At 38.5% G+C, this 72089-nt stretch overlaps 1 protein-coding gene across 1 annotated transcript; it reads left to right on the top strand.

Annotated features, from left to right (window-relative positions):
• The first annotated feature begins 17425 nt into the window (after positions 1–17425).
• LOC128099783 (killer cell lectin-like receptor 2) lies at positions 17426–40048 on the top strand. The gene is made up of 5 exons (XM_052721601.1): positions 17426–17540; positions 20103–20321; positions 22268–22410; positions 24224–24327; positions 39895–40048. The coding sequence occupies exons 1-5, from the start codon at positions 17426–17428 to the stop codon at positions 40046–40048; spliced, it is 735 nt and encodes a 244-aa protein (XP_052577561.1).
• Positions 40049–72089: the final 32041 nt, after the last annotated feature.

Here is a 72089-nt window from a genome sequence, read left to right as displayed (position 1 = left end):
TAAATAAATAAATAAACAAACTCTACTAATACCAGATAAGTGAAAAATCAGCAGCACAGAATTATTGGATGGATTGGATATCAATGTCCACAATTGTTTCGAATTTTCAATTTCTCAACTAAAATGCAAGAAAAAATAATTGTAATAGCACTATACATTCAGTTACACTAGATACAGATGAAGTGATCAGTAGCTATCACACAAATGATAGTGGCTCCCCATGGGCCTGCACCTATCCAGAACTATTCTGTTATTGCAAAATACTTAATGAACAGAGCTACTTTGCTCCTATCTGCTTACCAAAGTTCTTAGCCTTCTAAATTTTCCATCCTGAAGTCAGTGCTAACTGATCGCTTCAACAAGTAGATTATAACTACTAAAACAGCATAAGCTTATACTGTGAATTCAGAGAGAGACTTAAACAGGACACCAGCAGCAGAATTAATAATAATAATGGAAGATGAATTCAAGTGGAAAGAAATTCAAAGAACTGGGAAATGTGAGTAGGACTTGTTTTCATTAGAAGTAAAAAATATGTGTAGGTCCTATACTATTCTGCTTTCTGATACTGTTATAAAACACTGAACCAAATAAAGTTGAGAGGGAGTGGTTTATTTCATTTTACATGTTACTACTCAGTATTGGAGGAATACAATACAAAAATTTAGGTGAGGTCTCAGATCAGAAACCACAGATCAATTCTCTCATTGGCTTGATCCACAGCTCAGGTTTAGCTATTTTTCTTATATAGCCCACAAACTGCTACCCAGGGTCGGTACCATCCACAACTGGCTGGGTCTCCTACATCAATTAGTAATTAAGAACATGCCCCCACAGACTCGTCCACAGGCCAATGTGATAGAATAACTTCTTCTAGGTGTGTCAAGCTGACAACCAAGATTACCCATTACAAGTCCCACACATTTACAACTTGGGATATCACTGCTGAACCACAACCTTTCCTTTCTTTTCCCCAACATTTCAGGTTAGTATAATAGAACACACTTTATCACTTTTAAGAGTTAACAGTCTTTACAAATATTTCCAATGATTTAAAAGTCCAAGTGTTTTTTAAAAATTCAAAGTTCTTAATTGTGGCTGATATTTAACAAAAACTGTGTTACACACCTTCTTATTGAAGAAATGAAGATTCATTAAAGGAAAAAATAGATCTAAGAAAAATCAAAATTCAGTTATGTCAATCCATGTTCTACAGCTGTGTCTGGCTACTGAAATTTACTCATGATCTTGTGGCTTCAGACGGCCTGGGCATAACATGTCTCTATATCTCTGCATAGCAAGGATCAAGCCAGCCAGTGCCACACAGTGATACCCTGTCTGCAAAACCAAAATAAGCAAACAAAGGGAAAAAATTAAATTTAAGCTACACGAACCATCTAGAAAAAAAACCTGTACCACAGGTAACTCCTAGGCAGGTTACTCAGGAGTCTTTTGCAAAGCCTGTTGTTTATTTATTATTGGAGAAGGGGGATCTCTAAAAGGTATCTTTTCTTTTGGACTTCTGGGTCCTATGAGCATTCTTGAGCATCCTTAATATCTCTGCACAAAGGAAAGCTAAAGGGCAAGACTCATGAGAGTCTTCTGTGGGTGATCACAGCTTCTCTGATTCAAGTGATGGCAATGGTCATGTCCAAACCAAATGGTACACATCTGGGTTACCAGGTGGAGCTTGGTTACACACCTGTAATATCAATACTGAGGATGTCAAGGAAGGAGGATCAATAGCTCAAAGCTATCCTCCTCTGTAGAGTGAGTTTGAAGCTAGGCTGGGATATGAAATCCTAACCCCACAAAATCAACAACAAATGAGCAAACCAAAATCTGGACTCCACACAGTAAGAGAATTGTTTTTCCTTAAGCCACAAATGTGTGCTCTTCATTAGAACAGCCCTAAGACACTAACACAGTTAGAATAATAATAGAAATTTAATAATTTTAACAAAAGTCACAAATATATTTAAAGATGAATTTACCAAAATTAACAGATAGAAATGCCTAAACTGTGTTACATCCATTAAATAAATATTGTTCCTAATCTAGTAAATACCTTACCCCAAAGATATCTTCAGGCCAAGATTATCTCTTGGTGATCAAATATTTAAGAAAAGAAAATACAAATCCTTCTAAAAAGTAAACTTTCAAATACACAAGAATAACTTCAAAAAACTCCAAATAGACATTTAAGGCCAGTGTGTTCTCCATATCCTAAACAGAAAAGGGCCAACTGTGATGGCACACACCTTTAATCCCAGCATTCGGGAAGCAGAGGCAGGCAGACTTCTGTGAGTTCAATATCAGCCTGGTCAATATAGTGAATTCAAGGCTAGGCATGGCTCCAGAGTAAAAACCTATCTCAAACAAACAAGCAAGCAAACAAACAATTAACTATGTTTTTAAAGAGAATTATATGACTCACATCCAGAATTGTAACACTTAAGAGACTTGAACAGGAGTATTGTCAAGAGATCAAGGCCAGCCTGAGCTACATACTGAGTTCTAGGCCAGTGAAAGAAATAGTGTGAGACCCTGTCTCAGAAAATAAAACAAATGAAATGGGAGAAGAAAGAAAAGGAGACAAAGCTGTAGGCTAATCTGTTACAAATATGAGCATAAGCACTCGTTAAAAATATTACCCAAAGAGATAGACAATGGGGAGGATACCATGGTAGACTTAAGGGGATCACATGGCTATGGCACTCATAAAGTCACACCATATTTGGTTGCTTGCTTAGTATCTGTACAAGATTGAGCCCATGAACAATCAATCATAGGTTGGAAGGGGCTCATGAGGCCCAATCCTCCAAAGGGAGCTATTAGCTCCCTATGGCTTTTGGAGGAGAGGAAGTCACTCCCTTCAGTGATGTAGCCACTGGTGAGTAACTCTGGCTCCAGTGGCTAGTTTCACACCCATGTGCCTGTGAATGTCCCAGGTTAAATTCTGTGTGTCGCAAAACAAATACATAACCACAAAAAAGACATGAAAGTGAGGTAGAACATTGACTCTACTCTGAGAAAAAAGATAAAGAAATAATAGGATAAATGGGTAGATATTGAATTTACTCTAAAAAGGAAAAGTGGAAGATATAAACATGACAAAAGATAGATTATTGAATCCATTATAAAAACAAAAAAGAGAGAATATGGATATGATAAGATAAAAAAGGAGATTATGGAATCTACTTTTAAAAAGGAACTACTTGTTTTAAATAGGATAAGTAATGATTTTTTTTGTCTGAGTTTATCAAATGTTACTGGACTGGACATTTTTAATATATATAATGGAGTTTTTATCTGAATATGTCAAATGTTAATGGACTAGACATTGTTAATGTAATCTTGACTGTGTATATTGTATATACTTATTGGATATAATTTTTCTTGTATTAGTTATAAGCTTTTTTTAACTTTAGACAAAAAAAAGGGGAAATGTGGTGGTATTGTGTTCCTTGAAATATTGTGCACGCTAATAAACTTATCTGGGGTCAGAGACAGAACAGCCACAATATTAAACATAGAATATAGGCAGTGGTAGTGCACGCCTTTAATCCTAGCATTCCAGAGGCAGAAATCCATGTGTTCAAGGATACAGCCAAGCATGGTGACTCACGCCTTTAATCCCAGAAAGCAAGCCTTTCTTTCATCCCAGGGAGTGATGGCAGAAAGCAGAAAGATATATAAGGTGTGAGGACCAGAAACTAGAAGCATTTGGCTGGTTAAGCTTCAGGCCTTTGAGCAGCACAGGTCAGCTGAGATTCATTCTGGATGAGGACTCAGAGGCTTCCAGTCTGAGGAAACAGGATCAACTGAGGAACTGGCGAGGTGAGGTAGCTGTGGCTTGTTCTGCTTCTCTGATCTTCCAGCATTCACCCCAATAACTGGCCTCAGGTTTGATTGTGTTAATAATTACCTTTAAGATTCATGCTACATGAAAGTGGGATGAAGACATCACAAGCATAGAGTTGTTGGTGATGGGCAGGAATAAAAGGCCAGGGGGACTAAGTGTGGCCAGAATGTGTTAAATTCATTTATGAATTGTCAAAGACTAAATTAAGCTGTATAAACACACATATTCCAAGCAGGCAAAGCTATATATATATATATATATATATATATATAGGATAATAAATATGAAAATACCAAATGTGATATCTTCACAAGATCATTTAACACTCAAATAAGAATGAATGCATTTGTCTATGGGCATAAACATAAATATTGAAAAGATAGATTGGTACTATTTCAATTGATCTAAATAATAGTATTTAATTCCCTCTCCCTTGAGAACATGACCTGTGCATCCATGGGTTTTGACCAGATTCTTAGTGCCAACTATTAAACTTCTTTTTAGTGGGCCTCAAATCCAGCCAGAGAGTAATAGTTTGCCTCCAGTGGGCACATCTATCCTGGGATGCTGGTATTCCCTTACTCAAGATTCTCAGTTTCATAATAATGTTGGTGGCTTTTTACCCTCCATAGCTTATAAGTCACCTTCTGGCTCTGTGTACACTAGCCAGTAGATTGCAAGCTTCCAGATGTGATCCAATTTGATTTCTCTATGTGCTGTAACCAAAATGTTCAACAATAGTGTCTTTCTTTTTTAAAAAAGTATTTATTTGTTTATTTTACATCCTGGTCATAGTTTCCCCTCCCAACTCTCTTCCCTGTCTCTCTTCCCAATCCCTCTCTTCCTACCCCTAATCCACTCATCCTCCCTTTTTGTTTAGGAAAAAGTAGTTCTCCCATGAATATCAACAAAACATGACATATCAAGTTGCAGTAAGACTAAGCACCTCCCCATGTACTAAGGATGGGCAAGGTGACCCAGTATGAGGAATAGGGTCCCAAAAGCCAGTAGAAGAGTTGGAGACAGACCCTGTTCCAACTGTTAGGTGACCCACAAGAGGACCAAGCTATACAACTGTAACATGTGTGCATAGTGCCTAGGTCATTCCCAGGCAGACTCCCTGGTTGTTGAGTTGTTGATTTGATATCTGTGAGCTCTTAAGAGCCAAGATTACTTGATTCTGTGTTTTCTTGTGATATCCTTGACACCTCTGGCTCCTAAAATCCTTTCTCTCTTCTGCAGGATTCTCTGAGCTCTGCCTAATATTTGGTTGTGGGTCTCTGCATCTGTTTTCATCAGTTGCTGGATGATGCCTCTCTGATGACTATTGGGCTAGGCACCACCAATCTATGAGTATAACCAGATATTGTAAGGCATCACCACATTGACATTTTCTCCCCTCCAGACATGTTTGGTTCAATCCTAGGACTTGGGATCACCCAGTCTGTGAGTCCTGGTGCTCCAGACAGTGTCAGTGGTGGGCTTATTATCCTGGAATGGGATTTAGGGTAGATGGATCATTGGTTGTCCACTCCCTCAATCTCTAGGCCACCCTTACAGGCCAACCCCAGGTAAGACACTGCCCACCACTCACTAACATTCTTTAAAACCAGCCTAACAGCCCTGAAAATGCATTTCCTCCCCTGGGCTCCACACTAGGGCCCACAGTCCTGACAGCTTTTTCAGAGGCCAGAGTGGTCCTAGGGACCCCAGGTAAGATATTGCCCACTGCCCAATAAACTCTTTTAATCTTGTCCAACAACACTAGACTGCACCCCCTTCTTTGGGCTCCATATCCTGGCCTACAACTTAGGAAGAAGACTTTGGCTTTACCAGAGTCCAGGCTATATCTAGGGACCCCAGCTCCCCCAAACCCCAGAGGGGACACCCTACTGGACCTGGAGACTCACTAGTCGCCAGAACCCTTGGCCATTTAGGTCAGAAGACCAGAGAGGAAAGAGAAATAAAGGGAAAAAACACCCATTCAACAAAGACAAACACAGGAATCAACACCTAGAATTACAATCATCCCAAATTCAGATGCCTAAATGCCAGTGTAAGAACACAACCAATAACAGAAAGGGTAACATGGCATGACCAGATCCTAGCAATCCTGAGACAAAAAGACCTGAACAATCCAACAAAGTGGAAACACAAGAAACAACCTTAAAAAGGATTTTATGAAGATGATAGAGGTTCTTAAAGAGGAAATGAAAAAAATCCCTTAAAGAAATTGAGGAAAAGAAAAACAAAAAATGGAAATCAATGAATTCCTAAAAGAATGCCAAGAAAATCAAGAGGAAACAAAGAAACAGGTGAAAGAAACTGTTCAAGACCTGAAAATGGAAATAGAAGCAATAAAGAAAACACAAATGAAAGGAATCCTGGAAATGGAAAATCTGGGTAAGTGAATAGGAACTACAGATGCAAGCATCACCAACAGAATACAAGAGGTAGAAAAGAGAATTTCAGACCTTGAAGACAAAATAGAGGAAATAGATTCATCAATCAAAGAAAATGTTGAATCTAAAAAATTCCTAACACAGAACAGCCAGGAAATCTAGGACTATGAAATCTATGAAAAGTTTAAACAAAAGAATCATAGGAATGGAAGAAGAAAAAAAAACTCATCTCAAAAATTCAGAGAATATATTTAACAAAATCATAGAAGAAAATGTTCCCAACCTAATTAAGGATGATCCTATAATGGTTCAAGAAGCATAAAGAGAACCGAATAGAGCCGGGCAGTGGTGGTGCACGCCTTTAATTCCAGCACTCGGGAGGCAGAGGCAGGGGGATCTCTGTGAGTTCAAGGCCAGTCTAGGCTACAGAGTGAGTTCCAGGAATGGCGCAACACTACATAGAGACACCTTGTCTCGAGAAACAACAACACCAAAAAACAAAACAAAACAAAACAAAACAAAAAGAGCACTGAATAGACTGGACTAGGAAAAAAAAGTCCCCTTGCCACATAGTAATCAAAACATTAAACATATAGAACAAAGAAAGAATATTAAAAGTGCCAAAGAACAACAGAGTCTTATAATATAGTTTGATGAGCAACCAGAAGCAATAGAAGTATCCCATGTTGTTTTAGAGGCTTCTGGGACCTTCCTGACCAAAACCACACTGGGACATACTGAACTTCTGGCACTGAGATTTTTCTTTCCGGAATTGTCATTATGAACCATCATGGAGTACCTCCATTCAGCTGAAGTTGACAGTACTGGCCTTATTAAAAGTTTCAATCCGTTAACATCAGTCTTGTGTAGTGAATTGATTCATGAAACATTAGCCTCTTTCTCAGAAACAACTGGCTATTGATAAATGCGGGGGAAGGGTAATTACTATCTTCATTTGTGTACCTACCAGTGAGCACACCAGACTCAATGGATATCGTTCTTCGTTTGCACTCTGCATAGCTCTAGAGATTGACCTAACCTGAGCAGTGAGCAAGTGAAGGAAACACAGATACATGGATGGGCATAGAAAAGCTGTGAGGGGTTGACTGGGTGGGGTCTCTAATGGACAAAATGCAGCACCCTGAAAGCACTACATGTCTATTATATAATGTTAAACAGAGAGACAAAGTTATTGTATGTGCCTGAACAAGTAGGCAGAGCTTATGTTATACAGCCAAACAAGGAGTCAAGTTTAGTTTGTCTCGGTAGGAGCAGTCTCTGTAGGGGAGCAGTCTTCAGCCCAGTAAACATCTTAGGGAAGAAAGCTACAGTGGACATTTTCTGCACACACTGTCAATATTCACACTCAGACCTGAAGAAGGCTTTGCCATCCCTCTGAACTTCTCCTGGGGAAAGCTTTGCCACTCCCAATGCACTGGGGATTGGACCTTGACATGACCTTTCCCATGTCAAATAATAGTATTCTCTTAGGACTTTATTCCCTCCCTACACTCACAGTCACTTGGACAGCACTGGTAAACGTCAGTGAGACATAGCAGGGAGACGGTGGTGCACACCTTTAGTCCCAGCACTCAGCAGGCAAAGGCAGGTGGATCTCTGTGAGTTCGAGGCCAGCTCCACCTACGAGTGAGATCCAGTGCAGCCAGGGCTACACAGAGAAACCCTGTCTCAGAAAACAAGCAAGCAGCACAAAACTAAACAAAAAGACACCAGTATGTGAAAGAGACATGTAAAAAGAAAAGGGTGATGGCAGGGGATGGGAAGGAGATAAAGGAGTGAGGGTGAATGTCATCAAAGGCATTCTACACAGATAGGAAATTGAAAAATAAATTTAGTTTTAAGATATTAAAAGAGAAACAGATCAATCAATGCAATTTACCAATTTAAATTAATATATCAGTTTTCTGTTGTTGTAATAAAATACCTAAGGCTGGTTGATTTATGAAGAAAAGAGGTGCACTAAGCTCACAGTCTGGGAGGATGTAGGTACAAGACTTGGCAGCCCTATCTGCTCATCAAGATGGCAGGTGGCACTATGGAGGAACCGCATGGAAATAAATGGAAAAGGGACAAATCACACGGTGAAGAGGGGAAACAAGAAGAGGAGAAGGACCCTCTATGATTTTTATAACAGCCAACTCTGGAGAACACAGTCATTCCTCAGGAGCAGCATTAATTCACCCCCAGGGCAGAATTTACCAAGATCTAGTAACTGAGAGTCAGCAGAACTTCCTGTAGATTTGATCACATTTGCACTGTGCACCTGAACAGCAAGACTTCAACACAGGAACTTATGGGAGACAAAATGATATCTACTCACTTAAAAATGGATATTGGATATAAAGTAAAGGATAACTATGCTACAATCCACAGACCCAGAGAGTCTAAGTAACAATGAGGGCTCAAGGGGATTGTTGGGATCTCCCTGGGAAGGGGAATGAGAGGAGATTTCATGGGTGGCCTGGGGTTGGGTGAGGATGGAAACATAAAGGATCAGGTGGGAGGGAGGGGTAGAGTACTGAAAGACACAACTGGAAGGGGGAGGGCATTTCAGGGTCAGATAGAAACATGGTGCAAGAAAAACCCCAGGAATCTACAAGGATGACCCCAGCTAAGACTCCTAGCAACAGGGAATATGTACCTGAACTAGCCATCTCCTGTGACTAGACAAGGCTTCCAATGGAGGGATTGTGACACCAATCCAGCCACAAAGCCTTTGACCTACAGTCTGTCCTGTCTATTAGATATGCTGGAACTGGTGCTTATGTCAATTGTCACCAGAGAGGTTTCATACAACAACTTGTAGAAACAGATGCAGAGACACATAGCCAAACATTAGGTTGAGCCTGGGGAATCCTGTTGGAAAGAGAGAAGAAGGATTATAGGAGCCAGAGGGGTCAAGGACATCACAAGAAAACCCACATAATCAACTAACCCGGGGTCATAGGAGTTCACAGAGTCTGAACTGACAACCAGGAAGACTGCCTGGGACTGACCTAGGACCTTCACATATATGTGACAGTTATGTAGCTTGGCGTTTTTGTGGGACTCCTAACAGTGGGAGCAGGGGCTGTCTCTGACTTTTATACTGGCTTTTGGGACCCTTTCATACTGGGCTGCCTTGCCCAGCCTTGATAAAAGGGGAAGTGCTTAGTCTTACTGTAACTTGATATGCCATGTTTTGTTGGTATACTTGGGAGGCCTGCTCTTTTCTGAATAGAAATGGAGGATGGGGGGGGGGCTCAAAGGAGAAGTGAGGGAAGGGGCTGAGAGGAGAGAAGGGAGGGGGAACTGAGTTCAGGGTATAAAATAAATAAATAAATAAATATTAAAAAAGAAAGAAACCAATCTAATTAAAATGGAGTTCAGTTCTAAACAAAGAATTCCCCAAAGAGGGAACAAATGGCTGAGAAGCACTTGAAATGTTAAACATCTTTCTAAAAGTAAAATGTCATTTTGTTTTAATGTCATTTTATTGTATTTTTGTCCTTCAAAACAATTTTTAAATTTAAATATATTTTGATCATATTCTTCTCCCTTATGTCCTTCCAGAGCTTCTCCCGCTCCTACCCACCCAGCTTTAAGTTCTTCCAAAAAAAAAAACTGCTGTGGGATGGTCTGTATGTCAAATGTGTTGCTGATTGGTCAATAAATAAATCACTGATTGGTCAGTGGCCAGGCAGGAAGTATAGGCGGGACAAGGAGGAGAATACAGCTGGGAAGTGGAAGGCTGAGTCAGAGAGACACTGCCAGCCGCCATGATGAGAAACAGCATGTAAAGATGCCGGTAAGCCATGAGCCATGTGGCAAGGTATAGATTAATGGAAATGGATTAATTTAAGCTGTAAGAACAGTTAGCAAGAAGCCTGCCACGGCCATACAGTTTGAAACCAAAAAAAAAAAAAAACAAAAACAAAAACAAAACCAAAAAAAAAAACCCAATACCAAAACAATGGAAATCAAAACCACTTAGAGATTTTATCTTACACCAGTCACAGTTACCAGGATCAATAAAACAATAGCTTACAGTGATGAGGATGTGGTACAGAGGAACTCTTCTCCATTGCTGGTGTGAGTGCAAACTTGTTCAGTCACTGGAAATCAGTGTGGCAGTTCCTCAGGAAGATGGGAATCAATTTACCTCAATATCCAGCTGTACCACACCTGGGCACATACCTAAAGGTTTGTACAGTACAGACACTTGCTTAATCTTAGTCATTGCTGGTCTATTCATAATAGCCAGCAATAAGAACAGACTACATGTCCACCAACAGATGAATGGACAGAGACAGTTTTGTTTCACAATAAAATTGAGTGTAAAATATAGTTTCTGGCCGGGCGGTGGTGGCGCACGCCTTTAATCCCAGCACTCGGGAGGCAGAGCCAGGCGGATCTCTGTGAGTTCGAGGCCAGCCTGGGCTACCAAGTGAGTTCCAGGAGAGGCACAAAGCTACACAGAGAAACCCTGTCTCGAAAAACCAAAAAAAAAATATATATATATATAGTTTCTGTATCCTTAACTGCTTAGACATCTCTTCAGCCTCCTCAAGTTAATATTTTTGAGCAGAGTTTCATGTGACAATTACTCTGTCGGGTCTACTGTGGGAATTCTCTGTTTTGTCTCAGTGGAGGTGTTCATATGTGGAATGACATGGGCCTTTACATTTCTAGCACCCTTACTGGGAAATGCACCTGTCCTCCATGTTCAATGTTTGTCGATCTCTCTTGGCTATTCCACCTCCCTTCACTCTCTCAAAATCCCTTCAACAATGCCTCAGGGGAATGCACTGAATAGATTACATGGTAGCTAGTATCCTTGTCCTAAGGTACTGTTAGAACTCATAACTATGTTTTCATTCACCGTTTGGTGAGGTCTTCATTTCCTCCAGTATTTTGACATATGAATTACACATATTGATAATTTTAATAATACTTCATCATTTAATTTTTTGACATCTGCTAATTTATAAAACTAAAATTAATGTTCTTCTTTTCAACCAGCCTCCTATGATTCCACCTTGCAAATTACTCATTATTTTCAGGATTTTTGTTTGGATTTTCAGTAGATCCCTTAGGATGTTTCTTCACTATGCTCCCAAGCACATCTTCTCACATTTAGTCTTGAGCGTATTACCACTGTGCACCCAGTGCAACCACAGAGAACAGCGAGAAAGACTGTGAAAACGGTGTTTTCACCAGGCTCTCCCGTAATCTCTTACTCACTTGGTTTTCTTCTAACGTTCCAGGGTCTGGCCTCTGTGGACAGTGAAGAGGGCAGGGAAATATTTCATCAGTGCCAAGCTGGTCTGGATGTGAACAGTTTTAAATGTTTTTCTGTTTTATATGTATGGATGTTTTGCCTGCATGTATGTCTGTGTACCAGATATGAGCCTAGTATGCCTGGAAGCCAGAGAGAGGTCAGAACCCTGGAACTGGACATATAGATAGTTCTTAGGCCCTGTGTGGGTGCTGGCAATCAAAACTGGGTCCTTGAGAAGAGCAGCCAGTGCTCTTACCTGCATAGGCAATTCTCTAGTCCACTATGTGAACATTTTTATCAGGAATATGAACAATAGCTAACATTATTTGTATATCAACTATTAGAAACTTGTGTCTTTACTTAAAATATATGAGAGTTGTTATAAAGGGCTAAGGTGTAAGCTGAACAACAAATCCTTTCAATTGTTTCAATAGCTGAATTCCTAGGCTTACTGGATAACAAGCTAGGATAAAACATCTCAACAAAATAAAAAAAATACACAAAGTAACAGCACGATGTGAGGGCTGGAACCAGTGGCTTACACTGTAATCCCAGAATTAACAAATTGGAAGGAGGAGGATTAGGAATCCAGGCCTGTCTCAGCTAAATTGTCAGTTGTGCCATCCTGTACGATATCAGACCACATATCAGGAAAAAAATCAAATTTAAAAGAAAGGATGCTTTGAGAAGGATGATCTGATATGGGGACCCACAGAGGCTTCTTAGTGAAAACTTACTCAAGGTCAGAGAATCTGAGCTTGCTCTACCAAGCAGGGCTGCATAATAGGATGATTTGGCCAGGGGCATGTTTACCAGGTGTTGGGAAGGGTCTACACTGGCTGTACGGTGTTCTTTGATTTTGCAAGGGGGAGGACTTTTTCCTCTCCCCTTGGCATATTATAAAAAATTCTCTTTGAATAAAGCCCTGGGCAACTGGGTATTGACCCAGGGCCCTCTCGAAGCCATTGGTGTCCCCGTCTTTCTCATTGTCTCTTTCTCTCTTTCTATCTGTCATTTCCTCATTCCTCTCTCCTACACCCAAGAACCCACTGAAAGGTGGGAGCAGGTTGGAGCTGGACTCCAACAATCTCAGCTGCAGACTCCACAGAGGATGTGGTGGATTTGGAGAGCTACTTAGAGTCTCTTATCTGAACTATGATATAGAGAGTGGACAGGGACTGAAGAGGCAAAGAGCTTAGTTATGGATTTTCTTCCTCAATACAGAAGAGCCCAGATATTCATCTGAAACCTTTTAGGGCCCTTTTATTACTCTTACTGAGTTCCCAAAACATCTTTCTCATTTTTTTGCTCTCATTACTTCTGGCCCCACAAGTAGTATGTGGATAATCATGATAATGCTGAGTATTAGACAACTGTGACTGTAAATACCAGGAAACATGGGGTACTTATGGGCACAGGAAATCCGAAAATGGTAGGGGTTTTTTTCTTGCTTTAAGAACTGTGATGTTTAGTGTTGTCAAAGTTTGACATCTGAAGAGAATTACCATGAGATCAGAAGCTGGTCAAGACTGGCAGTTCCTCCCAGTGAAGTGGTTCAAATCAAGCTTCTCCGTGGGCTGTTAGCTCTTCCTCACCTTGGGCAGGAGGAGCAGCTTGCAGATGTGAAATGATAAAGCCATTGCTGAGGACTGAGGGTGTGACCAGAGGTCTGGAGGTGTGACTGCACTGATGTACACAGCTTCCTGGTAGCTGTCTCACCGGAAGTGAGTGGGCACATGATGTGGTTTCCCAAATAAGAGCAGCTCATGCAGTAAGGAGCCAGGGACATCAGTAGATATTGGAATATATATTTATGTTTATCTGTATGCGTTTTTGCACAAAAGTGAAATTAGAAGAAAAGATTAAAGAAAATGAAAACATTTTTCAAATTTTCCAACTTTCTGGTTTTTTAGCTGGTTGTGATGTAATTCCATACTTCCCTTTTTTTACACTGCACTTTGCTCAAAGAACTGCAATGTGAGTGTCAATCAATTAGTTATGAAGAGACTCTATCTACTAATGTATTTATTTTCATTTGAAGGCTTCTCTTTATCAGAAGCTCAGAGCTTTGTAATAAATAGAAGACAGAACCTGCAGCTGCTGCTTAATTTGGCGTTCCAGTTACTGCTAAGATTCTCTTTCTAAAGCTGAAAAATTGTTACGATTCTGTCTCCACTTTGTATTTAGTTTCTGTTCACTTTATTGTCCTTGTCTGTCATGCACACTGCTGGCACCATATCTGTCGTCCACTCTGCTGTCACAGACAGGAAGGAAAGGATTTGAGCATGTACTAAGACTTTGAGAGAGAGGAGACAAACAACACTCACACATGCGCATGTGCTCTGCACTTGTTCAATGTGAGGACAACAGCCTCCCATCAAGGATGGAAATCAGAAAAATGTCTCAACAGCATTAACCCTCCTGTGAACAGTTTGATGTGACTCCCCAGACCTGAGGTCACCAGTGGTGTTTTCTAAAACAGCAGTTTCTCACTGCTGTGGATTTCCAAGGTTCTCCATTTCACTTATAGTCTCTATTCTAAAACAAAACAAAACATCTGCCCTCCCAGTGTCTTAAATTATTTCTGTTATGACAAAACATAGACAAACCCGCATAGTGAATGAAGTGTTTATTTTAGCTCACGGTTCAAGGTTATAGTCCTTAATGGTAGGGAAGTCACTATAGCTGGAGCTTGAGGTAGCTGGTCACATTTCATCAGTAGCAAGAAACAGGGAATGATTGATGAGCATTTGTACTCAGCTTGCTCTCTTCATTTATACACTCTGGGATCCTAGCTTAGGAAAATGGCACCAGCAACAATGGATGGATCTTCTCACCTCAATTTACCTAGCAAAGATAATCCCTCACTGTCTTGTTCAGAGGCAAATCTAACCTAGATAATCTCTGACAGGTGTGCCCCAGGCTTGTCTGTGCTTGTTCCTGTCAAGTCAGTAACATCAACCACCACACCCAGTGACATGGTGGGATGGAGATCCTAGCTCACTCTGCAGGCTGGTTCATTTCAGTTGCTAATACAGAGCAATAGGCTGGGTAACTTATAACAAAAAGAGGCTTGTTTGGGTTCAAACTTAAGTTTGAAAATTAAGGTTGGAAATGTCATGGTCAGGTGTCATCATTTGGGCTGAGGCCTAACATTTGCCAAATCACGACACAAAATGAAAGAGGATAGTGCAGACAGGCATGTGTGTAACAATGAACAGGAATGGACGTACTTGCTTTTTGACACCTGCTGTCAGAGAGGAGGAGTGTTTTAGAGACAAGGTCTCACTTTGTCTAATAGCTGTAGGTGGCCTGGAACTCAATATGTAGTAGACCAAGCTATCCTTGAACTTCTGAATATTCTCCTGCCTCTGCTTCCTGGGGTTGCAGCAGTGTGTTGCCATGCCTTGTTGCATGTAAGTTTTGTTTATATAAGCCATGTTGAAGCCATCATATGCATCATAAACATCACACACACACACACACACACACACACACACACACACACACACACACAGTGAAAATTGTTTCAGTAATGTGTATCTGTAACATAGTAACATAGAACTAAGGAGGATGAGGCAGAAGAATAATGAGTTTGAATCCAGCCTGGGCTACACAGTGAGTTTCAGGCCACTGTTAGTTATACAACATGCTTTTTGTCTTGCTTTGTGTTGTTTTTTAAATTGTTGTTGTTCGTTTTTTGTTTGTTTGAGCCAGGGTCTCTAGTAGCCAGGACCAGGCTTGACTGTGTTATGTAGCAAAGGGTGGCTGAGAATCCTTGATTCTCCTAGCTCAGCCTCTCAAGTTCAAGAATTGCTGTTGTGAGTCACCTTGCCTGCCTTGAATTCTTCTTTACAAATCTGAGAAACCATCAGTTTCCAGTTATGGAAATGTGATTGTCTTACAGCATTCCTAATATACATTTACTTTCAATAGACACAATTCAAAAACAAAAAGTAGTATTTCCTCTGAAATAATAACATAAGACAAAGTTCCTGAAAATTATTAAAACTTGGACCTGAAGAACTTAGTCATCCCATTTGCTCCATACACCCTCCTACTTATATAGAGCTGTTGCAGTCATCTCTTCTAACCAATGGCTCCTTTTAATTACATTACATTTTAGCTGAAGATCCTGGCAGGGTTTTCTCAAAATGTACTTTCCTTTATTCTTTGAGTCATCAAATACTAATTACAAACATGATTCTGCTGCATGTGAAGTGGGGATCATTTCATATGCAGGAATGCATAGCTCACGTTTCCTATCTTTCAGTATCAGCCCTCAACATACAATTTCCTCTTTTCACTTTGGTAAAACGGAGGGGCAGAACTTCAAGAGCTGAAAGTATCATGCAGAAGGGACACACTCTTCTGTGTTTCATTTGGAGCCTCTAAGGGGATACAGAGCTGCAAAGGACAACTTGTTCCTCATCCTTGATTCCCTTCACCTGCATCACCACCTGACTGGGGTATAGGTAACAGCTACTTCGATTCCTTCACATCTCTCTACCATATGATCTTACTTATTCAAGAGAAATGCCATTCAGTTAAAAATGGCCTGCATGACAGTCACATATAGGAAAGACAGTTGATCATATTAGAACTGTATTGCCAATCTGTGACCATTGGAGTTAACTTCAGGAAAGGTATTTTCTCTTATTGTGCTACAATTTTTGTTGTCTGTGATCAAAAAAGAGTGACCAGTAGAATTATTTACTTTGTAATTAGTTCAAGTGGTTTACAAAGTTTTTTTATGCACTTTGTAGAATTTTATAATAGGAAACCATTTTATTTTTAGAGAATTGGGGAAGTTGTAAATGAATTTTGAAACTTTCATTAATTATGATGTGTTAAGTTATACTAGAAATGAATTGAGTACATCAACAATTTTTTTAGTATTATCTATTTATTGGTTGCCCCTTCAAATACTGTTTAATGGAAGAAGCAAGGTAAATCATAAGTAGCTATGATTTAATAATTTGTGAGTTTTTTGTTGCCCTAAGAATGATTAATTTGAGTATTTATGATGCCTACTGACAAATTTTCATTCTTTTTAATTTTTTGAGACAAAATCCCTCTCTGTAGTCCTGGTTATTTGGAAATTGAATATCTAGATGTTCTGGTCTTAGAGGTCCTCCTGCCTCTGACTCCCAAGTGTGGGGGTGGGGTAGTGAGGTGGAGGTGGAGGAACATGTACCACTGTAGAAAAATTTTACTTTTATATAGGGTCCTAGAGTAATATCATACACTATACTGTTCTTTGTGGAATGTTAATGTCCATGGAGTCCTTTGCGAATATGAGTTTAGGTGTTTTGGCTTTTACTCAGGAGACTTTTATTATCACATCTGGAATCTGAAATTTTAATTTCCTGTAGTATTCCTTTCATATAATCCTTTGTACATTGTTTCTGGCATACACTTTATAAATGTGGTCAAAAGATGGCATGATCATTTTATATTCATGTGTGTATCACATCATTTACAAAAGCTTTAAAAGCAAGGAGATTTGGTTTTAGGCAAGTTTTTAATTTTTGGTATGTTAAAATAGTTTTAGATTATGTCAGTTACTTAGGTGGCACCAGTTTTGTCAAGCATGTAACTGCCCAGTCCTTTATTTGACAATTCAAGGTGTTTTCTCATACATCCCAATAATCATTGATGTGACCACTAGTTAAAAAGGTTTTTCACACCTTGTGGAAGCCAGCCACCATCTACCCTCCTTACAGAATTCAGGTCCTTAAAGAAGTTCATAAACTACTACTCTACCCCAGCACCAAATCCTGAAATGTTCTAAACTTGGACGTTTTAATTTTTTCTTTACCTAGACATCATCCCACGACATGGTTTTAATTTAAACCGTCATTGCTTCCTTCCAAGATGAGCAATCAGGAGGTGACTTATTCAAACTCAAGAGTTTTTGTGTCTTCTTCAGAGTCACAGAATCCAATCAAGCCTAATGAGACTCAAGGTCCCAGAGAGGTTGGACACAAAGGTGAATGTTCTCCTCCTACTCGCTGTACACACCAGACACTGAAAACTGTCCTAGCCATATATTGCTGATTGTCAGCTGGAATAGGCCATCACAGTGAGAAGAAGTAAAGACTTAAAAGCTTTTTAAAAAATAACCTTTGAGACAGGAAAAAAAATCAATAATTTCATTTGTTTTTTGTTTTGCTGTGTGTTAGGTTATTATTATTATTATTATTATTATTATTGTTTGTTTTTTGTTTGTTTGAGCCAGGGTCTCCAGTAGCCAGGACCAGTCCTAACTATGCTATGTAGCAAAGGGTGGCCAAGAATCCTTGATTTTCCTAGCACAGCCTCTCAAGTTCTAGGATTACAGTTGTGAGCCACTTTGTCTGCCTTGCATAGTTTTTTATAAATTTGAGAAACCATCAGGTTTCAGTTACTTTTAACAAAATATGGTTAAAAATGTGTGGCCTTTAGAAAGAAAAAAACTATAGTCTGAAGAAACACTGAATTTTCTAATGGAATAAAATCTTAGAAACATGCAAAGTATGTGTTAAAAACAAAGCTCTCGGCCATGCATCAGTGGTGCACACTTTTAATCCCAGCAGAGTTAGGCAGATCTCCGTGAGTTCCAGGCCAGCCTGGCCTACAGAGCAAGATCCAAGACAGGTACCAAAACTGCACAGAGAAACCCCGTCTTGAAAAACCAAACAAAAAAAGAAAAACAAAAAGCAAACAAACCAAAAAAGCTCTTACTAAAACAGGGTATTCCAAGTATTTCATCAAACTTCAATGCCAATCATCAGCAACAACAGCCAGGTCAGAGGGGAGTGGAAATTCTTTGGTCTTTGTTTTTCTTGCCCTTCAAATATTGTCACATTTAAACTCTAAACTGAACACTTTTGCTACATTAGTATGGTGATAATCAGATGTGGGACTCTAGAACTCAAGACCTCAAATGCACAAGGATAAATATCTTATTTTCCTGAGAAAACAGAATTGATGGACAAGAAAAGAGCTGACTCCTAGGAAGTCTTCAAGGATGGACCCTTATAGAGTTCAGAATATTCCTACTGGCTCCCAGTTTCTCAAGCCCGTTGCTTGATCTTTCTTTCCTCCTCATGCTGAGTTGAGATCTCTTGGTGGGCTGCTAATTGCAATTTGGAGTTTCCTACCTGAATCTTGCTTATCCCTTCAGTGCTTTGTAAGATGAACTTTTGAAACTATGTGCACCTGGATGAGGCAGCTCAAGACTGTCATTTCAGCTACCTGTGAGGCTGAGAGTTCAAGGCTGAATGGGCAGAAATTTTCCGAAGTCCTAAAGAACTGCTTCCATACATAGGCTATAAACAGATGGGTGTATGTCATCCAGAAATCTAAAACATAAAGTTTTCATTTTACAGTTTATTAGAATTTATTAATTGCATAAAATAATGGGCTTTATTAAGACTTTTGTATTGCATATAATTTTAAATCCATTATTATCCTATCCTGTTCCCCCTTAACTCTGTTACCCTTCCAGTACTTCCTAACCCTCCTACTTTAATGTATTGTTCCTCTCCATTTCATGGGATGGTCCTGGTGATGATTTTGATGTCTTTAGGAACGCTCAATCTCCTTACATTTCATTGCAGTGGGTCTCGGGATCCTCTGCTTACTTCTGATGATGGCAATCTCGGTGTGGCTGATATACAGTGAGTAATTCAAATACATCCTCTGCCTAGGTAATGCCAACAGACACTAATTATGCCACAAAGATCATACTTTGTCTATTATTTTGTCTGTCACCAGATGACATTCCAGGTGGGCTGGAATTTGTAAGTTTTTTGTTTTCTCCTGGACCCCTGAACTCTTGGACATTACAGTGACTGGGGCTGCCTTTGACTGCCTTATTCTGTCTTACTCATGATCGTGTTCCTTCTGATAATAGATGTGTTGATATTCTGGTTTTGGAGCTCAGGTGATTATGAATCTGATATATACATGTTATAAGAAACAGCTGTACAAAATGAATTATTTCATTTTGTGGATTTATCCCCAGCTCATATTGAGGACATGATTAAGTGGAAAGATGGAATCTGTAGACAGAAGTAGAAGTTCTGGAGCTTCAGTTTTATCTTTAATAAACATCCTTAGAGAAAACCAATGGGCTCCAACACAGCTGCATGTCGGCATATTATTATCTTTCTCCTTTGGGTAGTTCATATTCTCCAATGATAACTGTGCTGTTATTTCATGTTTCTTGGTTCAAATTTCATGTTGTGTTAGGTTTTTCTGAATATTTTACTTAAGTATTTATTTGTTAGTTTTGTGCTGTGAAAACAACGAATTAATCAGAACATATGGAGCTTCCACCATCATATTATTTAGCTGTTTCACGTACTTTACACTGAAGTTGCCAATAGAGACAATTTGATGTTTTATTTCTTATAGTGAGTTAATTGAAGTGTTACTTTTTAAGTGCCAAAATAGCAATTAAAGTAATGATCTGTGTTGGTTGTTAATATAAAGCTTTTTCTCTACTTTTAAATTAAATATTTACTCTTTATGAGCATTTTTGAGTTACATCTGTTACTAATTTTAGTTTTTCAGTACAGTCAAGAAATATATAAATTGCAGAGAACTCTAAATAATCTACGTCAAGAGTACAGCACCATGCAAAATGACAGTTACTTAATGGAAGAAATGTTGAAAAATAAGTCTATAGATTATGAGGTCCTCAAACACGATCTGGACACACTCAACAGAACACTGAACAGATGCTACCAGGAAACTAAATTTGTAGATTCCAAACTGCACAGAGGTAAGGAGAGGATCCTGAATAAAGAATTGCTTTATTCTCTAATGTTTCCTCCCCCAGAAGATTTGAAGTTCAATTAGCAGCTTAAAATGCTTGGGGTTGATGGCTTGGTGTTTCGTTATCTCATGGAGGGGCTTGCTTTGAATTTGGAGAATCTTATAGCCTCTAGAAATTCAGTGGTCGTTCTGGCTTCTACTGCTCTAAGAGGATGTAATTGTAAGTCAGCACAGCTGACAATTCAGGTTCTTTTTATCTGTGCAATTTGAATCTCCAGTTTTGTTCCTGACAGAACATGGAAGTTTCCATTAAGAGTGCATTCATCAAATTCTTAGGCTGAAATGGACTTAGAGCATTTATATGGATGCAGTCATAAAAATAATTGTGTGTGTGCGTTTTCCTTCTGCCTTGGTATGAGAGAGTTGGCTTATTTGTGACCATGGTGCAGCTCCCTGCAGCACATTATGGAACTTCAAAATGGTGTCCACACTTGTGTAACTGTCAGTGACACAGTGGTTGAGGCCAGAAAGATGAAAATATCAAGCTTTACAAGGAATCTTTCTTACCTTGTATTGTGACTGGTTAACTTTAATTGACACAGTTTATCATTCATTATTAAATATTATTTTCAGAATTTAGAGTTTACAAAGAGCTTTTGCATATGATCTCGCTACACCATGGTAGGGGTTAAAAATCATTATTATGCAAGGAATAGTAATATCTTTCAAACTGCTACATTATAAAATATGATAGGAAAAAAGTGCCAACAATTTTCAAAATATTTCAGACCCATGAAAAATATTCTGTCTCATTAAAAAAATAACTTTATTATCTGAAAATGGTAGCATATTGCTGTAGTCCCTGTTCTTAGGAGGCTGAGACAGGAAGATTATAAATTTAATGACAATCTGGACAGCTCAGCAAATTCCAGGCTAGCCTGAGCTATACAATGATACCTCTTCACAGGAAAACACAGGATGAAGATAAAGTTTGATAATAGAGCATGGCCATCCTCAGTCCCTCACTAAACAAAATAATCATATTGAGTTATTATTGCTACACAAATCGCACACATTTTAATATATTCAACTTGACGTGTTTGGGTATGTGGGCTTATCACTGAAGGCATCAACATAATCAGGAGAGTAGACCAGCACCTTCAAAAGCTCCCCCATGTGTCTCTTATTCCTCTTAAGGTAAGAGCATCTAACACGGACCACAGCACATCCTTAAGTGCACAGTGTGTGTGGATGAACTGGGAACACAGTGCATTACTGCAGGTCTAGAATTCCATCATCCTTGTAATTGCCTCTGTGCAGCAAGTGTTTGTTCCCCGTACTCCAGCTCTGGTATCTCACAAGCCTCTGCTTCTTAGAGTTGGGCTGTCTTAAAACCTCATCTGAGTTGAGCCATAAAGTATGGTCCTGGGCCTGACTTTTTCACTTTGCACACTATCCTCCAGTTCATCCATGTTCATCATTTGGTTGAGCACCTCTCTTTTAAAGTGTTTAGGTGTTAGACATGGTTTCAATCTGTAGCCCAGGCTTTATTAGAATCTACTTTATAGCCAAGGCTGACATGGAAGTCACTACTTAGCCTAGGCTAGCCTCAAACTAGTGCTGATCCTCCTGTCTCACTCTGTGTAGTGCTCAGGTTATAAGCATGTCTTCATGCCCAGCCAATTTAAAGGATAAATAATATTCTTTTGTGTGCATGTGCCACATTTTTTCTACTGATTTATCCACAGTGGACACATCTGTTGTTTCTATATATCTACTGCTATAAAAAATACCCCATAGAGCATAGGTGTAAAGGGGTCTCTTAACATTCTGGAATTTAAATTTCTTAGAGCTCTGAAATTTAACTTATTTATCAATGTTTAATTAAAACAGTGATCTAATAACAGAATATTAGAAAATAAGAATTTTCACCATTTGCCTTCTCTGTTGTAGGCGAACGGGTTGAAGGACACTGGTTCTGCTGTGGCATAAAATGTTATTATTTCATCATGGACAAAAAACGCTGGAGTGTATGTGCAAAGACCTGCCGGGACTGCAGCTTATCCCTTTTGAGGATAGATGATGATGATGAACTGGTATTGTAGACACTTACATGCTTCTTTATTCTTAGATTCCTTCTCTAACCCTTGGAACTGAGATACTGAGCCCAGGCAGGTTTACTGAAAGAGAGACATCTAAGTGTTGTACATGGTTTGCCTGTAACGTGAGCAAAACCTGTGCAGTAAGAGTATCCTAGGCTACTCCTTCCTGCTCTAGGCTTAGTGTCAGGACACAGGGTCTGTTATGATAAGACTCATTAAAAAAAAAAAAAAAAAGCCATGTCTTTGTAATCTCTTTCTCAGGAGTCTGCAAGAGAGTCCCTCAGAGAAGCATGTTTTCCCAACATAAGTTTAACCCTTTGGTACAGTACATCCTGTGAGTGACAGTTATGTATCTCCATAGAGTGCCAGCTATACCCAGTGACGTCTTGGTCTAGGGCTTGCTCTTTGGAACCTGGAAGTGAGACTGCCTGAGATGAGGAATTGGATGACAACAGAAAAAGTAACTGACCTCTGGGGCAATTTGCAAAATGGAAATTATGTGAGAACTGTGAAACTCAGTAGTTTTACCAGGTAGCTCCAATGTGATTGTCAGTGAAACTCTCCATCATCTTTTACTTCATACAATTTTTTTGGTTTTTTAAAAGATGTCTATTTTCAGAAATGAATAATTAAAAGAAAAAAAGGTGCCAAGATGCAGATATTTTCTTTCTTTTTTTTTTTAACCTCTTTTTGTTTTTGTATTTTTATTTTTTTATTTTTTTTTTTTTTTGGTTTTTCAAGACAGGGTTTCTCTGTGTAGCTTTGCGCCTTTCCTGGATCTCGCTCTTTAGACCAGGCTGGTCTCAAACTCACAAAGATCTGCCTGCCTCTGCCTCCGAGTGCTGGGATTAAAGGCGTGCGCCGCCGCCGCCGCCGCCGCCGCCGCCGCCGCCACCACCACCCGGTGACATTTTCTATTTAAATTATTCCTAACAAAATCTCTTCCAATATGAAGACAATATTTTTTCTAGAGAAATGCTTGCAGGGTCAGCTTGAAAACTTTACCATTTAGTACATTTTACAAAATTTGTCCACCAATTTAATACATGTATAAAAATTACAACAAAATAAATTTTAATGTCAAATAATTATGTAATTTTCCGTTCAATATACTAATCATAATTCAATTTATAATTAAATTTAAACCCATATTTTAAGATATGTTCAAAAATTTAATTAGACATCATGCCACTTGCATGTCACATGTAAGACACTAAATTTTTCCAAATATCTGTCCCTTTTCTCCTCAATTTCTGTCACTTCCAAGTCTAAACTTCAGAACAGCTTCCTCTGTGGAGCATGAAGTTTAATGCCCAGTTTTCACGCATGACTTTTCATCTTAATGAATTTGCTTACTTACCATATGAACACTTTCCACATGCCTCTGTGGTCTTTGGGAATGCACATTTGAATAACTTCGTAGAGTGACAGAAATTATTTAATGAGCCATGAATTCAGTGTGCTGGTTTATAGGAGTCACAAGCAGTAATGTTGTGAGTTCAGGGTCAACCTTGGTTATATAGTGAGACTTGGTCTAAAGACATAAATCATTTCATGAATCTAGTATCCCTACACACCTGAAGTTTTCATTTTAAATAACTTATGTAACTAACATTGGTTTTGACATAAATGAGCTATTAGAGGGAAATCACTTTAAAAATGAGCTTGGAGAGACTGAAGTGCTGGAGGACAGGACAGCAGAGAATTGACATAAAATAGCTGGGACCTGTTATATTGTTCTTTTCTCACCAGCCAGAGGGAAATTTTATCATCAGATGAGGTTTTTTTTTTTTTTTTTCCCTTACAGAAGTTCCTTCAGCTGCAAATTAAGCCGAACAGTTACTGGACTGGGTTATCATATAACCCAAGAACAAGGAAATGGCAATGGAGTGACGATGGCCCATCTAATCTGTGAGTCTCCTGATCCCTCACACTCTAACTAGGTGCAGAATTGGGAGGATTGTGTGCAAAGGCTTTTCTCTCATTTCACAATGCTTTTCTTTTTGTCAATGGAGCTCATGGGTAAGGACAAGATGCACAAGGCAGTGTCTGACCAAGTATTAGGGAAGAAGAACAGTCTAGAGGCTGACTGCTAGTGATGTAATAATGAACACAGCTAAGGATTGTGTGTTCTAAGATGCAGAGAACACAAGCAAATCAACAACTTAAGATCACTTGAAAGTGACTAGATCATCCTGATAGATAGTGTGAGTATGAATATTTGAAACATTCACTTCATTTGTTTCGGTAGTTAGTTTATATAAATTGCTTCTTATTTATAAATATAAGAACATTTTTGCATATCTATATATCTATATGTGTACATGTATATCTAACTTCGATTTCAAGATGTCATATTGTAGACTCTCAAGTTTTATGTTAATTTGTAATCTGGTAGAAAACTATTTATTGATTATCTTTTTTAAGAATATTTCTTTTTCTTGAATACATCTCATATACATAAAACAAAATATGATCATATCCTTCCCTAAACCCCCAAGCTTCCTCTGCTTCTGTTTTAACATGTGCCTCTCTAACTCCTGTTTTCTTAATTGCTGCTGTCCCTATGTGCACGGTAGGGCATCCACTGGAGCAAGGATACATACCAGTGGCCACAAACCCCTCAAAAGAGTGAATCTCCCTTTTCCAGCAGCCATCACCTGACAATAGTGATTCCTTGAGTGGTAGTAGATGCCTCGTCATCTGTGCAGGAATTTTGTCATGTCCAGAACATGCTGTTCACAGTACATTTTCCTTCTCTGGTTCTTACATCCTTTCTGTTTCCTCTTCCTTCCTATTTCCTGAGTGGTGGTTGTGGTTTTGGGGGAAAGAGGTTTATGAAGATGTCCCCTTTAAGACTCAGCACATATTCTCTTCTAAGCACTGTGACCAGTTCTGCTTCTTTGCAATGACCACTGACCACTGCAAAAAGAAACTTCTCTAATGGAGGTTGAGAGCAATGCGGGTCCAGGCCACAAACATAAATATTAAAAATGAAATTTGACTATGTGACCACTTAGCAAAATGATAGTAGTAGGTTCCATACTAGAACCCATGACATTTGCAATCATGGGCTTTTGATTTGGATTACAATATCAAGCATGACATATTGCCTAGCAGGTCAGTATTGTGGCATGCAGGGTCCAGTGCTGGGTAAGACCATTCAAATCTTTTCTCCCTTTGGAAGTTACAATGTAATTGGCCCACATAATCTCATAGGGAGTGGCACTATTAGTAGGTGTGGCTTTGTTGGAGTGGGTGGGGTCTTACTGGAGGAAATGTGTCACTGTGGGAGTGGGCTTTGAGGTTTCCTATGCTCTGGATACCGTTGAGTGTGTCAGCAGACTTCCTGTAGCCTGCATTTCAAGAGATAGCCAGCACCAAGTCTGCCTGCACACTGCCATGCTCCCCACCATGATGATAATGGACTGAAGCTCTGAAACTGTAAGGCAGACACCCCATTTTGATGTTTCTTTTTTAATAAGAGTTGCTGAGGTCATAGTGTCTTTTCACAGCAATAAAAACCCTAGCTAAGGCACTCTCCTAGTAACCTGCACAGGACCTTTGACCCATTGAAAGATAGCCCAAGGGACAATGTTTCCTGATTGGTTTGAGACTGATTTCTCTATGTCCTGACACCAAGTGTGTGGTGTCTTCAGAAATAGGGTGTTTCCATGGAGTTATGGTGGAAAACCAAGGGCACAGCCACAGCCTGGTTGTTTGGAGGCCCCTGTGGTCTCCCCGACTGGTGATTCCTTTGGAGGTATCCCTTGCCTTGCACTTTGATTTTCACTTAATGACTCATATTTTCTGTCGGTCTAACTCTTTTTAAATTATATTTTGATATTTTAAAATTATGTTTCCATAGAATATATTTTGATCAGGTTTTCCTCTCCCCCATAATACCCAGTTCCTCCCCACCTCCCTTCCTATGCACTCAACTTTGTGTTATTTTTCTCTCTCTCCCCAAAACAAAAACAAAACAAAATAGGAAAATAAAATCAAACTAAAAAAAAATCCAGCAAGACAAAAATTGCCTGAAACAAACAGAAAAGCAACACACAAAAGTCCCCAAACCACACACACACACAAAAAGGAGTCTGTTTTGTGTTGGTCAACTAGTGGGTCTCCATAAGGTCTTTTATACATCCTTAGTTTTGGTTGATCCATCCTTTATTCTCTCCTGTCCATTATTTTCCAGTGCTCATTCACATTTTATCCTTTAATCCTCAGAACCCCCTCTCTGCCTTCATATCACATATTCATCATTTTTCCTGATTATTGATTTTTTTAGAAATACAAATTTAAAAAATATCCCCTAATAATTCTGTGTTTGTCCTTTAAAAACTTTGTTAGCTAGTTATATTTCAAGTTGCCTTTTATAATTATTTACAAATAAATTTAATTTTTATTGTTTTGTTGTTGTTTTGAAATAGAGATTTGTGTCCCCAGGCTGGTATTGAACTCTTGATCCTTGTATCTCCATCTCTCAAGTGCTGAGACTACAGGCAGGTGTGGCTGTCTTTCATCCCTTTAAAGATAGTAACCACACTTATTTTAGGCGTGTTAGTTGGTAATCCTATTGTCTGTACTTTTGTGGGCTTAACCTACTGTTTCTGCTGGATTCTGTTCATTATGGAATTATCTTTGTGGTATTCAGTGAATTTCTTCTTCAGCTGCTACCAAAACTATCTGAGGCATCAACAGTGGTAACTTTCTCAGGAACCTTTCATTCAGTGCCCGAGAAAATGGCGAGTCTGGCTCATTTCTATTTAAACGTGGTCCTGCCAGTGTGGACAGCTAGGTTCCAAATACACAGGAAAATAACTTCCTCTTTAGACCAAGGGAACTCTCATGCAGGCTGTCACAGAGGTGGCCGGACTGTCACAGAGGTGGCCAGGCTGTTACAGAGGTGACCAGAGGACAGAAGACCTTACATGATGTATTAATATGTACAAATCATGCAGATTATCACTATTGTTATTAATTTTGTTTTTTCTATAGGAAGTATCATTTCATACAGGCTAGCTCTGCTCCTTTGCATCTACCTTCCAAGCACTAGAATTGTTGGTGTTTGCCACTGTGAAAGGCCACAGAGTTAATGAATTTATTTGTATCCTACAGCACCATACAGAGTGAAATGAGCATGTGGTAATATTTAGAGTGAGGTTCTAGCAGCTGAAAGTATTCTGCATCCAGATTAAGTGATCTTTGTAGACCTTGACTATGTTACAGAACTGTTCCCTGATTATGGTATGATTACTTGGCCTAAGCACGAGGCTTCTGTCAGGAAGTCCAGTGGTCAGAAGGTTTCTGTGGCCACCACAAGTATTTTCTCCAGTGGGAAGATGCAGAAGCTTGTACACCTGCTTACAATCTTAGCTTCTAAGGAACCTAGTGAGAAGCTGTGAGCTTGTGTTTCCTGGTAGAAGTCCCGGTAGACAGCACCATGCAGGTAAAGTTAAGAACTCACGATGCAGAATATGTGCTCCATGTGTATCTTGTGAGTAGTTAGTGTCTACTGGGTCTTCTCCTCTTTGTCCATGTTCAACACACACGCTTTACTGATTGTACCATAATCATATCCTATGGCTGACTAATATGTATACTCATCCCTACTATACATTACCTGTTCTTTATATGATCCATGGGCCACTTAGTTTCATTTACCTTCCTTTTCTGTTCCTATTGTAAATCTAAATCCTCTATTTCCACCTGGCTTAAATCCAATGTTAAATGACGGTGATCTTTTGTTAAAATTTTATTCCTTTGCTGTTTTAGTCCCATGGAGTTGGGTGGAATTCATTCTCTGTCTGGTATTCTGTGACATAGATTCTCATTAGGCTAGACTGGGTCAAACTCACTGTATTTCCCTAACTGGCCTTGAACTCCTGATACTCCTGGATTAATTATTTGGTATTTGAGTGATCATTTTTTGTAGAGTCACTATTTATTTTGCCCTGCCTATTAGTAGAAAGACTGGCTGTCATATTTAATGATGTTTTGGGAGTCTTAGCTTTACTGAAGCCTCAGATTTTATGGAAATCTGTTGTGGGATGGTCTGTATGTCAAGTGTGTTGCTGATTGGTCAATAAATAAAACACTGATTGGACAGTGGCCAGGCAGGAAGTATAGGTGGGACAAGAAGGAGAATAAAGCTGGGAAGTGGAAGGCTGAGTCAGGGAGACACTGCCAGCAGCCACGATGACAAACAGCATGTGAAGATGCCGGTAAGCCACGAGCCATATGGCAAGATATAGATTAATGGAAATGGATTAATTTAAGCTGTAAGAACAGTTAGCAAGAAGCCTGCCACGGTCATACAGTTTGTAAGCAATATAAGTCTCTGTGTTTACTTGGTTGGGTCTGACGGCTGTGGGACTGGCAGGTGAGAGAGATTTGTCCTGACTGTGGGCCAGGCAGGAAAACTTTAGCTACAGGGATCTGCTTTCTGCCTGTTCATAAATGAACTGAATTTGGTTTTAGTTGATCAGGATCTTGCTCCATAGCCCACTCTATTCTGGTTTATAATCCTCTAAATCAGCCTCCCCAGGGCTAGGTTATAGTCATGTATCATCTTTTTTTTTTTTCTTTTGATTTTTTAATAGGGTTTCTCTGTGTAATCTTGGCTGTCCTGGAATTCACTATATAGATCAGGCTGGCCTCAAACTCACAGAGATCCACCTGCCTTTGACTCCCAAGTGCTGGGATTAATGGCATGTGCCACCACTGCCGGAACTGTGTTTTAGATTTTATTTAAAATTTTGAATTATCTTTCACAGGAAGGTAATTGTGGATTTAGTATTCATTGTCCATCAGAGATGGCAGTTTTGTTGAACACGGGGAAGTCAGTCAATCATCATGTTTCAGGGAAGTCCCAATAGCTCTGAGGAGGGGGAGGAAAAAGGAAAATCAACCGAAACAACAGTCACAATCCCTCTTCTGTGACTATTCTACAAATGTCTTTTCTCCTCAAAATGCATGCATATAACACCTTGTCCTGTGTGTCACATACATTTATTTTTTCCTTTTAAACTCTTTTTATTGTAAAAAGTATCGTAGGAAAACAATTTTAGTGTAAAATTGTTCCATGGAAATTAGTTTAACTTGCTCACTAAAAAATTAACAGTGTGAAGTAGATAAGAACCTGAGTTGTGATCAAAAGATCATTTTTATTTTTTATTTTATTCCATTTATTTTTGTGCATGTACTCACATGTAGTGTGACATACAGGTCACACCACAGGTGCAGTTAGAAGAGCGTTGAAAGAGTCACTTCTCTCCTGTGTGGGATCTGAGGTCTGAACTCTGGTTGTCTGGTCTGATGCCAATGGCCTCCACCCACTGAGTCATGTCATTGGCCCAAGACCAATTGTATGCATTTAGAAAAAATGGAAATCTTTTATTGATATACTTATGATTAATTCCATATTCTGTAAAATTTGGTCAATAAATCTTGTTTTAAAACCTTGGCCTGAATCAATATAAGGTTTGAATTTAAATAATTTCCCATTATATTTTTCATTTAATAATGATTTCACAGTAATGGGACCACCACATAAGACAGGAGGCGGTGCATGTTTCAGTTCAACAGGTGTAGATAATGATGACTGTGTTAGAACTCACTCCTGTGTCTGTGGAAAGAAAGTGGGTAAATTATCTAATTCAGTATGCAGTGCGTAGAAAACTTAAAAATGGAATGTAGTCATCTTTGTTGGTTTCCTGTGGTGATTTGTAACTACTTAACGACCAAATGTTTTAACCACAGGTCTCAGTCTGCTTTGCAAATGGGGTGATGAGCTGGAAAGGGAAGAATTATTCTTCTGAAATCTGACTCAACAGAGCAGAAGTCATTTTCCTTCCTTATACAACACAGCAGCTTGTGTCTGTAGAATGGATACCTTTGGTCCAGGGCCCAAAGGAATCACTCTCTTTTTTTCCTGAATGACACATAGAACTTAATACAGAAGTCTAATAAATAGCACACATATTTCACCATCACTAGAACAAACCTTTTCAATATCCATGGCTTTGACAGCCCAATTAAGAACTAGGGTACAGTTGTGGGTTCCTGTTTGCTTGTTAGTTGGTTAGCTACTGTTTGACACTTTTTGTACACAGAAGAACTTATCATCTTTAGAATGAACTTATTTGTTACAAAAAATAATTTCAGACTTAGTGAATAGTTTCCAGACTAGTTCAAGACACTCATACAACCTTCCACAATCCATATGTATTCTTGTTCTCTCTCTCTTTGATCCATTTGATGATAAGTTGAAACTCCACAGATACACTAATTTTCATTGAGGCCAGGTGCATGTGAATGTTCAAGACTTATAATCTTTTTTTTTCTTTTCTTTTTTACTAAGAATTTTGTATTCATTTTACATACCAACCACAGATCCCATCCCCTCCCTCCTCCCCCACCCCAGTATCCCCCCCCCAACCATCACATGGGGAGTCAGCAGAGCCTGATACACTCAGTTGAGGCAGGTCCAAGCCCCAACCCCTGGACCAAGGCTGTGTAGGGTGTCCCACCATAGGCAGTGGGCTCCAAAAAATACCCACTGATGCCCTAGGGAAGGATCCTGATCCCACTGCCAGGGGGCCTCTTAAGCAGATCAAGTTACATAACTGTCTTGCTTATGCAGAGGACCTAGTCCACTCCCACAGAGGCTCCACAGCTATTGGACCGCAGCTCATGAGTTCCCACTAGTTTCGTTTGGCTAAGACTTATAATCTCATAAGTAAATGAGTCTGAGGGTAACCTTAGGCTACATAGTATGTTTGAGGTCATTGTGTGCTACAGAGTAAGATTCTGTCTCATGAAGCCTAATAATAATAATGGTAGTAATAACAATAATAATAACAAATAATAATAAGCCATCCATAAATATTTCATAGGGACAAGCAATTTCTTTTACATCATACTGAAAAATTTAACTCAATAAATGTAGATGATTTATTAATATGTTTTAATCCATAACACATAGTCCTATTATTCACTTTTGTCAGTTTTCTGGAACATGTCACTTTTGATATTTCTTTGTACTCAGGATCATGCAGTGCATTCACTTGTGATGTCCTTTGGTTCTGAAACAGTTTGGCTTATGATTATTTTCTTTCTTTCTTTCTTTCTTTCTTTCTTTCTTTCTTTCTTTCTTTCTTTCTTTCTTTCTTTCTTTCTTTCTTTCTTCTTTCTTTCCTTTCTTCCTTTTTAACTTCCTTCCTTCTTCCTTCCCTCTTTCCTTTCTTCTTTCTTCCTAACTTTCTTTCTTTCTTTGTTACTTTCCTTCTCTCTTCCTTTCATTCTTTCTTTTGAAAATTACATTTAAAAAAATCAAGTCATGAAGTTAGAGTGTACATGTAATGAAATGCACCCATTGTAAATCATGAGAAATATGAGTTTTAGCAAATATGTATACCTTTGCAAGCACCATTATGTAAATTATTTTTATATCAACTTGACACAAGCTAGATTCCTCTGAGAAGAGGGAACCTCAAGTGAGAAAGTGCCTCATTAATACACATCTGGCTGTAGGCAAACTTGTATGGCATTTTCTTAATTAGTGACTGATGTGGGAGGCCCCAAGCCATTGGAGGTGATATCTAGGTGATACCATTAGGCTGCTAGTCTTGGGGACTATAAGAAAGCAGGCTCAGCAAATTTTGGGACCCAGGCCAGTAAGCTGCACTCCCTTTTGACATATACATCTACCCCTGCCTGGGGTTCAGCCTCCAGCAGTGCAGGACTTGAAAGAAATCTACAGAGTAGGCAAAAATACAACTTTTTTATCTGAGGGGGTAAAGGGAAAGACATTCACACACTCTCTTGATAGTTTTCTTCTTCTGTATTCTTTATTCTGTATTATATGATTTTATTTTTCCTCTACAGCTTATATACCCCAACAAAATCTTCAAGGCAATATAAAAATTACAATGTGGTTACTGTAGATGGACAACTTTCTCCTGCCTGCCTGTTCCTGAATAACCTGTCAGAGGCTTAATATTAATTACAAACTGTTTGGCCTATTGTTCAAGGTTATTTTTAACTAGCTCTTACAACTTAAATTAACCTATTTCTATTAATCTATATTTTGCCATGTGTCTCATGGCAAATATTTAATATTTAATATTTTGTGTGTTCTAGTACATCTTGGTCCTTCTTTGGCTGGCTGGCATCTGCTTCAACTCTGCTCTCTTTATCCCTGTATTCAATTTGTATTTCCAGCCCAGCTGTCTTTTGCCTGGCTATAGGCCAAATCAGTTTAATTTATCAACCAATGAAAGCAACATATATTCATAGCATACAGAAAGACATCTCACAGCATTTTCCCTTTTCTGCCTAATCAAAAGGAAGGTTTTTACTTTAATATAGGAAAATTACACATAACAAAATAGTTATCAACCAAGAATTACAGTTACAATATCTAGTCTATTTGTATTTGGCAAAATTAAAGAAAATACTCTATCATCTCTCCTATTTTCATGACTCTAAACTTTCATCTCTAATCTACCTCTTATCATAACTAAGGAAAACTACAATTATACAGAGACACCTGGCTGCCTGGACAGTCACCCAAAGTTCTTGTGTAATGTTGGGGCATCCATCCCCAGACTATAGGCCCATAGTATCTGGCAGACATTAAGCAGTAAATTTGAAGGTCTGTCCTGCCTATATTGGCAAAGTTCATCAGTTGCTTTCCTCTGTGTCTTGCAGAATGTCTGTAGTTTCTTCTGTGAAGCAGGAACTTGAAGGACCATCCCACCTTGTTTTGGCAAATTTCAGTGGTCACTTTTTTATAGGTCCTGCATTTCCAGTTTATACAACAAATTGTCAAGTAGTACAGGCAAGAGCAGTTTTTTGCCCAAATGGCTAGCCTTTGCTACACTGAAAGTAAACTCCATAAGAAGTTTCTTTGATGCTCATCATCCTTTTTGAAGTAATTGTTGCTGCTAGGAGGAGACATGTCTCAATGTCCAGAAAAGTCTAAGTTCTTAAAACACTTTAAATGCCATATTTTGTAGGTCTTTGAAGTGTTTGAAGATTACCCTATGTATCTGAAATATATCACTGCATAGCTAGGAAACCTAACTAATAACTATAATTTTGACTATTATAGATGACTATTAATATGTATTTTAACTACATATTACCTTTTTAAATGAATTGTGTAAACATGATACCTTAAACAAGAGTAGAAATATACATATAGTACAACAAAATTGACCTTATATTTGTATCAATAAACAAAAATCTATACCAATGTAAAGTGTTTTGAGATTAACAGTTATTTTTTTGGATTAAAGTAGATTCAATAATCTACCTTTTTCTTATCATTTCTTTATCATAGCCCCCTTTCTTCTTTAGAGAGAGACTGACTATGACCATTAACCACTTATAACCAACTTGCTTTCAATGAAAACAAACATTCATAAACACTGTTTTGGGAATTTGAGCATAGTTTTCTATACTACTTCCTGCTGACTGGGGACACTGGTAATTTTAAAGGGATCCTGAGAAAATTTGAGATAATGGTCAAGTCCTGGGAAGATCAGCTCTAACTTTTGTTGATATATACCATTTGCCAAGGTTCAGGAGGCCTTGCTTGATCAAATCTGATGCATCTTAACCTGAAATGAATCCACAGGCTTTTGCTTTCTGTAGAAACCAAAGCATAGCCTCTTTTCTGAAGCAATGTATCCTTAGACCCAAATTTTTTTTTTTGTTTTTTTTTTTGTTTTTCGAGACAGGGTTTCTCTGTATAGCTTTGCACCTTTCCTGGAACTCACTTGGTAGCCTAGGCTGGCCTCGAACTCACAGAGATCCGCCTGGCTCTGCCTCCCGAGTGCTGGGATTAAAGGCGTGCGCCACCACCGCCCGGCCTTAGACCCAAATTTTGAAGTAAAGATACCTTTAAAATATACATGCTATTTTAACTTAGTGGCCCCCACAATCAAATGTCTCTCTGCAGTTAGCTCATTAACAGTCAAAAAGTTCAAAGAAAACACAATAATATACGAAATCCAAACTTTGTGTATTTTCCATCTTTACATGGCTTATTTTTTATATATTACTTTATTATTTTTGAAGACTTTATTTTTATGACTATCTATACCCATTCTCTTCTCTCTCCTAAGCCTATGTACATTTTTTAAATGCAACCCATTTAGAGTTTTTTCCATCTGAATTTGTCTTCATTGCACATATGTCATCCTTTTCTGACCACTACTTTAAACTGCTAAGCACTAGGACCAAAGCAACAACTTCAGTGGCTGACTCTGCCATATTCCTTTGCTCCTTGAGGGCCTAGCTTCATAGTGGAAGTACATGTGGGAACCACATTTATTGCCCCAACTCTGGGAAGCAGTATTAAGTAACATGCAGCTGTGTTCTTAAGCCTGAAGCTATGTTCTCAAGCCTGCAGGCAGCAGCTGAAGAAGTCTATTTATACCTCAACCTGTGATAGACTGCGGGAATCCATGATGTTCAGCTAAGGCCCACCTTGGCCAAGGAATGCAATTCTGTCTCTTGGCCTGTATTGAGAGACATGAACTAGGAAACTGCTCCTGGCTCTGTCTTAGAATCTCTCTTTTTTTTAAGCTCTATCAGGTTTTATGTAAAAATTATTGCCAAACACCTGGGCACCAAATGTAGACAGATGAATCTCTCCCACCTGCCTGTTCCTGAGTACCCACTCAGAGGCTTAATATTAATTACAAACTCTTTGGTCTATAGCTCATGCTTATTACTAGCTAGCTCTTACATCTTAATTTAACATATTTCTATTAATGTATGTATCACCATGTGGCCGGTGACTTACCTGTACTTTCACATCTTGCTTCTTAGGTAGTTCACTGGCTTCTCCACAACTCCGTCCTCTTCTCCCTGTATCTCTGCAGCTTCTTTATTAACTACTGGTAATAAAACATATTCACAGCATACAGAAAGACATCCCACAGCAGGTTACATTCTATTTTTCAAGTGAATAATTATATTGAACACAGGAAAAAACAACATGTTTGTCATCTCTCTTACATGATTAAAAAAAGTCATCCCAAGAACCCACATACATTTACATCTAAGTAACATTTTTTTTTACAAGACAATTCAGTTCTACATATCAGCATGGATTCCCTTGTTCTCCCCCTCTCCCACCCCCCTCACCTTCCCCCCAGCCCATCCCCCATTCCCACCTCCTCCAGGGCAAAGCCTCCCCCAGGACTGAGATCAACCTGGTAGACTCAGTCCAGGTAGGTCCAGTCCCCTCCTCCCAGGCCGAGCCAAGCCACCCTGCATAGGCCCCAGGTTTCATACAGCCAACTCATGCAATGAGCACAGGACCGGGTCCCACTGCCTAGATGCCTCCCAAACAGATCAAGCCAATCAACTGTCTCACACATTCAGAGGACCTGATCCAGTTGGGGACCCCTCAGCCATTGGTTCATAGTTCGTGTGTTTCCATTCGTTTGACTATTTGTCGCTGTGCTTTATCCAACTTTGGTCTCAACAATTCTCGCTCATATAAACCCTCCTCTTTCTCGCTAATTGGACTCCTGGAGCTCCACCCGGGGCCTAGCCATGGATCTCTGCATCTAGATCCCTCAGTAGTTGGATGGGGTTTCTAGCACGACAATCACATGAGAATAGGAAGAAGCAAAGTGCTAGAGAGGCCCACAGAAATCCACTAAGTAACTTTTTATAGATTAACAGGGTGTGAGCAACCATGGTATTTTTCTCAGCTGGTTCTTTTGCTGGCAGGTTGCATATTATGGTTACAAAGAGAGAATCAATCACTTTTATTACTTATATTAAAAGGTAATCTTTTAAGGAATTTTAAAAGAATCACAAACCTAAGCTTTAACATATGGAAAACAATCAATTAGCCCTACTTTAAATATTTGGGGTACATACCCACTCAACAATAGTTGTTTATTTTTTTATTAGGAGATTGGGGGTATAAATGTGTACAAGAAATTAACCAACATCTTTGATCAACAACCAACCCTAGCAAGGAAATTACTTCAGCCTGAAATAATTGGGCTTCTTTAGTTTTTGATCCCTAACCTAATGAATTAGCTATGTGTCCTTGTGAACTTTAGATTGTTTTTAGTGTTTTTCATCTCAAAGCTATTATCAAAACATCTTAGTCTAACCTGAAGTTATTGTAAGGCTTTGTTTCAGCTATGATGCATACTGAAACCTGTGAACCATCTCTCTACATTAAGATGAAAAGAATTTAAGTTATCTGGGCTATTGGGACTTAATTGATTTTCTTAATCTTAACCTTAGCACCAACTATGTGGCTCCTCAATAGAAACTCATGTGTTTTAGCTGTGTGACACTTTCTTGTTTTATTTCTTATCCTCTGTAGCCCCTGCTTTATCAGAGGCAAGTATAACATTTTTTGGTTGATTTTTCCACTAGACTAATCTCTATCAATACCTTACTATATTTATTAAAGACTTTCAATCATCAAATACTATTTAAACTAACACTATTATTGTATAAAATCATTACTTCAGTTAAACAGGACAGCTTAGGAGGATATCATCTCCATAATAATCCTTAGGTAAAAATGCCCAGTAGAATGGGATATTTCCAAGAGATGATCATACTGCATTATGGGTATCGAGGATCTCCTGATTCCCATTCACACCATGCCAGCTACCAGAGGAAGATGGCAGCAGCAAACATGTGAAGGCCCAGCATACACAAAAGACATCCTGGGGTCTGTGGTCTCAGGGCCTTTTCTATCTGAAATTCACCCATCAAGGTTTTATTTGCTGAAGGCCAATCCCCTGAAGTCAATTGCCATCTGCTGCTCTTCTGTCATCACCAATGGCATGCATGAGAGTGTGCTCCTGCTCTGTTTGATTTTTCCCTGACTTCCTCATTCTACATACATCCCTCTTCTACACATCTCTCTTCTACATATCTTCTCCTACACACATCTTTATACAGATATTGCTCCATCTCTCTACACAGCTCTCTCTTCTACATAACTACTCATCTGCCTCTCCATGTAGCTCTCCCTTATAGCTCTCTTTCACAGCTCCTCTACATAGCAACAGTTCTCTCACAGAAAAAAAAATTCTGGACAAGTATATGAGCTACATTATGAGGGTCAGAGCCATTCAATAACATATGAGAATCATTGGTTCTTTCAGGCTATGGATGACACATTGGCCAGTCAGTTAGTGAGTGGCAGTGCATGGCTGTCAGCCAAGCTCCTTGGTGAGGAGGCAGGGGCCACAAAGGCTGAGTGGTCAGCATTTTGCAACAGAAAGTGACATTGAAATGCAGGACTTAAACAATAAACAGTTTGTTGTCTAAACCTCGAGCCTTGTGTCATAAACTGAAGCTGGGAATGTGTTCAGAGAGTCAATTGCTGAGAGAATTATGTCTACTAAAGTTGCTTTGTGCTTGATTTTAGTTCAACAAACACTTGGGAATTTGTCCTTGTGCCTATTTTGCAGGGGCAACTAGTCTATTTTGAATTTACTCTAAGGCCTAAAATCAGCTAAAAAAAGTTGTCTTTGTAGCCAAGAATACTGTTATTTTCCTATGTCAGCCTGAGATATGAAAAATATCCTGGTATTATTTCTATTCATCAAAATTATACAATTAATGAGAAGTCATCTTCCTGACCATCCACAGATGTATGTGCCCATAGGATTGAGATGTAATCATGAGATTAAATATACACATCACATGAGATTACTCATTACAGTGCAGGTGTTAGGGAGACACCACAGTGTTTGTGCAGATGTGAAATTACAGACAGAAGCAACAGTGTTCAGAGTTTGTGGCACCATGTTTGCTTGAACAGTGTTCCTGCATCAGAAAATTATTCATCTGGTGTGTTGATGCTTGAACTATCAACTGCTATCTGTTGTATAATGCCATGGCTCTTGGAATTCACAGACCAGTGATTCACTCTCTTTGTTACAAAGCACTTTATTATTACACAAATATACTATGATATTTCTCCATATGTGAACATATGGTGTGTTTCTAAGTTTTGACAGTTATGAGTTATTGCAATTATGAAAGCTATCATGCCAATTTGTGTACAAGTCACTGTGTAAGCATGCATTTTTCTTTTTAGTAAGTATCTTTTTATTTATTTAGTGAACAGTTGCTATCTTCTGTATCATTTCTTCCCTTTGCACATTAAAGGCACATACATGATTTTCTGACTGTACCCATGAGCATGTCTCATGGCTGTCTAATATATATTCTATTCCTAAATTATCTAACCTTTCCTATCTATGTCCCATAAGCCACTTGGTTTCACTTATCTTTCTTCTAAATTTCTGTGGCAAATTTGAATATTTCATTTCTCTCCATCTTAAATCCAACATTCAAAGAATGTGATCTATTTTGCTAAATACTGATTGATTTAAAGTCTCAGTTCTATGTAATGTGAGTGGGTTTCATTCTTTGTCTGACATTCTTTGTCAGAGTCTTATCAGTCCACACTAGCTTCAAACTTTTATATATTGAAGTGTGGCTCAAATCCCTATGTCTTAAACTGTGATTCTCCTACCTTCATCTCCAAAATACTGGAACTATAATTGTGTCCAACCATATTAGGCTGGATTTATTATTGAGGATCTCCATTTTGAATTCATTCTTTAGTCAGCTTCCTCTATCCATTAGGGGGGAAACAGGCTACAATGCTTCCCTGACCATTTGAGATATTTTCCAACTACTGCTAACACCTCAGCCTGAGCAGGAATCTGACTTCTGTCAGTTTTTACAGGATGATTTTAATTATTAATTAATTACTTCTTGATTTCTGATTTTGTTACATAGCTCAGGTTGAACTGGAACAGTCCTTCTGTTTTAGCTTATGTACTAATTTATTCTGTTTTCTAATTTTAATATGTTTTTTATTTTGTATTTAATTTTTTCTTTTTTAAGAAAGGTAGTTATGGCTTCTAATATAAAATCCTGTAGAAATCATAGTTGTGTTGCATATAAGGTATTCAGTAGATTATCATGTTTCAGAGGAGACCCATTAACTATGAGATGGGGGAAGAAGAAAGGGAAAATAGCCCAAAATATTAGTTATAAGTCTTCATCTGTGACTGTATTCCAAATTTTCCCTCTCTCGTTAAAACACAAGTATATGAGACCCTGTTCTGTGTGCTACATGCATTTGTTTATACCTAGCACATTTATTGACAAAATATAAGTGGGAAAGAAAGTTTAGCATAAAGTAATTCCTTGGAAATATTAAAAATCAGTTTTACCTGCTGATCAAAAATTGCAAGTGTGGAATAAGATGGGATTTTGGTATGATCAAGAGATCATTTCTTTTTAATGAGCTTAGACAATAAAACCATTTCAGTGATGAACTTATGATTAATAGTTCCATATTCTGTATATTTTGGCAAATAGAAATTTTAAAATCATGACATTTCAGTGAATGTTCAAAATTAAATAATTGACTATTATTTTTGACTTTAGTGACTTGAACACAGCGAAATTTGATCATTATACTGGAACATGTGCATTTTTATCTAGAACAAGACTAGATAATGATAACTGTGACCAACTCTACCCCTGTATCTGTGAGAAGAGACTGGATAAATTCACTGATTCATCCTGCAGCAAGAGCTAAAGGCAAAATGGAATGTTCTGATCCTCATTTGTTTCCTGTAATAATTTATGACTCCTTGTGAACAAGTGTTTGGTCACAGGGCTTGGTTCTCTGTGTAAACAGAGAGATGAGCTGGAAGAGGTTGAAAATATTCTCCCAAATCTGACTTGGCAGAGCAGAGGCCATCTTTCTTCCTGGAAGACACAGAACACATCTTCTCTGGTGCATGTCTCAAGCCCTGAAGAATCTGCTCTTTCTGTTTACTTAAACACCCATAGAACTAAATAAAGAACCCTAAAGAACAGCCTGACTATTTCATTATCAATAGGATAAATCGTCTCAATTGAAAGCACACTTAAAAATTACAGTGCAGTTATAAGCTTCAATTTCTTAGTTGTTAGTTGATTGCTGTTCTGTTTTATTTTGTGTGTTTTGTTTCACATAGAAGTTTTCTTCATTGTTATAAACATTTCATTTGCCCATAAAATTTAGTTTCAAATTTGGTGAATATTTGCAAGTATAGTTCAAGGAACTGCTGAATACATTTTATCCAAAACATCAGTTTATGCCATCCTTCTTTAAACCATTTATGATAAGTTGAGGCCTTATACAAAAGGTGGTAATAATTGAAGTTGGCTAGATGTAGTGCCTTACACTTGTAATCTTAGCAATTAGGAGGCTAAGACAAAATTGCTGAAAAAATTAATACAGTGAGAGCCTGTGTCAAGGAACCAAACAAACCAAACAAAATTGAGGCCCAAAAGTTCCAAAGTATTTTCCAGGGGCATCACTTTATGTTATACAACCATACCCAAGTAATCAAACTTAGGACATTTAGTATTGATACAATAATTTGATCTAATCTAGGATCCGTGTACTCATCTCCTGACTGGATAATGTCACTCTAGGTATTTCCTCCATGTTCAGGTTCACGTGCATTCAGTGCTGATGTCATTTTTGTGTTCTTTAGTCTTGCATAGTTTTTTTTGGTGGTGGTAGTTTTTTGTTTGTTTGTTTCTTTTTTTGAAGACAGGGTTTCTCTTTGTTACCTTGTCTGTCCCAGAATTCTCTCTGTATAGCAGGCTGACCTGGCACTCAGAGATTTGACTGCCTCTGCCACCTGAGTACTGAGTACTGAGATTAAAGATATATATGCTAGCCTTGGCCACCCTAAATCTTGTTATATCGACAAGATTGACCTCTAACTCATGGAGATACACTTACTTTTGCCCCCCAATTGCTGGGGTTAAAGACATGCAACACCATGTCCAGCTGAGAAAATATGGACTTTAATAAGTACACTATTTATCCTCCATTAAATCCAAGCAGAACATTTCCATCTCCTTTCAAAGTCCTTTCTTGTCCCTAGGTGTACTCTTACACAGTATGCACAGTAAGTTGGTTCTATTCCCATTACAGCTTTGTATCTTCCTTCTTTTCCTCATAACATTTTAAACATTAACTGACAATTTCTTCTTCTTCTTCTTCTTCTTCTTCTTCTTCTTCTTCTTCTTCTTCTTCTTCTTCTTCTTCTTCTTCTTCTTCTTCTTCTTCTTCTTCTCCTTCTTCTTCTTTTCAAGGCATGGTTTCTCTGTGTAGCATTGCGCCTTTCCTGGATCTCCCTCTGTAGACCAGGGTAGCCTCGAACTCACAAAGAAATGTCTGCCTCTGCCTTCCAAGCACTGGGATTAAAGGCGTGCACCACCACTGCCTGGGAAATTTCTTCTTTTTAAAAATAATATTTTTACTAATTCTTTGATAACTTCATGCCATATTCTTTTGCCTTTTTTAATCATATTCACTTCCCCTGGTTCAATTCCTTCCAGTTTATTCCTACCTCCCTATGCACTCAACTCCCTGTTTTGTTTTGTTTTTTTTCCTCTGTTTCTTTTTCAAACCCATTGAGTCCAGTTGTGTTGGTCAACTACCTTTGCATATTGGGACTACCCTGGAGTTGGTTCACTGAAAATATTAATAAAATCGACAAACCTGTGGCCAAATTAACTAAAATATACTGAGAGGATTCAAATTAATAAAGTCAGAGATGAAAAGGGAGACATGATGGACACTGAGAAAATATAGGCAATCATGAGGACATACCTTAAAAAAATCTACTTTCCATTCATATAAAAATTGGCTACCCTTAAGTTTGGAGCACAGGGAGGGGGACACTTCCAAAATCTTTTTATGATGCCAGCAAATATTTATTGGAATACCTTCCTGTTGGAATTTTCCTTTAGTGAGTATGAAATGACCTCCCTTGCTGCTTCTCACTAGTTTTGACCTCTATTTTGTCAAATAATAGAAAAGTACACCTTCTTGTTTCTTAGTTCCCTGTGCTTGGAATATCTTTTCCACTCATTCCTCCTAAGTTCATATAAGAATTACTTTTCTAATGTTTGATAAAACACCATGATTTAGACAAATTATAGAAGAAAGGGTTTATTTTAGGCTTATGGTTCAGTAGGCTAGGTTCCTTGATGGTTGACCATAGACATGTTGGAGGAAATAACTGAGAACTTACATCTCAAATCACTTACAGGAAGCAGAGCCTGACCTCTGTGACATGCTTCATCCAGGAAGACCACACCTCCTAATCTTCCCCAAATAACCACCAACTTGGAACCAAGTGTTCAAATATCTGAAATTTATATGGTACATCTCATTTAAACCATCCTTGGTGGTATTCACAAGTTAGTCATGTTTCTAGAAGATTTATTAAAGTAACTAGTGAAAAAGAGAGAAAAGAAATGTGCTCAATGTGACTATCACTGAGAACAACAACAACAAAAAAACCATTCAGTGAACTTCAGGTCCATCTTTACTGTTCCTGGCATGAGGCTTAGGTTTAAACAGAGTTCATGAGATATGCATAAAGAAACAGTAGTGTTCATCATTTGGTTCCAATTTTCACTTCTGTCTTTGCTTCAGTCCCTTTGCAAGAAGTTTATAGAACCCTTTGCCATAATTGTTATCTGCTGTGGGATGTCTTTCTGTATGCTGTGAATATGTGTTGCTCTTATTGGTTGATAAATAAAGTTAAATTGGCCTATGGCAGGGCAGGGTGGAGCCAGGAGGGAAAGTTCAAGAAAGATAGGAGAGAAGAAAAGAGAGTGGGGTAGACGCTGCTAGCCACTGCCAGGAGAAGCAATATGTAAAGTACCGGTAAGCCACAAGCCATGTGGCAAGGTATAGATTTATAGAAATGGGTTAATTTTCTATATAAGAGCTAGCTAGCAAGAAGCCTGCCATGGCCAGAGTTTGAAAATAATATGTCTCTATATGTTTATTTGGGTCTGAGCAGCTGCGGGATCAGGCAAGACACAGAAAAACTTCCAGCTACAGTAATCTGCATAAAGAAAATGTAGGCATAAACTGAGTTAGACCATTACTTAGAGCTGTTGATCCAATATGGTGACCTCTGGTCACCTGTAGCTGCTGGGTCCCTGGGAAGTTAGTGACTTACATAATAACTATAAAAATTAATTCCATGGAAATATTAAAACAGACAAAAAGCTAAGGATTCTGTGTAGTTCCAAACTATGTTTTAAACCTCTAGATTCGAGTCCCATAAACTCAGAACTTCTTCATTCCCACATGAAGCTGTCAGACCCCAAGGAATCCCTTCCTGACATCTAAGATAGCATTTTTCCAACTCTCTCTTTACATTTACTCTTACACAATTACTTTGTTTCCCTTTCTTAGACTGAAACTTACTACAGGAAACCAAGTGGAGGATAAGAATACTACAGGAATAACACAGCATAAGGTTTCTCTTTTTCATATTCTGGAAGGGCTTCAAACTTTTAGTGGTGTTTGGTTGAATCTTACATAACCATTATCATAAGTTGGTAGCAACTTTGAGTTTTAAAACCACCCAAAGGACATTTTCTTCTGCCATCCCCACCAGAGATTCACTCTTCCAGATGCCTAGTTGCCCTCATGGCCACTGATACCACCCCTCCTGTGAAAACCTATGATAAAGTTGGATGCAGATTTTCTAGATGCTTTGCATTCTCCTAACTTATATTTTAGCTATCTTGACCCATACTATGGCAGGCATACCATAGCCACACATTGTCAGAAAGACAAGAACCAAAAATTAGGGAGATTTAGAAATTCAGTGGTCTTGAAATGCTTTTGAGTCACTGGGTGAAACAGACTTTTCATTATATCTGTGTGAATACATGCCTAAGGACTACATACTTGTAACTGGAGTTTTCAAAAATAGTTTTAAAAAAGAAAGTTTTTAAAGAGACAGTAAAGGTATTATAAAATATAAGCCATGTAAAGATAGATATCACACAGAGAATCTGGATTGTGTTGTCTTTGGTATTTTTACTATGTGAAAGTTAAAACCTTCCTTTTTAAAAAAAAGAAAAGGGGAAGTGCTGTGGGATGTTCTGTATGTTAAATGTGTTGCTCTGATTGGTTAATAAATAAAGCACTGATTGGCCAGTAGCCAGGCAAGAAGTATAGGTAAAACAAGGAGAGAGGAAAATTCTGGGAAGTGGAAGGCTGAGCCAGAGAGAAGCTGGAGGCCTCCGCTGCCAAGAAAAGTGAGATGTAAGGTACCAATAAGCCACGAGCCACATGGCAACTTATACACTAATAGATATGGATTAATTTAAAATATAAGAAGTAGATAACAAGAAGCCTGCTGCAGCCACACAGTTTGTAAGCAATATAAGTCTCTGTGTGTTTACTCGGTTGGGTCAAAGCAGCTGCAGGACTTGCATGTGAGAGAGATTTGTCCTGACTATGGGCCAGGCAGGACCAGGAAACTCCAGCTACACATACATACAGTTGTTATGAGTTTCAGTGAGCTTCTGAAAACAGAAAAATATAACAGTACTTGTAATTTCTAGAAGTAGAAATGGGCTCAAAGATAAGGTAAAGCATTTGGATCTCTCATAATCATTCTGGATTTATTACCCCTGTAGCTATAAAATTTAGCCTTATAACCTGGCAGTGCAGTATGTTGAAAAGATACCAATGTGCAAAATAAGATGATCTACAACACACAGAAGATGGCAATCTAAAGGAAATTTTTGTCGTTTATGGTTGAAGAGTTAACAGGACCCTAGGTCTCCCAGGCCTTCAAAGCTGCAGACCTCTGGCCTCTTCCTGAGATCTCTATTTTATGTACACTGACCTGCTAATTTAATATTTTTTCTAGCCACAGAAAGAGGAGAATTTCCTTGAGGAGATAATACCTTAAAATTTTGTTTCTTTGAACATATTGAATTTTTTATCCATTGCTAACAGACATCATTGCTCAAGATTGCAGACACAGAGGGCGGGGAACGCTGAAGTAGGTTTTACTTCTAAAAGGCCCCTCAGAGGAATTCTTTAGATGGAGAAGAAAATCTATGGAAAAAAATGTTTTTTACTAGCCACTTTATGTGACACATTGTGCGGGTATGGGTGCTGTGATGTTTACTAGGAACTCTTTGTGACATACAGTGTGGATGTGTGTGCTATGTATTATGATTTTTACTAGGAACTCTATGTGACATATAACGTGGATATGTGTACTGTTTTTTCTGCACATCTGTAGAGGAAGATCCCTTAACGTTTCTTCTATCTCATTGCTTTTCTCTCCTTTTCAGAAATGGTTAAGTGGGGTGTTCTCACAGTGGTAAAATCTCATGGCAATAGGTAGAAGCCAATGTAATTCCCAAATTATGGCAGTTGATGCTATTCCTATTGTGATAAAAACCATGCTTGAAGAATCATTAGCTTAAAACAGGACCTCACAGGCCCAACAACCCAAGAAATCTGTGGATTTCTCTTTACAGCTTATCTCAGTATTAGTCAGCCATGCTTCCCCCTGCATTTGATACACATAAATGCTACTTGGAACCTTTAAGTGGTGAAGAAGTGATACTCAAAATATCTATAGTGATTTTCAAAGCAGAGTCCAAATCTCCAAATAAGAGGACCATCTCTTTGATCTGTCAACTGCTAACATACAGAAAACACAAGAATGACCTATTTTATTTGACATAGATTTCAATAGAGTTAGTTCAAGCCCTTGCTATTATGAAGAAAATAATGTTGACAGCTTTATCCAGTTACATTTGGACTCATGTTGCCATTCTCAACTCTCATTGTGTTTTCTTTGACTGTACTCAGTGATACCAATAACTTCTTCTTGTTGGATCTTCATGATTTCACCCCCCGCCCCCGGCTCCAGGCATGTTTCCCATATCAACAGCCAGCCATCTTGGTAAAAACACTGAAAGGAATTTCCTTGTCATTTCTGGTCCTGGAATTCTGGAAGGTTCAAAACACCTTGTGTATGAAAATTCTTAGTTTTATTCATAATTATTTTTACTAATAAAAACTTAGAGGTTATTTAAAATACCAAAGAAAAATGAAAAATAAATGTGCTTTCAGTGAAGGAAATTTAGAAGTTTGATTTAGGTATAAGAGTCAAATAATTCCACTTTAATGATTGATTAAATGTTAAAATTCTGTAGAGTACCCATTTACTGCTAAATAATTGGTAGAAGTTAGACTTAACATGTAAATATGTGTGTGTATATTCTACACACATGCATGGTATGTCTTTATAAAAAGACTTTTTTTTAAGAAATGATTTTTCTATGTGGCTCAGTTTGGACTCAAACTCTTGATTCTCTAGCCACTGTCTTCTTAGTGGAAAATTCAGTCTTGGGCCACCACAGATGGCATGAAAACTCACATGAGAATCACACAGTGGCATGCCAAGGGGTGCTGTGATGATGATTGGTGGTGGCTGCTTTAGAACTGCCAACAATAACTACATACTGTACATTTTATAAAGGGAGGATAATTACACACACAATCTAAAGCCCTTCGTCAAGCATTTTAATGTACATTCACTTATAGATACCCTCAGTAAACTGTGAAGTCAATGAGTAGAAAACCCATCATGTAGAAGGTACATCAGGAATCCAGGTATAATGGATGAATAATGAGCACCATGTGATGCAGTTTGTAACATGACTTTAAATGGATTTTGGGAATTTTTAAATCCAAATAGGAAGTATGTCTTTTGAACCTGTGAGACCTTTTGTGTTAAATTTGCTCAAGAGCTCACCAGATTTTGTGACTTTTGCACAGTGGCCACCAGAGGGCATCTGCAATAAACCACATAAACTTAAGGCTCAGAAATTTGGAAATGATTCTTAATAAGTTTATTCTCAGATGCTGCAATTGGGAATATTAGTAGATTATTCGTGCACATAAACTTAGCAAAATATATTAATACCTTAAAAATGAAAAGTAGATCTTGAAATCCATCTTCAGAATATAGCATATATTATAAAATGCACATACTTCTCCTTAGCTATGTTATATTGCCAAATAGCAGATAAAGCCTGTGCCCAACAGTAAAGGATAAGAATATTTATAAAGCCTGATCACAGTGTTTACACCTATAATCCCAGAACTTGGGCCGCTGAGGTAGGAGGATTATCATGAGTTTGAGAAGAGCCTCAGCTACAGAGTGATAGCCTATCTCAAAAAAGCTAAAATCATGCTGGATGTTACTGTGGGATGTCTTTCTGTAGGCTGTGAATATGTGTTGCTTCTATTGGCTAATAAATAAAGCTTCTTTGGCCTATGGTAAGGCAGGGTAAGAGCCAGGTGGGAAATCCAAGCAGAGACACAGGGAGAAGAAGGGCAGAGCCGGGGTAGACACCATCAGGCACCCAAGGAGCAAGATGCCAGTAGAATGGTAATGTCATGGCCATGTGGCAACATATAGATTGATAGGAATGGGTTAATTTAAGATGTAAGAGCTAGCTAGCAATAAGCATGATCCATAGACCGAACAGTTTGTAATTAATATTAAGCCTCTGAGTGATTATTTTAAAAATGGCTACTGCCCGAGCAAGACAAAATGGGTGTGAGTGGGACCTAGAAAGTCAGTCAATAGAGTGTGCTATCATACATCTTTATTTCCAGCAGTTGGGAGGCAGAGATAGACGGATCTCCAAGTTTGAGGCCATTCTGGTCTACACAGCAAGTTCCAGTTCCAGGACAACCAGGTCTACAAGGAGAAATCCTGTGCTGAAAAACAACAAACAAAAATCTACAACCAAGAGAACAATAATATTAACAATAACAAAAACAAAAGCAAAATTTAAAAACTAAAATTTCAACCAAATAAACAAACAAAAGGAATATTTAATGTAATCATACAATTGATAAGGATGAAAATTTAAAATAAATCTCTGTGAGTTCGAGGCCAGCCTGGTCTACAGCGCGAGATCCAGGAAAGGCGCAAAGCTACACAGAGAAACCCTGTCTCGAAAAAAACCAAAAAAAAAAAAAATAATAATAATAATCAATGATTTAATAGAAGCATCTAATATGATGTTAATTAGAAAGCAAGGTTGCAAAGCAATGTGAAACACTTGCTGTGTTCTGTAGAGGAAAGAAAGGAGATATATTTGTATAATTTTGTAGCAAGATTCCAAAAGCTCTTCTGTCATTTTCCCTCATTGCTCCTATTTTCTTTTCTTTTCTTTTTTTATTATTTCAATGTTCACTATTGACCTTATCCCTTATCTATAAAAAAACAACAAACAAATATGTAACACAACTGTATAAATGTGTATTTGCCCATTGAGGATGCTATCATGAGCCCCCAAATATTCCTAAATTTCAGATTTTTCTCATGAAGAAATGATAATAACACCCCTACTATCCAGTTGGTGGGGAATCAGCATAATGATTTATGTCAAACAACAATGATAAAAAAATAAAACAACCCTAACCCTCCCCTAAACCAAACTATTTAGACCGTGAAGGTGGTACAGACCAGTTTGACTCAGCTTCCTGAGGATGAAATGTGGGTGACAGCACTGAGAATGACCCAAGGCTTATTTCTGTAGAGCTGATCATGATGAAAGGATTCAGTTATTTTCTTTCAGTAAAACAGATAATCAACCAATTACTTACATGATACAGAATATAAAGCAAAACTTTTGTGAAAAATCATTGTAAAAATCACTGGAGAGATGGCTCATCAGTTAAGAACACTGATTGCTCTTCCAGAGAACCTAGGTTCAATTCCAGCACCCACATTGCAGCTTGCACCTGTCTGTAACTCTAGTTGCAGGGCTTCTGACACCCTCACACAGACATTGGTCTAGGCAGAACACCAATGAACAGAAAATAAAAATAAAATATGTATTTTAAAAATATACTGGACAGCTCCTATGCAATGATTTTTTAAAAATCAACTCTTGGACCTAAACACTATATTTTTTAAAATTAATTAATTAAGTTTTATGTATATAGATACTTTGCCTGCATATGTGTCTATGTGTCACATGTGTTCATTGACTCTGGAGGCCAGAAGAGTATGTCAGACCCCTAGAACTGGAGTTATGAACTACCATGTGGATGCTAGGAACCCAACCCAGGTTCTCTGGAGGAATAGTCAGTGCTCTTACCTGCTATGGTGGTTTGAATGAGAATGGCCTAACAGACTCATGCATTTGACTGCTTAGTCTCTAGGTGTTAGAACTATTTGGGAAGAATTAGGAGGTAAGGCCATGTTGGAGGAAGTGTATCACTGAGGGTGAGCACTGAGCTTTCAAAAGCCCATGCTATATCCTGTTAGCTCTCCATCATGTGCTTGTGGATAAGATGTAAGTTCTCAGTTACAGTTCTAGCATCATGCTTCCTGCTAGGCTCCCCATCATGATGGTCATGAACTCTAGCCCTCTGGAATCCTGAATCCTCAGTTTAAATGCTTTCTTTTATAAATTCCCTTGGTCATGGTATCTTGTCACAGCAATAGAAAGGTAACTAAGAAAACTGCTAAACCATCCCTCCACCCCAGACAAGCACTATTTTTCTAATAATCTAAAATTTAGTGCAATTCCACATTCTCCCATGAATGCTAAAGTTAATATTTGTGGGAACCTACACCCAAAGATACAAGTTTGAATCATTCCAAGGATTTAATGTAAGATTTGAATAAATATTATTCATATATTGTATACTACTTCTAAAAATTTTAAACCCTTTCTACTGTATGGATGAAAGGGAGAAAAGAGATGGCATTGTAAGGGTCATCTTACCCCTTCTGTTAAAGTTCTCTGCACTGGGTGTGGAGTATACAGTGTAAGCTCTTGAGCCTTTGGCTTCCTGTGTGGTTTAGCACAAATGCCTTAAGTCACTCTAGATATTTCTTTTCCTCAGTTGTGCTAACCTCTCAGGAAATACCTGGTCTATTTTTACATCTTATTCTTTATAGAATCAATAATATAATGTTTTATAATGGCCTTCAAATTCTTGTGATGGTGGGGAGTTAACATAGACAAGCCATAGGCTGTCTAGAACCCATCAAATATTTAACTGTATGTCATATTTTTCCTATTTGTTTGAGTAAACTTTGAGGAAGCAGTTGTCCAATTGCTGCTGGGATCTCACTCCCAACTCTGCTTACCTCTCTAGTATTTGTGATATATGTTGAATGAATTTAGATGAGACAGGGTGTAGGGTAGAAACAGGCAGTGTTTAATACCAAATAACATGAGGGGCTTTTAAGGGTGAGAAGAGCAATGAAGAAAGGAGTCATTACAGAGACCACCTCACCATTCACTAAATCACGGTCAACCCACCAAGGAGCTCTCTGCTAAAAAAAAAGAATGTGGAGGTCAGAGGACAACTTTTCGGGAGTTAGTTTTCTCCAGCCATCATGGGTCCATGTATCAGCATCAAGTCATTAGGCTAATGGTTCTCAACCTTTCTAATGCTGTGATCCTTTAATACAATTCTTCATGTTGTGGTGACCCCCCAGTCATAAATTATTTTGCTGTTATTTAATAATTGTAATTTTGATGCCATGAATCATAATGTAAATATCTTCTATACAGGATATCTGTCTGGTATGCAACCCCCAATGGGATCGCAACCCATATGTTGAGAACCACTGCTTTAGGCTGAGCTATCCTGCCCTTCCTGAAGGAATGAACTTTCCATTGAAAACCTTATTTAGCTGTATCTTTACATTGTCAAAAGAACAGAGTGCATATTTCTTAGAATCCTTGCAGAAATACACCCAAAGGACAGTGTTTAGACACTATCCAGGATAATGTGTCAATTGGAGGAAAGGATTGGCAAATTCTCAAATGGATGGTTATCTGATAAATTGTTATTCACAGAAGGATATAGATTAAAAATGAAACTACAGAATGAGTAGTATTGCTATTAGATGCAACCAAAACCCACTCAGGATATATTGGTATTTTGTTTATAGGAAACTTAACACTGATGAAAAGTGTTGGCCACTACCTGTGAAATTGTTGGTGCTACCACATTAAAGACTATATTGTGGTGTAGAGGAGTTTGACAATGGGCTAAAATTGTCTCATATCTTTTCAAAAATTTCCTTCTTCTTAAAAAACTAATACTCTACATTATTTATTTCTAATACTAAAACATCATTAGTTCTGTGTACAGTCACTGTAAATGTGGTTGAGATAGTTTGCATGCTTTTTTAAAATCAAATCTTTAATTTTAGTGCATATTACACATTTATTGTATTTCTAAATCTAGACCAGGCACATTCTAGCTACCAAGTGGGTATGGGGGACCAGAAGCCACTATATTGGATAGAGAGCTCTGAGTGTTGGTCTAACTCACTTTATGCCTACATTTTATTTATGCAGATTACAATTGTGGCAAAGAGTTCTATAGGCATCTCATGGAAGCCTATCCTTTCTTTTCTTCTGTATCTCAGCCTGTGTTGCTGTTTGCCTGGTGAGGTCTCTAGGCCCTGAGGGCAGGGGTGAGGAGATGTGGAGGCAATAACACAGATTCCGGGAGGTTGCAACAAGCTTATTTACTTTTTAAAGGGTAAGCCTTATATAATCTATATTGTGGGATGTTCTGTATGGCAAATGTGTTGCTAATTAGTCAATAAATAAAACACTGATTGGCCATTGGCTACGCAGGAAGTGTAGGCGGGACAAGGAGGAGAATAAAGCTGGGAAGTGGAAGGCTGAGTCAGAGAGACCCTGCCTGCCGCCACGATGACAAACAGCATGTGAAGATGCTGGTAAGCCACGAGCCACGTGGCAAGGTATAGATTAATAGAAATGGATTAATTTAAGCTGTAAGAACAGTTAGCAAGAAGCCTGCCACGGCCATACAGTTTGTAACCAATATAAGTCTCTGTGTTTACTTGGTCAGATCTGAGCGGCTGTGGGACTGGCAGGTGAGAGAGATTTGCCCTGACTGTGGGCTAGGCATAAAACTCAAGCTACACTATATACCTCATCCTGGGGATGAAGTCTGCTTTAGTGCTCATTGCTAAGCTGGTGCTTTCTGATAGGCTCTGGAATCTGCTGGCCATTGCTGGCCTCAAGGCCCACTTTTGGCCATTTTTGCAGGATGCCTAGTCATTTGGGGAGCAGTATAGTACATGTTCTAGCTTATCCAAAATATGCAGCAGTTCTGCCTGCCTCAAGCCTGTATGCCATTTTTCATAACTCTAACTTTAAGACCAGAATTTACATGCAATCAAGTATAATTTTTTTGAGATAGGGTCTTACTATGTAGCTCTGGCTGTCCTGAAACTCACTGTGAATTCTAAGTTGGCCTGAAACTCACAGAGATCTACCTGCCTCTGGCTCACTGGCATTAAATGCATGTGCCACAACACCAAACCCAAAATCATACTTTCATTATGATTAGATCTTGCAAATTGTATGTATGTGTAGAATTGTTTTACTTCTTTAAATCATAATCTCTATTTTTGTTCTGTATTCCTTGCAGGATCCATAGAGTATCCTTCTTCCAAACTTCTAAATCTTATCTTAGTGTAGGAAAGAGAAATGCCAACTGTTAGAAGTTATTGATATTAGGGTTCAGAAAGCTGAACACTTATATTCCTGGCCAGGCTACTCCTCAAGGGAAGACTACAATAAAAGACATCATCCCTTGACAAGATCCAAACCAATCCTCAGGCAGAACTTGGACTGTGACAAAATGAATTCTTTATGAAGAGAATGAAGGTGGGAATGGAAAAAGTTCTTTTTAAAAAAAGATTCATTTATTTTTATTTTATGTGTATAAATACTTGGCCTGTGTGTATAAATATGTGCCACATTCATGCCTACCATCCTCAGAGGCCAGAAAAGGGTGCCAGACCCCTAGAACTGGAGTTACAGATATTTGTAAGCCTCCATGTGGGTGCTGAGCACTGAACCAAGTCTTCTTCAGGAGCAGCAGATACATTGAAGTAACTCTCCTCCCCCTCTTTGGTACCTTTCAATATGTCTCTTATGTAATTCTTTTCTTCATTGTCACATCCTATCTGCATCCTACCTCTGGCCCTGGGTCAAGACATGACTTTCTGAACTGCCAGGACAATTACCAGATTGCTATCTAGCAGGGGCTTTCTGGTAAAGAACAAAGAATTCAGTTTTTACTCCCTCCAGAGCCAATCCAATGGGCCTGTTAATCACCTGGGCTGGAAATGCTTTTCAGGAAAGCCATGAGGTTTTAGAATAGTACAGAGCCTACACAAGGATGAAGGGTGGTATAGACTCACTGTGTTATTTAAAAGAAAGACAAAAACAGGACAGGGATTTGAATGTAGGTAGAGATTTTCTGTTCCCATAGCCACTTCTCAGATAATCACTTAGAATCTTAATTTTTATCATAAATGCTCAGTCAATAGCTCAGGCTTTTTACTAGCTAACTTTGACATTTAAATTAACCCACACTTCTTATCTTACCTTTTCTCAGTTTGGTGTGCCCATGTTGCTTTTCTCTGTATTTGCTGGTGACTCCTCTGACTCTACCCTCCTTCTTTTTATTTTATTTTATTTTATTTTTTTTATTTTGAAATACAATTCAGTTCTACATATCAGCCACAGATTTCCTTGTTCTCCCCCCTCCCATCCCCCTCACCTTCCCCCCAGCACCCCCCATTCCCATCTCCTCCAGGGCAAAGCCTTCCCCACAGACTGAGTTCAACCTGGTAGACTCAGTCCAGGTAGGTCCAGTGCCCTCCTCCCAGGCCGAGCCAAGCAATCCTGCATAGGCCCCAGGTTTCAAACAGCCTACTCATGCAATGAGCAAAGGACCGGGTCCCACTGCCTGGATGCCTCCCAAACAGATCAAGCCAATCAACTGTCTCACCCATTCAGAGGCCCTGATCCAGTTGGGGACCCCTCAGCCATTGGTTCATAGTTCATGCGTTTCCATTCATTTGGCTATTTGTCCCTGTGCTTTATCCAACCTTGGTCTCAACAATTCTCGCTCATATAAACCCTCCTCATTCTCACTAATTGGACTCGCAGAGATCCACCCAGGGCCTAGTCATGGATCTCTGCATCCAGATCCCTCAGTAGTTGGATGAGGTTTCTAGCATGACAATTAGGGTGTTTGGCCATCCCATCACCAGAGTAGGTCAGTTCGGGCTGTCTCTTGACCATTGCCAGCAGTCTGTTGTGTGGGTATCTTTGTGGATTTCTGTGGGCCTCTCTAGCACTTTGCTTCTTCCTATTCTCATGTGGTCTTCATTTACCATGGTCTCCTATTCCTTGTTCTCCCTCTCTGTTGTTGATCCAGCTGGGATCTCCCGCTCCCCCAAGCTCTCTTTCCCTTGACCCTCGCCTTTCACTACCCCCACTCGTATTCAGGCTGGTCATGTAGATCTCATTCCATTTCTCTGTCATTGGGCGATCCCCGTGTCTTTCTTGGGGTCCTGTTTTCCAGGTAGCCTCCCTTGTAATGTGAGTAGCAGACAAGTCATCCTTGTTCCACATCTAGTATCCTGCTATGAGTGAGTACATACCATGTTTGTCTTTCTGAGTCTGTCTACCCTCCTTCTTCACAGTCCTTAGTTTGGTTGTCCCACCTATACTTCCTGCCTTGCTCTTGGCCAATCAGCTTTTTGCTAACAATGAGAGCAACAAATTTTCACAGTGTGCAATGACTATTCCACAGCAAGCAAGAGATGGGGTTGGGGTGCAGGAAGAACTGGGGAGAGAAGTGAGGGGTTAATATGACCAAAATACATTGCATATATTTTCCTTCAAAGAATAAATAAAAATATTTTCTAAAAATCTGCAAGTATCTGTAATTTAGTCCAAATTTATCTTCTTTATAGAAGCAAAACAACCTCCAAATTATCTAAATTATATCACCATGACTTCAGATTCATATTCATATGTATATATGTATAAGGTATATACAGAGAGATGAGGAGATAGAAAGTAGTACATATGACCATTGAAGGGTTAACTGGAATCATAAGCATGTAGTTTATAAAGATTAAAATTACAAGAAAATTTTTATTTCTTCTGATAATGTATTTTCCTCCTTTTTAGAATAAAAGTGAGATTTTAGTTTAGCAATATTTTGTCTTTTTTGTTTATTCATTTAATTTTTTGAGAGGGTTTCGGTATTTTATCTTTTAATCTAATAAGTTTGTACTGATGAACTTCAGAACTTTTAGCTTGCAAATATCAGAAAACCCTGGGTAACACCTGGATTAGTTACTGTTCTTATTGCTGTGACAAATACCCTAGACAAGCAGCTTCACCAAGGAGGGTTTATTCTGGCTCACAGTTTGAAAAGGGCAGAGGCAAGAAGGCCTGACAAGGGGACAGTAAGGTGGCGGGTCACATGGCACAGTCAGGAAGCATAAAGAGAAGAAAGCTGGAGCTCAGCTCCCTTTGTCCTTTCCATTCAGTGCAAAACCTCAATGAATGCAGTAGGGCCGCCCACATTCTTGGTTCTTCCCTCCTTTGTGGAACAAACCTCTTGGAACAAACTCAGGATGTGCCCAGAGATTCGTCTCCTAGATCTAAATCCCACCAAGATGACGGTTCATTACCATTGTGATAAATATAGAAACCAAATGCTTTTTGAAGGATTACTTAAATTCAAGTCTGAAAACACCTGTGACCTCCATTACTTGCTGTGGGATGACCTGTGATTAGCTTTAAATGATACAAAGGCAACACTCATTCCTTAGAAATCATACCACAAATTTTGCATTTTGACTCTTTCCTTGGCCAAAATCACACGAGAGTAATACTGGAGATTCAGTCCTTGAGTGAAGTGGCCTAAAGTTAGGGACATCTACCCCTGAGCACTTCCACAAAGAATGAAGCAGAAAACAAGGAATAGAAGAGATTACAATACGGTGGGTGTAGGAAGAAATCCTTGAAAGGTCAAGGTGGATACAGTAGAGTACAAATATCAGAATGCCTGAGTCTTTGTCTTCTGGGGATTTTACAGAGGTGAGAATGGAAACTCTTCTGCCTAGGATCATGAGTGTGAAAACTGACCTCCACTTCCGTGGGCCAACGGAGAAACAAACAATTAACCACTTTCCGTCATCTTGGTTTGATGCAGAAGTCAGTTAAAGCTACTCTGTGAGGCCAACCACATTTGCTACCTCCAGTACCCCTGTAGCTTTTGCTTGCTGGGTGCCAGGAAGGCACAGTTAGTCTAATTACTGCTATCAGTTTAAAAGTCAGTTCTGTGGGCAGTTCAGGGCCCTAAGCTACTGCTCTGGTTCATTAGGAGCTAAGCTGTTTGAATATTGCTCAACTCTTAATATCTGAAAGTTTTTAGCTGCCTCTTTGAGAAGTGCTTGCATGGAATGTCCTTCTCTTTATGTCTTTAAAAGAAAAATTAAAGTTGACATACAAAAGAGTTTAGTAATAAAAGCGTTCTAAGAAGCACTGAAATGCACAGATATTTTGGATACATGCATGTATATGTCTGTGTGCGTGTGTGTGTGTGTGTGTGTGTGTGTGTGTGTGTGTGTATGTGTGTATGTTTTAGGGACAGGAAATAGTTTTTGTTAACATGGCTTTATATTCAGTATATTCTCTGACAATAATATTGTATATTTTTACTCATAGTAAATGTTATTAGAAAGTGTTTAGCTCCATAATTTGCTAGATGTTTTAAAACACTTTATTAATTTAATAAAGCTGGTCATTTTTTGTCAAAACTCTAAGAACTAAAGAACTAAAACATAATTTCTCTTCTCTGGCTCTTTGCTATATATTTTAAGGTATCCATATAGAATCCATATGCATATAATTTATCATATACAAGGTACACATTCTACATATCAGATGTTTTGATAATACTAAAAATCATAAATGTAAGGCTAGCTAAGTTTCAAACACACAGAAGAAATTTATCACCACAATTATTTACATGCTAAATTTAAAATCAACTTTCTATTTACTATTAAAATAAGAAAGAAAAGAAATTAACATGTCCATAATATTAAAATATATCTTTTTAAAGAAATGAGAAGTTAAGAGAAAATAAAATATATATATATATATATATATATTTTTTTTTTTTTTTTTTTCGAGACAGGGTTTCTCTGTGTAGCTTTGTGCCTTTCCTGGAACTCACTTGGTAGCCCAGGCTGGCCTCGAACTCACAGAGATTCGCCTGCCTCTGCCTCCCAAGTGCTGGGATTAAAGGTGTGCGCCACCACCGCCCGGCTAAAATATATTTTTAATGGAAAATAAAAGTGGCTGGTGAGGTGGCTCAGCAGTTAAGAGTGTATGCTGCTCTTACAGAAGACCCAAGTTTGGTTCCCAGTAATCAAGTCAGATGGCTCAAAGCCTCCTATAACTCTAGCTCAGAGGATCCAATGCCCTCTTCTGGCCTACTCAGGTAACTGCATACATGTGGCATACATTCTTATAGACATACATAAATACATAAAAATATTTCTAACAAAAAAGAATTCTGTTAAATTTTCATCTGTTAAATAACACATATTGGTAGTTACAGACTGAGCTGGGCATCATTCAACAGAGTAATCAATACCTGTAAGTTCAAAGCATGGTTCCTAAGGGCATATAAGATCTCTGCTTACTTTTAAGAGAAACTGACCTGCCTAGAAAATTCTATAGTTGTAGACAAACTTTTAAGGTGTAGATGAATTTCTAAACAGTCTTAATAAACAAAAAACACAGAGCCAAATACAGAGAGAATAGCTGAAGAGATCAGACCAAATAGCCACGACTAACCTTAGCTTACCACCAGCAGTGTCTTCCACAGAGAGAGCTTCTTCCTGTCTAAACTGAGCTTTTATTGCCTTCCTGTTCTGCCTTCTCATTGGCTTTAAGCCCAGCCATGTGACTTTCTCATCACTGCCTGTCTATACAGACCTCCAGGTCTCTATGTTTGGTAGTAGGATTAAAGGCTCCTGTCACCACACTTGGCTGTGTCCTTGACCATACAGAGACTCCATCTGCCATGTGATTGGATTAAGGTGGTGTGCTACCACCACCTGACTTTTGTTTATGGCTATTTGACCTCTGATCTCCAGGCAACTTGATTTATTAATATACAAATAAAATATCACATTTCAACACAAATAAAATATCACCACACTAAACAGTCTTATTAAATAAAAAAACACAGAGCCAGAAACAGGGGTGAAAATCTGACAGAGATCAGGTGAATTGGAACAGCCATTAGCTAACCTTACCTCACCACACCTCAGCTTCCAAATTGTGAGCTACTTCTTGTCTTTCCCATGCCTTTATTGCCTTGTTGTTCTGCCCTCTCATTGGCTATCTTAGCCCAGCGACCTCACTTCCTTGTCACTGTCTGTCTGTACAGACCTCCAGGTCTCTATGGTTGGTACTGGGATTAAAGGCATGTGTCACCACACGTGGCTCTGTTCCCTAGTATGGCCTTGAACACACAGATGTTCAGATGGATTAAGGGCATATGCTAACATTGCATGACTTCTGTTTTTACTAATAGTGGCTGACCTTTATCCTCTGATCCTCAGATAAATTTTATTGGGGGCACAGATAAATTATCACCACATTTCTCCTTTTTGTCTAATAAAATAAAAAAATTAAAGAAAAATTATATACAATTAGTACAATAACTATATATAATATATATAAGTAATAAATACATCAACAATGTCTAGTCCATTTGCATTTGACAAATTCAGAGAAAATATTCCATTATCTACCCTATTTTGGTAAGTCCAAAAATGTACCTGATTCACTTTCTATCCTAACATATTACTAACAGAAAACTATCTTACAATTTTTTCAGATTTATGCACTTGACAAATCTTAGTGAGATTCTTTTCTGAAATTCTTAACAAAGAAACTATAACTAAAACTATATAATCTTCAACTTCCTCAGAAATCTGAGAAGTAAATAATATTACCTAGTAAAGCAGAAAGTGCAAACAAGTGACCTCCAAAATATATGAGTTGAGAGAAACAGCCAGCTGCCTGGACAGTCACCTGAGGTTTTTCCACAAGTTGGGATATCATCTTCAGCCTACAGGCTTAGCTTATCTGACAGACTCATTTGTGAATCAGGATGTATGTAAAGTCTATAGCTTGACCTCACATTTGGTGTGAGTATTCCATGTACCAGATAAACTTGAATTTGGCCAGTGTCCTGTCATGATTCAGGATTTTAAATTCTGGAAATTGTTGGTGTTTTGGGAATTCAGGTGCCTATACTTCCCAGCTTTTTAGGTGGTTTCATTTCCTTTATTAAATGCCAGTCTACCATTGAGAGGTTAGACTCTGTCAGCCTAGTTACTCCTTCAAGAATAACTGTTTCAGCTACTGTTCCACTGCACACCAGAAGACATTGGTACACTGACTGTTCAGATGCCTTTGAAGAAAGGGGCACCTTTCCTTTTATGAATTGCAAAGCACTTCAGTGTGGTGCCATATTGTTCTGGGCTCAGAGGACTCCTGTTGCTAAAGCTGAAACTGCATTTGTTTTGCAAGGATTGGTAGTCCTTTGTTTTATGTCTTGTCTGTCCATTTTGGAAAGCATACTATCAGTAGGCAATGTGAGGGCACTTTGTTGCCCAGTGGCTAACTTTTACCACAATGAAAGTTAACTACATATGCAGTTTCTTCAATGCCCATACCTTCTCTGAAGTAGATTGGTGCTGCCAGGAGCTGACATGTCTCATAGTCATAAAAAAAAATAAAAAAAATCTAAGTTATTAAAACATTTTAAATGCCATATTCTGTAGATCTCTGAAGGGTTTGAAGATGACCTGTCTATCTAAAATATATGTCTGCTTGACCTTGAAAATATACCTAATATGACTACAAGTTTGATTGTAATGTCTAACTACTAACTTTCATTTCTTTATACCCCAAAATTTTGGTAATAATAACTCTCAAGGATTAGCAAATTGTATTATATTGTTTTATGAACTATATAAGTACAATATCCTGAACAAGATTAGAAATATAGGTACAGCATTTTCTAACAACCTCAATCTCAATATATATAATTTGTATACAATATATAAAAATCCAATTCAATATAAAGTATTTAAAACTAGTAGTTGTCTTTTAAAAGTAGATTCAATAATCTACCTTTTTATCTATATCATTTCTATATCCTTTCTTTTCTTTTCAGAGTATATTCAATAATCTAACCTTTATTCTATCATTTCTATGTTTCTTTTTTTAGAGTAGATTCAATAATCTACCTCTTATCTATATCTTCGTTTTCCTTTCCTTTTCTTTTTTTCAAAAAGAACCTTAAATCTAACCTCCTTTGTCTAGCCCTTTTCCTGAGCATTAACCACAACAACATGTAACCAACCCTCCTAAACAGTAACAACTATCCCAAACCTGAAACCAACTGAAAGACCAAAAACCACCTGACCTACCCTACCTCTTGGGAATGTGGGCGTTGTGTTCTTAAAATTGCTTCCTGCTGTTTGTGGGTGAAGGCATCTTTAGGGGATCCTGAATAGAAAATTTTTGGGTTAATTGTCAAGTTCCAGGAGAGGTGGCTATATCATTTGTTGTCCAGTCTCTGCATAATGCCAAAGTGCATGGCTTATCTCAAGTCATTGTTCAAGTAGTCTATGAGGCTAGATCATCTCAGCTGCAATCTCAAAATTGCTCTGCATAGTTTTATAGTCCAAAGCTGATCTTTGGGTGATGTTTGTCAGCCTAGTGGTATTATTATTGTCCACGTGGAATCGTCATTGTGGGGACCCATCATCATTCTGGAAACTCCAAATTTGCTGCTAGGCCTGGTCCTGATTCCCTGTAGAAAACTGATAGAGACTCAAACACAAAAACATGTATAGGCAGCTAAATGAAGCCTGTTTTCTAGAATTAGTTAGTACTCTATATGACCATAAATATCAAAACAAAAGTAAAATATATGTATATGTATCTTATAAATTTTGATATAAAATTCATAACAAGAGAAATTTAAAGAATAAAAATAGAACCAAAGAATTGAGATTAGTGGCAATAGAATAGTCCCTTAATTTTTTGACTTTCTTCTGTCCCATATTGGAAGATAGTGCTTTATTTTGACATGATACAGAGAGTTTGCATTTTCCTTTTAACAACATGCTTTGGTTTAGAAAAGGAGAGAGCCATTCTCCAACTCCAACACCAGCTTTATTTTTTAATTTAACTGGGACTACAAAAAGACCATTTGTGTTAAGTGTCTGTAGAGAAGAACAGAAACAAACCTTAGGAAGACTTATGAAATTTTATATGTGATATACCAATAGGCCAATTTATTCTTTTTCTTGGGACTTTTTGTTCTAGATGTTTTGTCCTTTTTCTTCAGATGTCTCATTTGTCTAGTGTTCTTCAGATTCCTTAGGCTTCATTCTCCTGAAAGACAAAAACCAAAACCCTTCTCCTAACCTAACTTTGTGGAGGTTCCCTTTTGGCAAGTTATATCTGATTAAATGAAAAACATTTATTAGTAGTATAAATTAATGTAAATTGGACGGTCATGCTGGGTGATGAACTATCACCTCTTCTAATTAAGAGGTCTCTCTTGTTCAAATTAAACTTTTATCAATTTTGATGGTATCCACAGCTTATCCTCTTCTGTAGAAACAAAAGGAAAACCTGGTTCCCAACATAACACATATCCTGGTTTCCATTCTGAGGTAAGCACATCCTTAAAGTATATAGGCTGATTTAATTCTGTAGTTTTTTCTATTATCCAATGTCTCTGTGCAGCTGATGTTCCTTTCTCATTAGCATTAAGAAAATTCAGAGTTAATAGAACATTATGTAATCTATTTCTGGGGGGGGTTTGTTATACATCTCTTTTTATTTAGCATATACTTTAGAGTTCAATTTGATTTTCTATGACTGCTTGGCCTGTAGGATTATGTGGTATACCTGTAATATGCTTTATATTGTAATAAGCCAAAAAAAAAACCTGTTTCATTTTACCAGAATCATATGCTGGAGCATTGTCAGTTTTAATTTGTGCAGACAACCCATGATGGCCATAACTTCTAGCTAATTCATGATTACAGAATCAGCCTTTTCAGAACTCAGAGCAGTTGCCCATTGAAATCCTGAATAAGTATGAATGGTGTGGTGTACATATTTCAGTTTTCCAAATTCTCAAGTGAAACCCATCCATGTGCCAGATTTCATTCTTCTGAGTACCCTTTGGGTTACATCCTGCTGGTAATGGAGTCTGATTGTAAAAAGAACAAGTAGGACACTTCCTTACAATTTCCTTGGCTTGTTGCCAGGTTATGGAAAAATCCTTTTTTAAACCTTTACCATTAACATGATGTTTTTTATGAAATTCTGAGGTCTCCAGCATATTTCCTATCAATAATTTATCAATCTCATTATTACCTTGTGCTAGAGGGCCTGGCAGACCCGTATGGGATTGGATGTGAATTATATATAAGGAATGCTTCCTAATCCTGATTATATCTTGTAACTGAATAAATAATGAAGTTAATTCTGACTCATCAGGGATAAATTCTGCAGTCTCAATATATAATACCACTCTTCCAGCATACTGAGAGTCAGTAACTATGTAGAGAGGTTCTGAAAAATCCATTAATACCAACAGAATAGCATATAATCCCGATTTTTGAACTGAATTATAAGGACTTTGAACCACTTTACCTAACTTTTCTGATTTGTAACCTGCCTTTACTTTTTTTTTTTTTCTAGAAAATGTACGAACTACACATATGGGTGTTTCCCATATAATGCAAGGCAGAATCCAATCAACTCTCTTTATAAGTTCAATTCTATAGCTTTTGGGATACTTGCTGTTAATCTCTCCAAAAAAAAATTGCTTTATGGTTTCTCCTGAATTTCCTGTTCGCTCTGCTGGAGCTGTTCTATCACCCCGAGCAGCCTTTGTTTATTCCAATAGGCATTTAGTTATTTAATTGCTCTGAGAAGGTGTTTCTTCTATGATGGCAATAATGGTCTGAACTGAATTTGCTGTAGGAGACTGCATGAGGTGCCTCTGGGAGTTTCCAGAGGGCTGAGGCAAAGGATTACCTTGTCTGTCCTTGTTGATCTACATCGGTTGGTCTAATTTTTACCCTTACCAGACCTTCTGCATAATCTAGAAGGGAAGGGCATTCTGTTGCCATTGTTCCTTGAATAAACATTCTTTCTAGAAATGTCCTGTTTGCACTCCCTTTTCAAATGGCCTTGTTTACCACAACCAAAACATCTGATATTTTCCCTCAAAACTTTTTATATACTCTCTCCTGCTGTGGGATGTTCTGTATGGCAAATGTGTTGCTGATTAGTCAATAAATAAAACACTGATTGGCCATTGGCTAGGCAGGAAGTGTAGGCAGGACAAGGAGGAGAATAAAGCTGGGAAGTGGAAGGCTGAGTCAGAGAGACACTGCCAGCCACCATCAGGACAAGGAAGATGTAAAGTACTGGTAAGCCACAAGCCATGTGGCAAGGTATAGATTAATAGAAATGGATTAATTTAAGCTGTAAGAACAGTTAGCAAGAAGCCTGCCACGGCCATACAGTTTGAAACCAATATAAGTCTCTGTGTTTACTTGGTCGGGTCTGAGCGGTTGTGGGACTGGCGGGTGGCAGAGATTTGTCCTGACTGTGGGCCAGGCAGGAAAACTTAGCTACACTCCCCTATCCACATATCATCATGGTCAAGAGACTCAATATTAATTGTGTCCCTGATCCAATCCTCCAAGGATGCCAATCTTGCCTTTAATGGCCTGATTATTCTTTTGCATGCTGCATTCACATTCTCAAAAGCCAAAGATTCAATTATTATCTTTCTAGCTTCTGAATTTGTATCATTCTATTTACTGCTGAAGACAGCCTTTGTAAGAAATCTGTGAAGGTTTCTCTGGGGCTCTGTATAACTTTTGTGAATGATTTTATTTTTTCCCTGCTTCCTCAATTCTGTCCCATGCATTCATGGCTGCCATGTGGCATAGAATTAGGGTTTGGTTATCATATAAACGTTGTATTTTTATATCCAAATATTTGCCTTCTCCAAGAAGCTGATCGTGGGAAATTTCTACACCTCTAGTTCTACATTGGTGTTCTATCATTTTAGCCTCCTCCTTAAACTAAATTTTTCACTGTAAATGTCTTTTTACAATCAGACTCCATTACCAGCAGGATGTAACCCAAAGGGTACTCAGAAGAATGAAATCTGGCACATGGATGGGTTTCACTGGCTTCTAGCACCACTGCAACCAATTCCTTCCAGTCCTGAGGAATAATCATATTGCAAATTGACCACGAGTTTAACATTTGCTTTACAAATGAAGAATGTATGAGATATGATATTATAGCTGCCTTAAATTTCCTTAAATCTAACATTTCCACTGGAGTCCAATTATCTTGTACATGCCCTTGAGCATAGTTCTTGTAAGGTTACCAAATAGATTAAGTTTGGTTGTTTGAAAATAGGCTGTCTCTCTATAACTGTATAATTCACTCCTGAAATAATTTCACCTTTATATTCTTCTGTATGGGTCTGAATTTCTCTATAAGTCATTTTAACAGGTTTTTCTAAAGTCATTCCGGAGTTAGTTTCACCTTTGAATTTTACTGTCTGGGTGTGAATTTCTCCATGATTCATTTTAACAGATTCTTCTAAAACTTTTATCTTGGCACTTAAATTGACCAACCTTTTAAAAACTAATATAAGGATAATTAAACACATAATAGTCATAATTGATGTTACACACATCCCATGAACATTAATTATCCTCTCATTTAATTGTTCCAATTTAGACTGCCTAATGTGTTATCAAACAAAGCCTAATTTCCTTCCATTGTAAAAAATGTTTCCAATTTTTTTTTTATTTTGCAATACAATTCAGTTCTACATATCAGCCACGGATTCCCTTGTTCTCCCCCCTCCCATCCCCCTCACCTTCCCCCCAACCCCCCCCCACCCCCATTCCCATATCCTCCAGGGCAAAGCCTTCCCCACAGACTGAGATCAACCTGGTAGACTCAGTCCAGGTAGGTCCAGTCCCATCCTCCCAGGCCGAGCCAAGCAATCCTGCATAGGCCCCAGGTTTCAAACACCCAACTCATGCAATGAGCCCAGGACCCGGTCCCACTGCCTGGATGCCTCCCAAACAGATCAAGCCAATCAACTGTCTCACTCATTCAGAGGGCCTGATCCAGTGGGGACCCCTCAGCCATTGGTTCATAGTTCATGCGTTTCCATTCATTTGGCTATTTGTCCCTGTGCTTTATCCAACCTTGGTCTCAACAATTCTCGCTCATATAAACCTTCCTCCTTCTCGCTAATTGGACTCCCAGAGATCCATCCAGGGCCTAGTCATAGATCTCTGGATCCAGATCCCTCATTAGTTGGATGAGGTTTCTAGCACGACAATTAGGGTGTTTGGCCATCCCATCACCAGAGTAGGTCAGTTCGGGCTGTCTCTCGACCATTGCCAGCAGTCTGTTGTGTGGGTATCTTTGTGGATTTCTGTGGGCCTCTCTAGCACTTTGCTTCTTCCTATTCTCATGTGGTCTTCATTTACCATGGTCTCCTATTCCTTGTTCTCCCTCTCTGTTGTTGATCCAGCTGGGATCTCCCGCTCCCCCAAGCTCTCTTTCCCTTGACCCTCGCCTTTCACTACCCTGACTCATGTCCAGGCTGTTCATGTAGATCTCATTCCATTTCTCTGTCATTGGGCATTCCCTGTGTCTTTCTTGGGGTCCTATTTTCCAGGTAGCCTCCCTGGTGATGTGAGTAGCAGACAAGTCATCCTTGTTCCACATCTAGTATCCTGCTATGAGTGAGTACATACCATGTTTGTCTTTCTGAGTCTGGGTTACCCCACTCATGCCCAACAGTCCAATTAAGAAATGGGCTATAGAACTAAACAGAGAATTCTCAACAGAGGAAACTCAAATGGCCAAAAGACATTTAAGGAATTGCTCAACATCCCTAGTCATCAGGGAAATGCAAATCAAAACAACTCTGAGATACCACCTTATGCCTGTCAGAATGACTAAGATCAAATACACTGAAGACACCTTATGCTGGAGAGGATGTGGAGCTAGGGGAACTCTCCTCCACTGCTGGTGGGAATGCAAGCTTGTACAACCACTTTGGAAATCAATATGGCACTTTCTTAGAAAATTGGGAATCCATCTCCCCCAAGATCCAGCTATACCACTCTTGGGCATATACCCAAGGAATGCTCAACCACACCATAAGAGCACTTGTTCAGCTATGTTCATATCAGCATTGTTTGTAACAGCCAGAACATGGAAACAATCTAGATGCCCTTCAACTGAAGAATGGATAAACAAAATGTGGTACATATACACAATGGAATACTACTCAGCCGAGAAAAACAATGACATCATGAGGTTTGTAGACAAATGGATGGATCTAGATGTTTCCCATTTTTTAATGTGGGGAAAAATTATCTTTTAACTAGTTTCTCCCTTTAAGATATCTTAATTGACTCACCAAGTCTGTGTAGAATAGTAAAAGTCTGAGGGAATTTCAAAGCAGCTACTTAGCATGGTGGCAGTACAAAATGGGAATCAAGAGAGAGAGAGAGAGAGAGAGAGAGAGAGAGAGAGAGAGAGAGAGAGAGAGAGAGAGAGAGGGAGAGGGAGAGGGAGAGGGAGAGAGAGAGGGAGAGAGAGAGGGAGAGACAGCCTACTACTTACCAGGAGAAAAAAAAGTTAAAGAAAGTCCATCTATGTGCTCTAGCCTGAGCCAGGGACTCTGTAATCCCACAAGCAGTCTGGCTGCTTTGCTTGCAGCTACATATGGCCCCTTGCAGCTCTGGAGGACTGCAGCTCTGGCTGTGTGCTCCAACCAAGCTGGGGCCCACAAGGTCTCAGCCAAGTGGCTTTTTTATGAATTCCTGACCCACAGTTGGACGCCAAATGTGGCCAAATTTCTAAGCCGGTCTGATCAAATAAAAAAACACAGAGTCAAATATAGGAGTGAAAGCCTTAGAGATCAGGGAAATAGTGAGAGCCACTAACCAACCTTACCTCACCAGCTCTGCAGCTTCCAAAAGTACCAAGACTTCCTGTCTACCCAGGCTGTTGCTGCCTTGCTGTTCTGCACTCTCTTTGGCTATCTAGCCCAGATACCTCACTTCCTTGTCACTGCCTGTCTGTACAGACCTCTAAGTCTCTATGATTCGTACTGGGATTAAAGGCCTGTGTCTCCACACTTGGCTCTGTGCCCTAGTATGGCCTTCAACATACAGAGACCCTGACTGGTAAGTGATAGGATTAAGGGCATGTGCTACCACTGCCTGACTTTTGTATTTACCTTAAAGTGGCTTGCTGTTTCCTTTGATCTCAGGCAAGCTTTATTTATTAACATACAAATAAAATAACACCACATTTGAGCACATATAAAATATCATCACACAAAACCATAGGTAAAACTCACACAGAAGAAAAATTTACCTTATCTCAGCTCTAAAAATCAATTGTGAATATCTTCACTTCCAACTGGTAGATTATAAATTAACTAGACTATGTGTGATAATTTATACCAGAGTTCCTTAAATGTGTGTATCCTTTAATCCCATGACTTCATGCATAAAATGTCTTTCTAAGTATGTTCTAAAGTATATCCCATGTAGTTTTTAAACTAAGAACAAAATAGTGTAAACAACTGAAATGTCAACAAAGAGGGATTGTCAAATTAGCATAATTAATTTATGCTGTATAGACATGATTACTAATTATATATGGCTTTAAAAATTTTGCAGATCAATACTTATAAAATGAAAAAATGCTTATTATTTATTACAAAATAATTAGAAGCATGGTGTAAATTGGTGTGGTAGTATAAGGCTATAATCTCAGCTTTGAAGAGCCTGAGTCAAGAGGACTGTGAATTTGAGACCAGCCTGGGCTACACAGTAAGTATGGTACAACAACTATCTCAAAACAAACAAACAAACAAAACCCCAAACTACCAAAAACTTCAAACAAAAACAAAGCCTGAGTGTGGAGCTCAGTGCTAGGGTATTTACTGAGCATGCTCAATATTAGATTAGATATCCTAGCAACGTTAAAATGTCGGCAATAAGACCACTATGTATGAAATGACATCAGTGTTACCAGTAAACATTATCTATGAATAAAAAGCTAAAAGTTAATACCGACAGTTTCACAGTGGAAATGTGAGCACTTCAAAGTATCCTAAAACACACTTATCTTTAATAAGCATAATTCAAAAACAAGAATTTTCATCATGCAATTTCCTCTTTTCACTTTGGTCAAGAGGAGGGGCAGAAAATCATGAGCTTGAGTATCACTCAAGAGGCGACTCAGTTCTGCCTTTTCTCTTGGAGCCTCTGAAGGCTATAAACCAAGGAACACCAACTTCGCCCCCACTTGGGGATCAATTATCTCCACTGGAATCGACTCCTGGAAGAGACACAGGTAACAACTGCTTTTATTATTTTTCTATCATATGATTATATATACTCTAGAGAATTTCAGATGGTGTGAAGTGAGAACAGAATTACTGGGGAAGCCCTGTTGGTTCTATTAGATCTGATTGACTCTGGCAGCATGAGAAAACTAGAGTTTGGCATTGTTTATTTTCTTTCTGATTGTGCTGTGACTTCTGCTGTGTGCTAAGAAAGTAAGGTAGAGTAATCTATGGAGTTCATTACTCTTGAACTGAGTCAAATGTTTATATATAATTCATCTTGAAGGAGTCATAGGAGCCAGGTAAGATGGGTCAGTCTGTAAAGATACTTGTACACAAGCCTGACTGACCACCTGAGTTTTATCCCTGAAACCCACATAAAGGTAGAATGAGAGGGCTCACCTCACTCGGTACATTTGCCCTCCGGGCACATGTGCACTGTGGTACAGACACTACCCTAAGATCAGTAATAATCTAAGAAACACATTCTCTAATGGAAAGCTTCCTTTTTCTTAAGAAATTAGGGAAAAATATGAATAATTCCAGAGATCTTCATAAATAAAAAACTAGAGAAGAATCAATACATGTATTGTTTGTTTTTCATATTTTCTGTTGGCCACAATCTCAGTTATCAATGTAAGGGGCAAGGTGAGTTACAAATATTTACTATTGAATAATAATTATATATATATATATATATATATATATATATATAATCAGATTGGGTCTTTTATTAGCATTAACCAATGACTGATTAGTGATAAAATTAATTTTCATGTAGGCTCCTCTGGCAATATCATATACTAGAAAATAATGTAGGCTCCTCTGGTAATATCATATATTAGAAAATAATATGTGAAGTGATCATTGACATGAAATAATTTGAAATTAAACCTTCAGGTGGTATCCTGCTATGCCCATCTCTGTTGCTCCCACACCTCACCCTTGCAATACCCCTTTCTACTTTCCTGGTTGCTGCAGTTACTCCAGGTTATGTAGCATGTCTGAGGATTTGGAGCCAGGAACCTCAGATGTGAGAGAACATGTAGCTGTTGTTTTTCTGGGTTTGAGTTTCCCACACTGTAGGATCTTTTCAAGTTGCATCCATTTATCAGGCCTGACCATGGAGAAGAATGTGTAGGCTGTGGCTGGATGGAGAGGTTGGACCTCTCAGGTGTTTGGGTTTAACCCAAGAAATATTTATATGTCTTGGAGCTCAAAATTTTAATCATCTCCTATATTAATATTCAAATGTTCTTTTTGATGTGCTATATGGGAAACCCAGATAGACATATATATAATTGAAAAGACTGCAAGAACATTTTTATATTCATGTGTTTATCAAAATGTATAATTTTAAAGCAAAGATTTTTATTTATACAGAAATCTTTGAACTTTTGTTATTTGAATTGATAGTTTAAAAGTGTTTCAATGATTTGTGGTGGTAGCAATTTTGCCTAACAATTTTATATATTTGGAATACAAGAAAACAAATGAAAACTCATGCCAGTGATGATGGAGAGTAAGAGGAACACTCATCTCTTGCTGGTGGGAATACAACCTTGTTCAGCCACCCTGGAAATCAGGGCGGTTATCCCTTGAGAAGGTGGGAAACTAAGCGGTGATGGCACACACCATTAATCCCAGTACTTGGAAAACAGAGGCAGGCAGATCTCAGTGAGTTTGAGGCCAGCCTGGTCTATAGTGAGTTACAGGACAGCCAGGGTTCTTACACAAGGAAACCCTGTCTTGAAAAAGCAAAAAATAGAATAAAAAAGATCCAGCTATATTACACTTCAGTATATACCCAAAGGACTCTACCTCTAATTCCAGAGACACTTGTTCAATCATGTTTTTTGCTGCTCTCTTCATAATAGCCATCAATTAGAAACAGACTACCTGTCCAGCAACAGATGGATAAACAGAGACAATTGGGTTCATGATAAAATTGAGTGAAAAATAGTTTTTATACCCTTAACTGTTTAGTCATTTCTTTAGTTCCCTCAAGCTAATATTTTTTTAGCAAAGAGTTTAGTGTCACAATTACTTTGTGTGGGTTAATTTTGAAATTCTCTGCTCTGTCTCAATGGAGATGTCCAAATGTGGAGTGACACATGTTCCTCTTTACATGTCTAGCACCACACAGTGGAATGTACCAATCCTCCGTGTTCAGTGTTCCACTGTCCTTCACTCTCAAAAGCTCTTCAAAATGCTGCAGGGGATTTCACTGAATACATAGTGTGGGAATATTTCTGTCCTCACAGTACTGCTAGAACTCATGGTTATATTTTTGCTCATTATTTGTTGAGGTCTTCATTTCTCTCAATATTTTGAAAAATACTTTATACTTACTAATAATTTTACAATACTTCATTATTTAGTTTTGATAGTTATATGTTCAGTTATGAAACTAAATTTTTTTCAACTTGACTCCTATGCTTATACTTTGCTAAATTTACTCATTATTTTCAGTATTTTCTTCAATAGATTCCTCAGGATGTTTGTTCTCTGTTGTCACAATGACATCTGAGTAGAAAAAGTTCTATTTTCCCTCCTCCTTTGTTTCTTATTCTTACTTCATTGTCCTGGCTGTGACCTCAACTGTAGGGTTTTGGGCACTGAGGATACATGGCTTCCTTTTATTGTACCCAGTATTTTAGAGAACACCTTTAGTCTCTCACTGTGAATGGAGGGGCCAGCTGTAGCTTTGCTTACAGGATCTCTTGATGATGTGGAGGAAGTCAGCACCTAGCACACTGTTTTCTTAGGAAAGAGAGCTGACTTTTATGATTTGTGCATGAAGTGGAATGATTATATAGGATTCTCTCTTCTCACTGTCATTGTTGTACGTGGTTTGTCTCCTATAAGTTCCTGTGTTGGAGTCTTGCTCCTCAGGTGCAGAGGGCAGACATGGTCAAACCTTCAGGAGGTTCAGCTCTAGCCTTGTACTCAGGTATTAGATCTTTGTAAGTTCTGCCCTGTAGGGGGATTAACGCTGCTCCTGATGAGTGACCGAGTTCTCCAGAAACAGGCTGCAGTGAAAACCACAGGGATCCTTCACCACTTTCAGTTTCCTGTCTTCACCATGTGATTTCTCCCTTTTCCATGTATTTTCATGTGGTTCCTCCATAACGCCATCTATCATATTGATGAGCAGATGGGGCTGCCAAGTCGTGCACCTCCAACCTCTGAGACTATGAGCATAGTATATTACTTATCTTTAGAAATCAACCAGCCTTAGATGTCTTATTACAGCAACAGAAATCTGATACTTTTATTAAATTTAGTAAATTGCATTGACTTCTTTCCCCTTTTCCATCTCAAAAAATTTAAATAGATCTGACAGTTTCAT

This window comes from Peromyscus californicus, unplaced genomic scaffold (genome assembly GCF_007827085.1).
Source record: "Peromyscus californicus insignis strain IS unplaced genomic scaffold, ASM782708v3 Scaffold_6__1_contigs__length_162567912, whole genome shotgun sequence".
Lineage (NCBI taxonomy): Eukaryota > Metazoa > Chordata > Mammalia > Rodentia > Cricetidae > Peromyscus > Peromyscus californicus.
This window is presented reverse-complemented; position numbering and strand designations above follow the sequence as displayed.

Excerpts from the sequence above, each read along its gene's own strand:
- LOC128099783 (XM_052721601.1), top strand. The coding sequence starts at position 17,426 with ATGAGCAATCAGGAGGTGACTTATTCAAACTCAAGAGTTTTTGTGTCT. Across the intron at positions 22,411-24,223 it reads TAGATGATGATGATGAACTG|AAGTTCCTTCAGCTGCAAAT; the intron begins GTATTGTAGACA and ends TTTCCCTTACAG. Across the intron at positions 24,328-39,894 it reads GACGATGGCCCATCTAATCT|TGACTTGAACACAGCGAAAT; the intron begins GTGAGTCTCCTG and ends TTTTGACTTTAG.